Below are 72,089 nucleotides of genomic sequence, written 5' to 3' on the forward strand. Positions count from 1 at the left end.
TAAGAAAAGTGGCGACCAATGTTATTAAGGGTGGAGGAAGATTTAATCATAGTCATACCAAATGCAATCAATCAAGGACAAGAGAAGTTGTGAATTCTCGTGGAAGGGAAACAGGGTTATGTCACCCTGAGTAAATATACTAACTTTGTTGTTTTAAAAAAAAAAAACTCTTTCAAGTCCATTCTCATGAGCTTGCATCTAAACAAGAAGATGGAGTAAACCAGAAAAGAAAAGTTGGTAAAAAAGATATTTGTTAGTTTAACATATTTAATATTTTATTTTGATTGAATGCATTTATTTTATATTTATTCATCCATTTGTCAACTTTTTTATATTATTCATCAAAAATATTCAGGGGGAATCTTTAAAGATTCTCTGTTACCAAAAAGGAGAATAATTTGTTTCTCATACAAAAACCAGAGAGTTTTTGCTCTCTTGGGACAATTTTTTTTTGTCTTTGTTTTTCTAAGTATAGCTTTGAAGTTGATTTATTTATGAAGAGGGGGTTATATATATATATTTTAAAAATAAACCTAATAGGACTTATTACAAACTAAATATATCAAGAATTTGAATGATCCACTTGACAACCATGCAAGAATTGTTTGTTTTTCAATAATCACGAAACTGAACCTACGTTCATAGTCATAATTTTTATTTTCAACATATATAAAACTTGAATTTTACCTAGTAGAACATCATCATTTCATCTTATCTTTGATGTGCATCCATATAACCGAAAAATACCAAGAACACTCATGAGAAGCAATAATACTCAATCACTATTTTATTGGCAACCTAATTCAAAGGCTTAGCCGAAAAAGAGCCAGGAAGAAAACCCGGCATCGTTGCCATTACAAAAAAGTTATTAAATAAAATTTTCATAGGATTTCAATCCCACAATTTCAACAATCAAATAAATTTCTTTCATGTCCCTTATCAAGGGATCCATATCATTTTCTACAATACATTGCCAAGATCGTGGAGGGAACAAAATCTAACTAGGTGACAAACAAGCATAACAAGGAACCAAAATCAACATTCATATTCATACTAGGTTTTTACAACAGGATTCAACAATGAATCAAAACTAGGGAAAGGTGGATTTTTCCAACAGGAGATGTCAGAAACAACACCAAAATAGGTGCCCAATCAGGGCTATAATCCAAGAACTTTTGTTCTTCCATTCTTACATGCCAAAAACTCATACGTGGTTTGTGCTAATAGGTAGGGGCCCATAACACCCTACCCTCTCTCCCTCTTCTCATCCTAAGAAGAGACTCTACACTGTTGGAGTCCAACTAAAAAGACCTTTCTCGAAATTGGCCACTTCTACCCTATCCAAGGGTGAGTAATGCCAAAACACCCACACAAGGAAACTTCAAAAACAAACAAAAATATGAAAGAAAAGCATTCAAGAAAGATAGTTTCAAATCCTTCCAAAGCATACCCAACATACATGCAAGCATACCAAAAGAACAATGTAATACCATAAGCATGAACCAAGCATAAAACATCATGAGCAACATGAACAACAAGAACTAGGAGATGAAGAACTCCTACCTTCACACAGAGGTTATGGTAAAATGATCAAATTGAGAAGAGCTTTTCCTTCCTTGCCTTCAATCTTCCAAGACTCCTCTCTAAAAGTAGAGATTGGGTAACAACCAAAACTACTCCAAAAAGGGCCTCTAAATAAGATCCAAACTCAACCACCAAAAAGGGCAATCACTTCCCCCACTCACCTAAAAATTTAGAAGTTTCTAACTCAACCAAACCTAAGGTTAATCACTAAGTGGAGTTGAGGTTATTCAACTCATGGTAACAACTTTCAATTTTCGCACAAAGGAAAAAATAGACCTTTTGAGTGACCTCAAAAGTCAACAAAAGGGGCTTAGGGGGTGGAAAATGCCCCCAACCCATACCCATACCACTTGGGTATAAATATTTCATGTTTTAAGGCCTTAGGAAAAGATTTGGGATCAAACAAAAGCTAGGAATATATAGGACTAACTAACAACTCCAAAATGTAGATTAAACACTAATCCAAATTAGGGGTAACTAAACTCGGTTAAGAAACAAATTAGTGAAAAGCTCACAAACTTAGTCCGACTTAGGTCCAAAGGTTACAAAGTTAACCCTAACTAGCACGCTGGAATGCATAAGCAATTCACGAGTGTCAAGTGACACTATCAAAACATAGTTACGAACATTAACATTTACTAATCACGAAAAGATACATTCATACATCTCACAAAATAATTAAGTTACGAACAACAAAGTTTCCATAAATAGCACATAGGGATTAGTTCCATTTCTCTGTTGGGTTTCTTGGCTAAAATATCCTGCACACTCATTGTACACATCAATTGTCCCATAAAATCACATGCACATATGTATATACATATCAAGGAATCACATAAATTAAAACATATATCTATAAATCAATTGAGGTTTCTCTCATCCTACTCATATTCTTAATCATTAAAATCTCTTAATCAAAGTGTTAATCCTACATTTACTTATTTCATCAACATACATGTTCATACAGCATTAGATGATAAACTCAAATATCTGAAAGTGACATCACACAACATGAAATAATATAATATGTTCACGTATCAGATAATGTCTTGACTCAAGTTGTGAGTATCAAAATAATAATGAATCAACTATGGCTATGAAGGGTCAGGGCGAGGCCTCATAGGTTTGCCTATTTTCATGTCAAGTGCTCAATAAACTAATTCTACACACAAAATGTATGTTGAATCCATGACTTCTTGCATGGAGAAATAATCCTGACATTAGTCTTCTTATCTATAGTAATTTGAAAAAGAAATGGAAATGCAACACTATATGTGAAATGCTTGAGCATAAGCAATATCAATCAGACAACATAGAAGAATGTCAAACACAATCTCTATGAGAGGGGCCAAAGAGGAAATTGCATGACCTACACTAGACAATGTATACGTGTGATAAACATATTAAAATGTGTTTCTAACAAAGAAGAAAGAGTTTATTTTTTCATCATTGTCTTTATAAACATGAGGTGTAGATATGAACAACATACTAAAATGAATAGGAAAGTTAGTAGTTCTTTTTCATAATTCTCTTTATAAAAGATATGTTTTAATTGGTTGCTTAGCCATGGGTGTATCCTCAAGAGTTGAGTGGAATATTTGTAGTGTGACATGTTCTTCAGATGTTTTCCTTGTGGTATCATTTGATGTTTGTTATATCTTATGCCTTGACACATGATTAGATGTTGTGTTGTATTTACTTATCTACACATCTCCCAAGGGATTTACCATACTTTTTTATTTCTTAATATTGCTTTTATAAGGTCCTTTCAATGTGGTGCAACTTCATTGATGTAGCACAAATCTCCTCCTTCTAAAGCACACTCGATTTCCTCTCCTCCAAGTCTACCTAATATTGCAAATGTCCTCAATTATAGAATGTCTTTTATTATCTAGCTCACTAATAGGTATTTTCTTCCTAGCACCAAAATTCATCATTTCATTACATTTTGTTTTGACAACTAAATTTGTAACATCAATAATTATTTTTCATAAATGAGATTTATATAAATAAATTTTTAAATTACTAAGAAACTTTTTTATGACACACTAAAATATGATCTTACACAAAAACTTTAAAATAGATGTTGAAATCCTTCCATGTCTATATAACTCCAATGTGTTATGAAGCAACTCTAGTCTATGAACATGACACACACAATTTTTCCATATAAGATTAAATATATCCAGGGCACTGAAAAATCAATATACTAAGAATCTAATTCAATTGCATTAATAGAAATCCCTAAAATAATGTTAAAAAAAATATTTTTCTATCATTATTCATCATACATGTTCCAATTGAGAAGAGACTGAATCCAATTTTAAGTCATGATTTTTTCTAAAACTCTTTTTATAATAGTTTATTTCAATAGAAAATATTTAATACATATCATTATATAAGTATCCCCTAAAATCAATGAAAAATGAATGTGATTTTGTGGAGTGTTTTCCAATAATCGCTTGCCTCTAAATAATGTATACTAAAATAATTTCATTCCATATTTTTGAAGAAATTATCTTTATGTTTAAAGGCCTTGCTATGAAGGGGAGGAGGTAGCAGAAGGTGACTAGGGTTGTTGATGAGGCAAGCCTAAATCATTTTTTTGTGGAAGGCAAAGAACCCATTCATCATAGGGGAGGGTTTATGAGGGAAAATCTCACAAAGCCTTGGAACAAAGTCTACTTGGTGCTAACGAAGTATTTAACACTTGAAGCAAGGTATGGTGTCTTCTATTATTATTATTTTCCTCTTTTGAACTATTTTCATGACAATAATCACATTTCTATTCCATTTTTTCTATTACATGATTTGATTGATATAGTTGCCAATGTTAAGGAGAAAATGAGGAAGCGGGTTAACTATACCATTCTCCATCAAGGTCTGATGTTTTTCCTTTATCAATTTCACCTTGCACTGATACCCCCTAGAATTGTCAAGGTGGATATCTGGGCTGCTCTCCCTAACCCCTATCCCCACCAAATCTCGCTCACAATTACTGGACCCAAAGCCCCCACCCCCTAGCCTTCCCATAGTGGGTCGCCTATGAAGAGAAAGAAGAAATGTAAGGATAAAGAGTTGGAGGAATCTGAGGATGAGGGGAGAAGTGGTGGGAGGAGGTCTAGGAGAATCGCTAAGTCTAATGCAAAAAGAAAGTTGAGGTCTAGGGCCTAGTAGGAGGAGGATTTTGATTCGAAGGAGATGACCCACCCTAAGCAAAGAGTTGAACAAAAGACATCAAACTTTGGTGGGGGAATATGGAGGGGGAGGAGATGGAGGTCTCAGAATCCTCAATGTCTGGTTGGGGAGGTATGACTAGAGGTGGGAAAGAGATGACTCATGTGTCAGATTCCATTGTAATGGGGTGCATGGACCTCGTACGGGACAAGTTCCCTAACATGGTGGAAAGAGAGCCCTCCCCCATAATGATGTCCTCACTGGTTAAGGTTACAACCAAAGACAATGCTTTCCCTAACCCATCAATTTTGGAGGAAATTGCTAAGGATTAGGTGGATGGTAACCAACATAATATGCAGGAGACCCCTGCAGAGGCCCATAAATTGTTTGATAAAGATCTGAGGGAGAGAGTCTATGCCCTAGAGGAAAGAGTTAGACTTTTGGCCAAGTTTACTATCAAGGTCACTCATGCTGTGGCTACCACCTTGCACCTGCTAAAGGACAACTAGGAAGGTGATCTTGTAAGGAAACTCAGGTGCAGAAACAACTTCCTGCACTAATCCCTTAAGGAAGGTATTGTGAAAATTCTATTTAAATCCTTACAATTTCAGCTTTGATATTATATAAACAATAATATTGCAATCAACCATGAATACAGAAAATAGATAGAGAAAGAAACCAAAAACATAAAGATATGCCAATGGGGAAAATCTTTTCAGTAAAACAACCCTACCCCTCCAAAACTTACACAATGTATTATCTTCAACACAAATGTTACAACACACTTGCTATGCAAGTTCTTTTAGGACACAAAAGATAAATCTAGTTGCAATAAAACACTACCAACAATACACTTTCACTCTCTCCTATCTGTAACCCTAAAGTCGCTTATATCATGCACTTTCCATTTTAGGGCAACTTTCAAAAAAGAACCGTATTAGGGTTTTACCATTCTCCAAAAAATTAGGAACCCAAAAAATAATTTGAAACCCCACATACTAGATGGAGACTCAAGTGTACAATATTTAATGATCAATTGCCACATGTCTTCAAGTCTTCACCCATCATCGTATCTTCCAAAGATAGCTCTTACACATCATAGGAATTCATCATAATTGTTTTAGTCATGATCTCCTTACACACAATTCAAGATGTTGACACATGCAAGTGGAATGACACATCAACATGCCAACTAGACATGTACACTCACACATTATTTGCAAAAAGTACATTTTAAAAACAAATAATAAGAATAGGAATTATTCACAATTGAGACACCTTATTCCTAATAGATCTGAAGAACAAGGATTCTAGAATGTTATTCAACTTCTTGAATGAGGATTGGGCTAACATCCTCCTCAAGGGGAAGGATGATAAGAAGCCCAATTAGGGTCATTTCCTCTTTTTTCCTTATGTTTATCATCTATTGGTTCATGAACTTTGATAATTTCAAGGAGGCTATACTTTTGTTTTAAAAAAATTATAGTTTATGTTATTGTGGTACATGCAATAGTAGTTTAATGCCTACTAAAACTCTTATTTTCATCTATCTAGTTAATTTTTTTGTGATTGTAAGCATTAGGGGGTAATTTTGTCTAGTGGTTATCAGCTAGGTGTTGTCTAGTTTGACTATTGTAAGGGTCAGCCCCCTTGTTTGGCTACCTTATAATTCAAATGCATATAGTGAGTATGATCTTAAAATCATGCTTAATAACTCACAACATTATGTAGAAGATCACATGATTCAAGAACCCGTTATGATGGTTCCAGTTGCTTCTATTATTGTTCGAGTTCCTCTTTTTGTTGTTGATCCTTGATCCTTGTGATGTTGTGTCCACTCTACCTATTGGTGTTTCAATGGGGGATGTGTGCCTTCCTTGTTCATCTCTTTCTCAGAAGTTCCTCTTTCTCATATGGTTTTGGTCGCAACTATTGGAATTGACAAGTAGGAAGATTTACTTTTGAGAGGGGGGACGAATCAGAAGTAACTAACTTTAACCTTTTCAAATCCTTTTAACTAAAACCATTCACATACATCTAATTTATCTAATAAACATGAAAGTAAAGATATGCATGAAAATAGAAAACACACAAATTTGGTAACCTAGAAACCCTCCAAAATGAGAAGGTAAAACTAGGGTGGGGACTGTAGCAATGTGTAACTATTCAAGGTTACAATGTTTGACCACTTTCAATAGTCTGCCCTATGAAAGGCATGTCCTATTAAATACTTTACACTTGTAAAAGGTAACTTGATTAAAGGATTTTACTACCTTGCTAAAAGTAGGCTGGGTTAAAGGACTTTTGTACATTCACTTGGAATGTCACCCTATTAAAGGATTTACAAATGGTTACTAGGCCAACCTAAGTCCATAGGATTTCCATATCTAATACAATTGCTAGAAGGTATTAGAAAGCCTTGACCTAATTACTTGCAATCCTCAATTACTAATTATAAATCCCTGTTCTACTCTGACTGATCTGATCCTTGCTTGATTTGATATGTCACTCTGCGAGGTTCTGATACTCTATTCTTAATCAACTAGATTCTACAATGTTGCTTTGTTCTTCACTAAGTCTTTTCCCTTCTGAGTTTTTCTATAGTTCACTCATACACTTCTCTCATCTACACATACAATGGGGTTTCATCCTCCTTTTAAAGATTTTGAAGACTTAGGGTTAGGTATGAATCTATGATCCATATTCATTCTTCATTTCCTACTCATTTCTTGCACTTTTCCTATCGGTTGCATGCCTTCTCCATTTTTCTTATTGGTTACATGTTGATTACATAGGTAATGCAAAAGATTCAATCTTACCTTCAAGATCCTTCAAGATTGATCTCATGTCGGCTCGAAAAAATGGTTTACATCTAAGTTTGTGAAGGCACAAACTCATATGTTGATTCTATGTTACTCGACACATATTGGTTGCTGATGCTTGACACATATAGAAAAATAAGCTCACTTGGCTCCTATAGCAATATTGTTTAACTTGGCATCTAAAGTGACTTAACTATGTGTCTCAACCTTGGATAATTCCTATTCTTTTTTTTTTTTCTAATATGTATTTCTTGCAAATAATGTTGATGTGTTGGCATCTTGAATTGTGTATAAGGAGATCATTGCTAAAATAGTTATGACAGATTCCTATGACACATAAGAGCTATGTTACGAAGATTCAATGATAGGTGAAGACATGTGGCAACTGATAAATTCGAGTACTGTACACTCTACCCCAATAGTGGGGTTCGAGGCATCGCCGCAAAAATTTTTTAGGGTTCCTATTTTCTCGAAGAATGGTAAAACCCTAATACAGTTACCTTTGGGAGTAACCCTAAAGTGAAGTGCATGTTATAAGCATTTTTAGGGTTGTGAAGAGGAGGTATGCGAAAAAGTGTATTGTTGGTATTGTGAGTTGCTACTGGAGTCTTCTGTTGTCGCTATTGAACTTGCATTGCAAGTTTATTATAACCTTGTGTTGAAGATAATACATTATGCAGGTTTTGGAGGGGTGGGGTTCTTTTACCAAAAGTTTTTTCCCCACCGGAAAATCGGTGTTATGTGTTTCTTTCTCTATCTATTTTCTTTATGCTTGATTTGCTGAAATATTGTTGTTTACATGATATTGAATCTTTAAGTGTTAAAGATTTTAATAGGATTTGCACCATACTTCTCTTAAGAGATTAGTGTAGGAAGCTATTTCCACACCTAAGTTTCCTTACATCAGCACCTATACTTTGCTCAGCACTTGAACTTTTCTCGACACCTGAAGTTCACTCAGCACCTATTAAATTTTTTGGCCTGGCATACACTATAGCTTGGCTTCTATATTATACTCAGCATTGACTTGAGAATTGGTTAAGTATGCTGACACTCAATTGTCAAAACCAATCTGAGACTAACAATCTCCCCCTTTGACATGAGTGGAAAAAACACTTAACTGAACTTTATGAATCTGATCTCTATGAGTATACTTCATATTCTATTCGCTATATGTACAAGACTTCATAAACTTATTCAAAAGTTTTGTATACCTCAAAATCTTGTAACTCCCCCTAAGCTGATGTGTCATTTCCATTCTTGTAACCAAAATTCCTCTGCTAAATATGTCTCATGCTAATATCTTTGATACTCTTTGCCTTATCTTCCTTTACTATATTTGTTACCCTATTTCTACTTTTTGTACTCTGTACCTATTCACTTTTTACATCTACTTGTGATTTTGCATCCTTTAGGTTTTGTTACTTCCTCAAAATGTGAATGTGAATATCTCCCCCTTTGGATATTCTTTATTGCTTCCATCAAAGAATTTATTATGCATCCATTCTTATTCACATTTGTCCCAAAACATTATATCTCCCCATTCAATAAATAATGAATTATACTCCCTCATAAGTACATTCTCCCCTTTTTTGACACTTATTTCAAAGGGTCCTAAGGATAAATAGAATATTTTGCCAAAAATGTTTTATTTACCTCCATAATCATCTTGAGAGAAGCATCCCAATTGTCTAAACCTATCTCCAGTGACTTGTGGTAGATGGTTGTCTCTACTGCAAGATGAGCAAGGCCTTCTAAAGTAGAAATATTAGGATCTTTCTTTAGAACATTTTCTACATAGGCCTATTCCTTATGGAGTACTTCTAGATTTGGGGTTATGGAGGATTGAATTTGCATCAATTTGGCCTTAATATTGGCCTCTTCAGCTATCAACACAGCTAACTCTTTTTATGTGTGAAGCGTAGCTGCAAAATCCTTATCACTCTGAGCTAAATCTTTTTGTAGTTGAGTGCTAGAAATATTTATATTTTTCTCCAAGCTTAGTATCCTTTGGCTTCTTTCCTATGTGAAATATGAGGGATCACACAACTTGGTGTACAATGAGAATACATTCTCAAGTACTTTCTTCCCTTTCTCAATCTTCTTTGCCAATTCAACATGTGAGAGTGTTATTTCACTTAATATTTTCTCATTTACTTTCATCTAAAATTTATTTTATGACCATTCTAATAATTTGATATTAGTTTCTAGGTCCTCATTCTGTACTTAGTCCATAATGTTGGACAATTGCTACATAATGGGTTGGGTTTCATCAGGTACTTGCAAGCTGAATGCATCAAGGAATATTTCTTTGATTTCCACTAGTTCTTACTTTTTCCTATACTCATTTTTGAGTATCCCTAGCCTCTTCCTCCTCTCTAGTTCCTCTTACACTTCATTGATTTGTGCTAAATTTATAGTCCTAGAGTCATAGCTTGCTATGATTATTTCTTCATCAAGTGCAGGATCTCCATAATGAATTACCCTTGCAACTTTGGTAGTGCTCAAGCCTAGTGTTGATATCTACAATGGTACTACATCAGTGCTCAACTTCTTATTAGGAGTCCTCAAGGTAGGCAAGTTTACTAATGTTTGTATTGCCTCCTACTTCTTAGGGGTTTTCTCCTCTTCTCTACTACCTTGATCAATGATGATAATTTGTGGAGGTGCACCTTGGATTTGTGCTATAGGAACATTTTGTACTATTTCTTCCTTTGTTTTCTCTTTGATAGTTGTTGTCACTTTTATTGTAGAATCAACCTTTGCAATTTTTTCTTGTTCTTCTTGCCCTTTAATTTAATCTACTATAGTTGTGGGAGGATGTGTATTTTGTTCTTGTATGCTTTCCTTCTCCCTTGTTATTTTTGCTACAACTTTCTATAGCTCATCAACACTCACCAAAATTGGTTTTGTGCAAAGTTGTGCTTGCAATGTAGATTGGTGAAGGATAATTTTTGAGATCCTCTACAATGAAAGGATTGATGTTTTGACCTAAGGTGTCAGGAACATCCGTTACAATTACTATTTCTACAGATGTTGTGTGTGGAGGACTTGGTGGGGGTAGTTGTGTGTCTTGGACATTATGTTCAGTCTACTACTCTTCAACTATTGTCTCTTCATCATGTGTCTTCTCCATTATCTCTGTCTCTTTCTCTCCTTCATCTTTTTCTTTATGTCTTTCCTCCTCTTCATTCTCTTCTTCTTCTTCATCATTTCTACCCTCAAATGCATCCTCCTACCCTTCTTTCATAGTTGTCAAACCATATATCAATTTCCACATTTGTGTGAAGTTTTGGACAACATCTTCTATTTTCTTCTACAAAATTTTGAAGGCTCTATATTTGGGTGCAAATTTTCTCCCATGCTTCTTACTAGCCTTTGCTATTTGACCTCTGGTAAGGTCTGGCATTACATGAGCCAATGTAGACTCTCTTATTTCCTTCTCTATTTTGAGACAATAATATCATTTATTCTCAACTAATAAGCTTATCTCCTTGGACATTTAATTGTCTAGTTGAAGTGGAGTAGTCTTGAACTTAGCCATCATAGTGTAGATGGACTCTTCCACTATGTTTTGTTATTCTTTTGACAACTTATTGAAATCTATGATCTTTAGACTAGAAAAATCTGCATTATCTCTAATATTATTGCAATTTTTTTTTGATTTAGATGTGGTAGAATGACTTACCAATCTAAATTGATCTTCATCAGACTCTATTCTTTCCTTGTCTAATTTTGGAGGTGCAACATACTTTCTTCTCTTTTTTAACTCTGCAAGTCCTCCTTGTTCTATTGCCTTTTTTTTTCTTCTCCTTTTCCCCTTGTGTTGTAGCCCTAGTGTTAGCTCTTGTAGTTGGATTGGATGGGCTTGGCTTTGCAGGTTTCTTCTTCTTTCCCTTGGGCTATGTAGTAGGCTTTTTTTGAGCATTTCTCTTCTTTGGCTCAGCCATTGGTGCTTCCTACTCAACACCTTCCTCTTCATCTACATCCTCCCCCATACCTTGGGTTAGGGCAAGTGGCCCTTGATCTTTTTCTTCTTCATCACCCTCAGTATCTTCACCTTCTTCCTCTACTTATTCAATAGTTCCTTCCTCAAATTTGGCTTTTAGCTTCTTAACAAGCATCTCTTTCTTCTTCAAAGTGGAGGCAATCTTCATCTTCATATCCACTTTTGATCTCACCACATCATAAGTTCCAAAATGTGGTGCATCCTTGTCAATTTCTTTTGCTAATAAAGTAGTTATCACAACTGATGCTTCATCTATGTTTATTTCATTCCCAAGAGGTCTCAACCATCTCACTCTTGGTATGGCTGCTTGTATGTATGTATAGTTTGTATCTACAAGGAAACATACATCATTTACATGTTTTTCTAGTAAAGAAACTAGAATTCTAAGCATTTGCTTCATTGTTTTCTTAAAATCCTCAAAATAACTGGTCATCAAGGTCTCAAAACTAGCTCCCATCTACTCTATGTATTCATCAACTTGATCTATGATTAACCTATCATTTTTTCATGCCACTTTACCAAAAGAAGGACATTCATTCTGAACATAAAAGAAAATACATCTCAAAATGGCACCAAATTTGCATTAGGCTCCCTTTGTTCTTCTGATTGCTAGTAGATTTTCATTGATCTATTGCACTTGTAGCTCTTCAAGATCATATGTGTGATCCTTCACCAGTTTGTATCCTACATCTACTACAATACAAGGCACACTGTTGAGTCTACTCGATTGGTAGAATTTGTGTGCAATGACCCTTATTGCAAAGTCAAATAGAGGGTCTTGGATAGTGTCAATTGTCATCCCTCTTTTATTCCACTTTGCACCTATGTTTTTCTTAATTGCCTCCTTGGCATCACTCCTAAGAGTCTTCAACTGATCTAAGGTTGGGTATCTTGTTACTCTATGTACAATTCTCTTTGTGATTTTTATAGGGCCATCATCTAACCATAACCTACCATCATGCATTTGGCTCAACACTAGTCTAATCCATTCTATCTTGAACATGGTAGGGAATTCTAGGGCATGCGTTAAACCCTTCCTCTCAACAATTTTGTATTCTTCCTTTAACACTCCATTATAACACAATTTTTCATATGCCTCCCTCATCTCCATGTCACCTATAGCTCCAATTTTGTAGTTATAACATTTCCTTATATCTTGAACCATTACTACCTTTGGGGGTATGATGGATAGGGCTCCAGCTAGGTCATTCTTGTATGAAACCTCTAGGATTGGAAAAAAATTAGGTTTTCTAACCTCTTTGGACACTAATTGAACTTCAAATGATTCCTTATCCTAAGTTTTTCCAGAGCTAGAGGCCATTTTTCACAATCTAGGGTTTTAACATGAAGAAAACATGAAACTGTGTAGCTTGACATAGTCATAAATATCTTAAAATTGATGGAATCATGCTTGGAATGCTATTGAAATCTTCTAGTACACTAGATTCTCTATTTGGGATTCACTCAGTGCTCTTTCTCATCTTTTCTCTTCATTCACAATGAAGAAAAATGATTGAAAATATGATATTATACCCTATTCTCATTGCATTTAATGCTTGATACTATTAAAACTGTCTGCTTGGCTGCTGAAGGATTCTTCATTACTCGACTTCCATTATCTTTGCACCACTCAGCTTCCATAGGAATATTACTTACTCAGCTTTAACTGAAATTTCTTCTTCACTCGACATCCTTAATCATCCTAGCTTGTATAGTCTTGACAATCAACTCGGTATGTATTGGATTTTTACACAGCATCTGAGGACAACTTGGCAACACTTATGTAATCTTGAACTTTTGACTTTGCATCTTTGTTCATGCTAATATATTCTTTTTTAGTACTTTCTTTTTTAGCAATTGATGTATGATAAAGCTTTGTAAATAAGTTCCTTCTGCCTTTTCTTACTTAGTTTGATGAAATGCGACCACTTGACCTATTAGGTGAAGTGATCCCTTCATTTGATGTGCTACACTCATCTTTCTTCTTCCATGTCTTGTTCATTTCTCCTTTGATGTATTCAACATTTACCTTCTCTTTACCTTTGTCATTCTTTGAGTTGGGTTCCTTTAACTTGGTTGGGAAATTCCTTCTGATATGACCAATCCTCAAGCAACTGAAAGATGTGGTTTGGCTCAACCATTTGTTGTAGTTCTCTCTAAAATGTGTCCTTATGCAATTTTCAAGAATGTGTCCATATTCCTAATAGTAATGACAACAATACCTAGTGTTGTAGTCCTAATTGTAGTGATGACCATGGATACCTTCCCTTGTTGCCTAATTTGATGTTCACATAGGTTTTGATCTGCACTCAAAAGCCCTATGTCCATACTTCTAGCAATTGTAGTAGTGACCTTCAAATCTTGGTGTTTTCATAGTCCTAGTCTTGTAGTCATGTGCTTGATATCCTTGCTTTTTCACTTATGACAATAACTTGCCTTCTTAGACTTGACATGCTGATGGGCATTCTTGATCCTACATACATTAGAAGTATGTCCCTTCTTACCACAGAAATGACAAGTAGGTTTAGTGTTCTTACCTTTGTTACTCCTATCTTATGTAGTCTTGGAAGACTTTGCTTGTTCAATGTTGATGTAACCTAGTCCTAAAGTATCATTACTGGCCCTTGGTGATTTTAGTAACTGCTCAAAGTACTTGATGGCCTCATTGGGTTTGTTGAAGCTTTCTGCAATCTCCTTTTCTCTTTTCAGATCATTTTGCAATTGTTCATTCTACATCTTCAGTGTAGATATCTCAATATCCTTGACATTCAATTCATGATGTGCATTTATCATTTGACTTAGGTGTCTAGTTGCATATTTGAAATTCTTGCTAGCTCAATTGACTTTTCTTCCAGTCTATTGGTGAGGTTTCTCTTATCTTCTTCTAGCATAGCCTTGTCTTCAATGGCACTTTTCTTCTATTGAGTTACCTCACAAAGCATCATGGCTTGTGATTCTTGTTCAAGCTTGAGTATTCTGATTTCTTCTACTTCTGCTCTATTCTTCTCCATTAGGTTTGCTATTGCTGCATCAAATTCTTTGGAATCTCCATTTGAAAATATATTTGAGGTGTCAATCTCCTTGTACTATGTGTCAGTCTCAGCTATGACAATCTCTTTTCTTCTTTGTAAGGATTTCTTCAATTCTCCTCTAGCTTCTTCCAAAGCATGTAAAGCAAGTTGTATGTCAAATTCTTGATTCTCTATGATCTTCCCAAGTTTGTAGACTTCCATTTCTAGATCTTTTCTCCAAGCTATAAGGCTTCTCCTTGTGAGGAGTTGGCTTTGATACCAATTGTTGGAACTAACAAGTAGGAAGATTTACTTCTAAGGCGGTGGGGGGGTGTGAATTAGAAGTAACTAACTTTAACCTTTTCAAATCCTATTAACTAAAACCATTCACATACATCTAATTTATCTAATAAACATGAAAGTAAAGACATGCATGAAAATAGACAACACACAGATTTGGTAACTCAAAAACCCTCCAAAATGAGAAGGTAAAACTGGGGTGGGGATGACATCCACAAAATATCACTACAACAATGTGTAATCGGTCAAGGTTACAATGTTTGACCACTTCCAATGGTCTACCCTTTGAAAGACCTATCTTGTTAAAGACTTTACACTCTATAAAAAGTGACCTGATCAAAGGATTTCTCTACCCTACTAAAAGTAGGCCTAATTAAAGGATTTTGTACATTCACTTGCAATGCCACCCTGTTAAAGGATTTACAAATGGCTACTAGGCCAACCTAAGTCCATAGGATTTATATCTAATACAATTGCTAGAAGGTATTAGAAAGCCTTCACTTGATTACTTGCAATCCTCAATTGTTGATTACAGATCCCTATTCTGCTTTGACTGATCTAATCCTTGCTTGATCTGATATGTCATTCTGTAAGGTTCTAATCCTTTATTCTTAATCAACTAGATTTTGTAATGCTACTCTGTTCTTCACTAAGTCTTTTCCCTTCTGAGTTTTGCTATAGTTCCACCATACACTTCTCTCATCTGCACATACAATGCGGTTTCATCCTCCTTTTAAATATTTCAAAGACTTAGGGTTAGGTATGCATCTATGATCCATATTCATTCTTCATTTCCTACCTATTTCTTTCACTTTTCCTATTGGTTGCATGCTGATTGCATAGGTAATGTGAAAGATTTGATCTTATCTTCAAGATCCTTTGAGATTAATCTCATGTCGGCTCCAAAAATTGGTTTGCATCTGAGTTTGTGAAGGCACAAAATCATATGTTGATTCTATGTTACTCAGCACATACTTGTTTCTGATGCTCGGCACATATAAAAAAATTGGCTCACTCAATTCCTATAGCAATTTTGCTTCACTCGACATCTATAGTGACTCAACACCTATACTTTGCTCGGAACCTAAAGACTTTGCTCAGCACCTAAAGTTCACTCAACACCTATTGAATTTTCTAGCTCGACATACATTGTAGCTCAGCTTCTATATTATACTCAGTATTGACTTGAGAATTGGTTAAGTGTGCTGACACTCAATTGTCAAAACCAATCTGAGACTAGCAACAACTTCTGTTGGTGTGGTTGTCCTTGTGGTTGCTAAGATTTGAACTCTACAAGTATATATATTTCATCTCTAAATTAGTATGTTGTGACAAGGCTCATTGAACAAAACATGGATCAAACTAATATTCAACAGAGGTTAATTGAAATCAAATCACAAAAATTAATCAAAACGTAGTACTCTTATTCATGTACTTAACCAATGGAGAAAGTGGTATCCCAAGGACTGAAAATGTCTAAATTATCAAAGGGCACAAGTACAATGTGGTGCATCTCTTCTTCAATCTTGTACATATATATTGTACAGAAAAGAAAAAGGCAAAGCACCACTCTTTGTTTATTCTTCTCCAATATGTGCCTAGAAAATTATTTTGGCTGGGCATCGAATAAAATAGATTCTTTTGTATTGTAATAGAGATCTATTGTGTGATATAATTATTTGTGTATTTTGTGTTTAAGACTCTTTTATGTTTTTGATTAAGAAAATAGGTTTTATAGGGATCCTAAAACCCAAAGTTTTACAGCAAAAAACAACTTAAAGCAGAAAAGACAGAAAAAAAGCTGTCTCAAAAGGCCAGAAACAAAAAGGCCTGAAGCCTGAGAAACAAAGGCTAGGGACAGAGCCTGGCGGGTAGACTAGTGTCCCTTCTTTTCCATTGCCTACATGGTTTCTGCAGCGTCACTTTCCTTCTGGTTGGCCTCTTCCTCCTGGATTGTGGGGAGGAAATGCATCTGGTCCCCCTGACTTTCCTAGATTTTAGTCTCTTTCTGAGGATCTTCCCAGCTAGTTCCGTGCTCTGTACTCTGCTCCACGTTCCCCATAAGATTGGCATTGGTCAGATAGTCCCCCAGATTAACAATGTTTTCATTCAAGGTATGGAGGGTATCCACAATCTGTTTAATCACAACCTAGTGGACGGAATCTAGCCTTTGGACCTTATGCTCGAGCCAGGTGATTCTATCCTCCTGATTGTCTCTAGGGTCCTGGCTGCTGTCTTTTTCCTAGCTGCCCACCTGGTCTTTACTACCTCTGGCCTCATGATCCTTGACATCCCCCCTGTTGTTGGTCTGGTTGGACCTATCCTTCAGAGTCTCAATTTCCTAAAAAAGCCACTTAATGGAGCGGAAATTGTCAATCAAGCTATTCTTTTCATTGTTGAGAAAGTTGAAACCCGTTTCACGAACATTGTCAGAGAGAACCAGAAGAGTCAGGTCAAGGACCTCGTCATAGTGGGTGCTACTGTCGAGATTTCCCAACACTTGGATTTTAGCAGGTTCTCTAACAATGCCCATACTGACACTATCCATATTGAAATTGCTCCAGGCTCTTCTCTTATTTTTCTTGATGGCCTCCCTCCCCTTTTTCACCAATCACAAGCTATTATATTTTTTCTAAATGACATATTTCAATAGTTTTCACATTTATTTGTCCTATTTCTACGTTATAAAAAATATTTATAGAAACATGATTGGTTGAATTTGTTTAGTCTTATAGGACCCCTTTTTGTGGAATCTATTTCCATATTACATTTTTTTAGCCAAGATTTCTGGAATTACAAAACAAATATTAATTTTTATGTTGTAATAAAGCTTCAACCACATTTATTTTTCAGATAAGTCCCATAAATGCAACTTGGGAGAGGATCAAAATATTACTGATTGCTATCCTTTATTTGTAATAGATCAACTAATGATCTAATATTCATGCATAGAACTAGTCGAGAAAGGATCACATACAATAATGTTGATACATGAATTGGATTGAGTATATTATCCATTGTTCTTCTATGCATATCAATGACTTGAGCTTATAATAATATTGGTTAAAGTTAACTAATCTAATCTAGGCCATTGTTATGATTTGATTAATTAATAGTGAAGCCATGCCATAAATGGACATGGCTCCACATCATGGAGACATGTCCTTTCATGACATGTCTCCTTCATAACATACTTATACCAATTTCTCAAAGCTAAGAGAGATATCAAAATCTATTAATATTCTCTCATTTTGGTGTTTGGTGATTTCAGATTTGATGAATAATCAAAACTCTTATCTTAAATGGGATCTTTAACATGGTATCAGAGCCTAGTCAAGAGAAAGATCAGATTTATTCAGAGAGATACCTCTTTTATGATGACACATTCTATGGAGTTTGAAATAATGTCTATTGATGTTTGTTGAGACAAGCTTGGCTATCTCAAGATTTTTCTACTCTTTCTTGAGACAATGACTATACTCCAAAATAAGATAATAGTAGGCAAGAGGATGGATAACCATAAGGCTGGAAAATATACAAATAGACCATCCTATGAAGCATGTGTGATTTAATTAATATAAGGAGCATTAAAAATTTTAGCTCTTGCTTGAAAAAGAAGCTAATCAATGAGTCTATTCTACGATGAAGGAAGAATAAAGATCAAGCTAATTCGCAAAGTCAGAGTCACACCATTGAGTAAGCATCACCAGAGAAGATGTTATTCTTGTAACAGAAGCATGTCAGTTGTTGAGTTTCAAAGAAATATGACAATGTTTGTCTTCCAATGCACTAAATAATAACAAGTCACTAATGTTAACACCAGTAGCACATGTGTATCGTGTTTGGAAAAGAAACGCTTGGTATTTCTCTCAATCAAGAATATTTATGATATTCTATGAAGCATGATAGTCTTGTAGCATTTTAATATTATTCTTGGCTAAGCACCAATTCAATGAGGACTTCACCACAATCCCTACAAATATCTAAGAATTAAAAGTTTCAACATTGACCAAAGTTTCTAGAAACATTCATTAGTGTTAGAAGTCACCGAAGAAGAACATCATTTCATAATCCTAGTGAAAGGGGAATTTGGTTGATATCAAAGAAGAATTTTTGAATAAAGAACGATATTGATCCTAAGATATATTCTCAATTGGGTATGGTTGCAGGATAATATTTATTTTAACATTAGCCTACCAAGATTCACTTCATTCCTCCATCGTAGGAAAGGAGTTTAGAGATATCATTCACTTGGAAATTGTTGTAAAGACTCAAGACAACACATTAGACATATTGTGCTACATTAAGCTTATGTTGGGATTTTTAAAACTAAGAAATCTAGTGTAAGAGTGGATGGGAATTTGAGTATGTTGTTCAATATTGACAACAACCATTTAGAAATGTCTAGCTTGTTTGAAAAATCTAATGGTTTGGGTTGTGAACATTTAAGGACTGAATGTGGACTTACCTAAGCAGAATTTGGGATGTCTTCCTATGGAAAGAGGAACCAGCTAGTGGATCTGATTCAATTGATCTTTGAGGATAGATGGATAATTAAATGCTTATAATTAGGGGACTAAGTTGATGACTGAAACATTTTTTGAAGAGGAAAATAAAATTTATAGGGAATCTAACATTACATTAGAAGAAACCTTGGATGATGAGATCAGGAGATTGAAACTACTTTACTATCTAACATCTATGTTTTTCTAGGAAAAACTTCACTTTCCTTGTCTATATGCATTTCATATTATCTTAGACAATTTCTTGGCACCTCTTTAAGATTGTATCCAAACAAGTTCAACTTTGCATTATATTGACCAACTCTACATATTAGTGGATATTTAATACTAATTTCATATCTGTCATCTAACAACATGTGCATCCAAGAAAAGAAAAGGATTATTAAATTTTTCACCTTTTTTACAAATTGCACTAGACACTTCAATCACAACCTAAGAAGACTTGTTCTAGTTGTTTATATCATCATTGAGATTGGGAGCCAAATCAGACATGACACCAAACGTTGCTATAGATGCTTGTAATTTTGACTATTGTGAAAATTTCTATGATATTAATCTACATTTGAGGTTATTGCACCATATTTTTGTGATTAAGATGTTTAATGTGAATGGACAATAGAAAATGACTAAAATGGCCTACAAATTGACCAGCAGAAAGGCATGAAATATCACAAAATATTAAAATGAAAAGGTGAACTTGGCATTTAGAAATACTAACTAAAAATATACATGTATAAATTATAATTTAACCAAAGTATTTTGAAATTAAAATTCAAAATTCAAGTCACTAGATATCATATAGAAACCTAGCTAGAGATGCAGTCAATGAAGTTTGACTTTTGCATATTGTAATTTGCAACAAGGATTATAAATTGTGAAATTATAAATGTTACATGCTTTCTCCATTAAGTGTTGCATGTCATATAAAACACATAGTGCAAGTCCATTTTGAAGGGACTAGTGTTTCTCACTATAAAAAAAAAACATAGGTTCAGTACACGACGTATTGTGGTGACCTCCTTTGCTAATTTGTCCATGTGTTGAAAAATCTTTGATCAGACTTTAGGATCCTCTACTTCCTCCCTGTAATATTATTCAACATATCAACACACTGAAGAGAAATAATGAGAATAGTTCATGAATCAATGTATAGTTTAGAATCATCTAATATCATTTGTTTCCACTATTCAAATTCTTCTTCATGTCTCCCAATTTACAAGAAAAGTTATCAAATTCAATTAAGGGTATGTGTAGGATCATGGTGTGCCAAAAAGTGGCAATGTGAAAAAAATAGAGTTTGAAAATGTCTACAAGTATTTCAAAATCTACTCTGACTTTTTTCCACCCATCCTAATACCAATGCTAAAAAAGTAGGCCCCAAACTTTATTGGGCATCTGATTGGATATCGAATACCTTATATTATCAAATATCCTATATAAAATTGGATATCTAATAATATTAGGTATCCGATATCAAATTGGATACTCGATAACTATGTTGTTATTTAGAAAAGCAAAACCTGAGGGTTGCTATTTTGACAATGTGTTCATGTTTTTAGCTCGGATATTCGATTGTAAAATGGATACGTGATATGGTAAGTTAATTTAGCTTTTTTTAATGTTTTCAATCAATTTTATTATAAATTTATTAAATTCAATTATAAATTTGTTAGTTTTAATTGAAATTGTTAAAATTTAGGTTTTTTAATATGAATTATGCTTTATGAATTAATAGGTATGGCTGACCAAAATGATGATACTGAGGCAAGGAATAATGTTCCTCATAACCCCACACCAAATGATCTAGTGCCCCCTAAAAATTGTCCACCAAATGATCCTTTACACCCTCAAAACCCTCCTCAAATAAAGGATTTGATATTTGAAAATCTCACCAAATTGAGGGCTTTGCTAACAACATATAATAATATACCTACATTAGCTCCTATGTTATCCACGTCAAACACCATAGTGGATAACATTGAAACACTTACCAAGGAACAAAATGCCACTCTTCATTGGTGTGACAAAATACATGAGTTGTTTGATGATGGGTTGGACTATGATGAGGTTGTGGCCCTCAATATAAGTAAAGATGATTTGGTTGACCTCTTTGCAAACCCAAAAATTGATTTACCAATCAACTGCAAAAGGCCCAAACTATCAATTAAATGGTGCACAAATGACACCATACGTTCGAACTTTTGGGATCATTGGTGGATGGTTTTTTACATCCCTCCACATAGCAATTCAAAGGTGTAATTTTATTTTTTTAGAAAATTGTATGTAGAATTTGTGTTGGGCCTCAAGGTGAACTATTGGAGCATGAAGCCTAACATGGGTGTAGGATTAGGAGCTCCTTAGGATAGACCCTCTTCCTAGCAGAAGAAAGCTGGCACTTTTGCCCCCTGTACTGATGTCAACCCTCCTCCTCAAGTGCAACATCCTAATATCATTGTAGAGGCTAGTTCTCAGACTATTAGAGCCATCCATAGATTGAGTAGCCTATTGATATCCTAGGCTAGGTCAGTGTTGCCTCCCTGTGTTGATGATACTGGCATAAATTCATCATTGGTGAGCTCATCATATGTTTGTGTGCCCCATACTTGCCTAACATACAAGAATATTTGTTTGGGTCCCATAGGTGATCATTTTGAGTATTATTTTGTATTTGATGAGGATGTACTAGATGCACATGCAAAGGCTACAGACCCTAATGCAAGAGAGGAGGGGCATGCAGAGGCATGGACTCCTTTTATGTCAGTACATGTATACATTTTTTTGTTATGAAATATGTGATTTAAAGTTAATTTTTATAATAGAGTAATTTTAGCTTTAAAACCATACTGACTTATACATATATGTGATCTTCATTCATGTTTAGTTGATGACTAAGGAGGAGCTAATAAAACTTGATGATGTCACACTCTCGGTTATTTCATTTGGCCATGGGACATCTAAGGTAGATTATATTGTGTTCTCATTATTTTTTATATTGGATATTGTAGCATATATGGTTTATAATATTTCTTTTGTCTTGTAGGTACTACCTATCCCTAAGGGACAAAGTGCAGGGGATGAGCCAGGACCCATTGACAAAGGAAATGTAATTAGGTGCTTTCTATTTTATTAAATATCGATGAATTCTTGTAAAATGTTTGTGCTAATAAAATTTAATTACATTCTTTATTGTATAGGGCATGTCTACTAGTGATGAGTCCATGCAGATTTTGCGTTGTAGATGCTTAGGCATTTCCATTCACACTAAGTGCTCCATTGTATGTAGAAGTATCATTTATTTTTTATTTTTCTTATTTTCATAAATAAATTCAAAATTGATTTTTGTGATTGTTACTTAATTTTAACACATGTTAAAATTCAATTTTGAAAAAAATTCAAATTTTTATTTGCTGAAAGCACTTTTCATTTGATATTTACAAAAGAATTGAAATGTTGGAAGGAAAAGATCTCACACAAGCTATGAGTATAGCTTATAAAATTTCATATGCATAAAGGAATACATAAACAAATAAAATATGTTTTAAATAAATAAATGAGGTTAGAGATAACTAGTCATTGCCTTATTTGCTTTGATTGGTTATTGATCCAATGGTGTTGTTCTTCATCCAGCTCCAAGCCACTAACTTCTTTAGCAACTACAAAATTGAAAGAAAGGTGATATTAGATCTAGAAGGATCTAAGCAATGACTCATTATCGTAACTAAGCTACCAGTACACATATGCTATCTATTGATGCATTTTGTTATAAAAGAAAGTAAGCTACACTCAATATCAAGCTTAAAGATATTTTGTAGTAAACCTTTCAAAGAGAATAGAGGTTTGTTTATAGGTGTCATGAGCCTGTGCTCAAACCTTGTAAACAAATTTTTATTGATAGGCAAAAAGAAACTGAGAAAGAAGTAATAGTGCAATTGCTAGTGTATGAATACAAATGACAACAATACAAATCCAAAAAGTATTTCATGAAATTGTAGTCATAGAAGAGAAATCTATCTAAAAGAAGATAAACTCCAAAGTTATGAAACCACATAAGTAAAAATATTTGAAGAAGTTCTTGAGACAAATTCAAGTTATAGAAGGCACCAGTTTTCATCAAAATACATGGCTTCAACATTTAAAACATACCCAAAAATAACAATAGATAGCCCAAGTATGTAAGGGAGGAAAGGGAAAAGTTTAACATGGTGGCAAAGTGACAGTGAAGAAGCAGAATAAAAGACAACTAAAGATTCTTGCAAATTAAAAAGTCTTGTCATCTTTTAAATAGCCATATGATTTTTTTTTTTAAAGATCCAGCTGCGTATTAGTGAAAGAATCCGCAAATTTCATTGAAAGCAGTGATCTCTTTTCAAACAACTAGAAGACACTTCAAAAACTGTGAGTCTATAAGGCCAAATAGCAACACCAAGTATTATAATTGGAATGCATAGGAAATGCTTGCATATGAAGGTGTAATAGCAGTGAACAGGAAAATATGTGTAACAGCAACAATAGTCCAAGACCACAGTGGATATTAGAGATTCTTCATGGAAAGCAAAGGATTTGGAAAGAAAACCCAGCCAACATATTACTTTTTCCAAATCTCAGCAACGTCTTGTAGATAAACTAGATGATGAAACGATTCAAAATAATCCAATTTCCATTGTGATAGAAAACTAAGCATGCCCATAATTGGAAAATAAATGCATAAATATAAAAATTGAATGAGGAAAAGATGGCCCTTGTACGTAAATTTTCAAAGATGCTAAACATTTTGCAACTAATGTGAATCTTCAAAAGTCCAAAGAGTTTCTTGACGTGGTAGAAATCTTACAAACAAACAATGAAAAATCATACTTCTAGCTTTAATGTTAACAATGGTAGCCCAAACAGCAGAGGAAACAAAAATAATGCCCAAAAAATTGTATTGCTTCTATAACAACACTGGTGTGCATTTTCAAAAAACCCCAACTTGCATAAAGAAATATAATGAAGGCTCAAATATCATCTACAACTACAAATGAGAGAAACAAGTAATGAGTAGCTATAGGAAAGAGTACAAGAGAAACGTAGAACAACAAACACCGAATTTCCTCCATGGACTGACAGCATAAACACAAAAATGTCCCTAGAAAATCGTAACCAACAAAATAAAAAACATAATGGTAGTTCGAAACGAATTGATGGCATTAAAATAACAATAATACCTTTTAGATATGGTTGCCAAATGCCTTGATAATCATGGAATTTTCTTGAGACATGTCTAGAAACTCTCCAAAGTTTTCAGAGATTCAACGACAACCAAGAAATTAGACATCAAAACCTTCAACTGAGGTGGCTTCCAGTAGTATAGAATCAAATGCAAATGAAATATTGCAACTTGAAACTTGACCAGAAAATCATAGAGAAAGGGCTCCATAAAGGCACAAGAATAACTTTAAATAACTAGTAATGATAGCCAAAGAAATAGGCTTTCTCATTATTTTTTGGCATTTCCTTAAGGTTTTAACTTCTTAGCTGCCATGTATTCTCTTTGAAGATTTAAATACAAATGAGAGAAATATCTTGCCTTTTTTATTTTAGGTTAAGACTTTCACATTTAACCATTTTATATTTCCTTTGAGATCCGATAGTAGATATGAATTTGTTTCATGACTTACATGAAATTTCTTTTTAAAATTAGCTTATTCATTTCTATTTTCGTTGAAGAGTATAGTGATATATTACTTTAGCTAAGTAATAAATTATTATATTATTTAATTTTATAAATGAGTGTAATTTTAATTAATTTTTTGCAAATATTGTAATTAATAGCAATTAATTGATATCATTATAAATCAATTAATGGTTATTAAATTGTGTAAATTTAGTTCAAATATATAAATTCATTTTTGGATTTGAGAGGAAAGGGGATTGAAAAATCAAAATATGGTTAGGTGGATGAGATAAAGTTGGCATTCTGAGTTGATGTTCGTGTTTGTTAAAAAATTGGACTCTTTTATGAGCCATTTGGAGTCTTTTTAGGGGTTGTTATAGCTAGACTGAAGTAGTAATTATTAGTCCTTGGACAGATAGATCTTTTTTACTATCTGGGCTTCTTAGATAGAAGTTTGAGACATTTCAAGACTGTGGGTCAAATTTTGACCTGGTCTCAATAGTTTGAGGCCATTTATTAACATTTTCAATCTTTTGAGGGCAGTTAAGAGTGAGTCATACATTCTATTTTGACTTAGTAGGGTTATGAGATAGTGAGTCATCTTTTTATAAGATTTGGCTCCTTTTTTGTAGCCTTATTTCCTGAATTTGACCCTAAGGGGTTTATATTTAGTATTCTAAGCTTTGATTTGCATGGATTTTGATATGCAATTATGGAAAGGAGAGAAGACTATTGTAACATTCCATTGTCCTTTATATGCTCATTTTCTGAATTGTATCTTGGAACTTGATATTCTTTGGCCTTTGAAGGCATAATACAGTTAGCTTGATCTAATTTGTGAGTCATTTTCTATGTGCAAAGTTGGTGATTGACATTGATTTTTTGTGCTTTCTCAAGAACCTTTAAATTTATGTCTCATTTATGCACCTATATGTGTTAGTAAAATTGTTATGCATAGGTCATAAGTTGTGCAGTTTAATGGAATAATATTAATCATTTGATATTATTTATTAATGCCTTCTTCTAAAACACTTTATATGTAGAGATTTTCATCAAAGTTTTATCGCATAGTTGATTGTATTTCTCTGATTATGTTATTAAAATATCAAAGCCTTCATCTTGTTTTGGTGCATCACCTTTTAGGTTTAAATAATCCTCTTTTTCTACTTCCTAACTCTTTTCCTCATAAGTTCATAGTATAGGTGGAGCATCACATAGCATCAAACAGGTCCTAGCCTAGAATCAGAAGGTTGAGTCACCTGCATAGTTTACCCACAAACTTGTGATTGTTCCCATGTTCTCCAAAATTTATGTATTTAGGTGCTTAGTTTTAGGGTGCAAATTCTAGTGATTAACATTTTTGGCATGCCTAGTGGGACCCAAAGTCATATATTTCAGGAGAATCTTAATGTATGATATGCTACAATGAGTTTACAACTTTGAAGAAGCTTAATTTCATCATATCTAGTGACTTCATTAGTGAAGGAAGGTAGCCAATGCATAAGTTTTCATGAAAAAGACTAGAAGTTCAAATTTTTTTTGAATATTTGGAGTTGTAATCACCCAAAAGAAAAGGAAGAATTTTGGATAGAACTCCTCGTGCGAAAAGAGTTCAAACCACTCCTCCAAGAGTGTATGATAGAAGAGGATGATCATTGCAAAGTGAACATCCTGTAATATGTTCAACATCACCAATTGTTAGAGAATAATTACCAGCTGATATTTCAATCGATTCCAACTCTATTCTAGCAAGCACAAGTTCTATTTCAACAAGTACAAGTTCTGTACCAACAAGTATATCAACACAAATTTCCACAATGGCTACACTGGTCAAGAGCTTTTGCCTTTGTACCTTTCAATCAGGGAGGCCCCTTGAATTTTGTGCAACATCATGACATACCTTTGGCTGCTTTGAAGAGTTTACTAGATTTCACTAGAGAAACTCAAACTATAGCATTTGAGCATATTAGAGATGTTGCAACATTTTGCAACGTACATCATATCATGGAGGAGGATGTTTCTATCAAGTTACTCACATCTTTATTTAAAGGAAAGGCACTTGAATGATTTAGAAGCTTGGCTATTGGCTCCATTGGTTCATGGGTTGTTTTAGGAGATGCATTGACAAGGCATTTTGAAGACAAGTCAAATCACTTGTCTGTTGTTGAATAGCAGACAATAATAAAGTGTGCTCCCTAAGAGAAAATGATGGACTTCAACAATAGATTTTAGAGGACTTGGACCAAAATACCTATCTCGGTAAGACCTTCAGCAGACCATGCGTTTCTATATTTTTTGAGGAGTTTAAATAGTGATATTTCTGTGATGATTCAATGAATGGGAGGTGTTTCACTATCTCAAGAATATGATATTGCTATTAGATCTGAAAATAACCTTATCCTAAGTAGGGAAAATAGCCCCAAGACCTCCAATGCCTATTTTTCTAGATATTTAGCCAAATATGCCATTAGCAATTCTACCTTTTATTGTCTTACCTATTGTTCTGAGTCAAGAAATTGCTGTAGCAGGCTCTTCACAAGACCTGCAAGAGATTAAAAATAGTCAACTCAAGATTGAGAACCTAATGCAAACCTTTAGCAATGAGCTGGTAAATCTTTTTAAAAAAATATTTCAAAGTAGATAACCTTACCAACAGCAAAATCAAGCTATAAATCAACCTTACTAGCAACAAAACCAAGGCCAAATGCAAGCAACTAGAAAACCATATCAGGCTAATATAGATGGTTATAGGCCAAATATTAATCAATGATAAGCCCTTGAATTTTTCTAATCTAGTGAAAGATATTGGACCTATGCAAAATAATCTAGTTGTAGATTTAGAGTGGTGTTACCCCTACAATGAAGAACACAATCAGTCTAGTTATACAAATGGAATGTTAAATCAAGCGTTAATGCTGCAAAATATAGTCATGGATCAATAGAATGCCACTGTTGATGTACCCAAACAAAAACATAATATACATACTCCTAAGATTGCATTCCTCAATTGGCATAGAGAGGAATTTTGTACAGTAAATACTAATTCACCAATATTAGCCAACACAAAAGCAAAGAAAAGAGCTCTAGAAATGGAGCAAATGGCAAATAAAGGTAAAGGACCTACTACTAATGAATCAATACCTACTACCAAAGCTACAACCAGTACTCCCATCCCTGTAGTCAAAGATAGCAACCTAAAACAAGTAGACCATGCTATTGTTTGTTCACATCAAAGGCCACATTATGTTGTTCCATTCACTATAGTTGACAATATGATGAGAATGAATGTGACTATGTCAATGTGGGACATGTTGACTATTATAGGGTAGATTGATATGCTAAGGCAAGCTCTATCTGATGAGACGACTCCTAAGGAAGCTATAAATGAACCAAGAAAGGCCATATTGACAAATGTTGATCATAATGATGGAAAACAAGATGACGGTGCAAAAATTAGCAGTGAATCAACTAAGAGTATTAAGCTTCCACCTTTTTATCTTTCATTAATTATTGGTGATAAATTAGTTCATAACTATATGGTTGATAGTGGAGCTACAAGCTCTATTATGCCTAAAAAAATAGCAGATAATTTAGGATAGAAATACTAGCCAGTTGAAAAGGGAGTTGTCTAGCTTGATGGAACATCTATTAGTACTATAGGCCTTATCAAAGATGCTAGCCTTACCCTCCATGCATGTCCTAATTTTTCTATTTAGCAAGATGTCTATGTGAAAGTTGGTAAAGTCTATTCAACAAGAGAAAAGTCTAAATTTGTTGAGTTATACAATGAGTCTCCTAACATATTTTCTTGGGACTATTCAAATCTTAAAGATTTTGATCCAGATATAGCTCAACATACTATTGAGTTATTTCCAAATGCTAAACCTATAAAGCAAAAACAAAGACCTATTAACTCCAAGTTAGAGCCTTTGATATTTAAGGAATTGACCAAGTTAATTGAAGAAGGTATTATTTATGAGATTAAACACACTACCTAGGTTTCTAATTTGGTCCTAGTAAGAAAGAAAAATGGTGAAATCAAACTTTTGTGTCAATTTTTGGGATTTAAATAGAGCATCACTAAAAGATCATTACCCGCTGCCCTCAATGGAGCAAATACTCCTAGTAGTTGTTGGTTTAGCAAGGTTCTCTCAACTTGATGGTTTTTCAAGGTATAATCAAGTATGAGTCAAAAAGGAAGACCAATATAAAACAATGTTTACCACAAAATTGGGTATAATGGCTTATCAAAGAATGTCTTTTGGCTTATCAAACACTGGTGCCACATTCCAGAGAGCAATGGACATGACCTTCAAAGGATTGTTGTATAAAATGGTTTTAGTATATCTGGATGACATAACTATTTTTTCAAAAATTGTTAATGATCATTTTGCTCATTTAAGGTTGGTTTTTAAAAGGTGTAGACAACTTGGAATTTCATTAAATCCTAAGAAATGTATATTTGTTCTTCATGAGGGCAAACTATTGGGTCACATCATATCAAAGGAAAGCATAATAGTTGATCCTGAAAGAGGTGGAGCAATTCTTGCACTTCCCTTACCTAGCCATAAAAAGGGGCTTCAAAACTTCATTGGATGAATTAATTTCATGCGAAGATTCATGCTAGATATTGCTTCTTTACTTAAGCCTCTCATAGAAATGCTTAAAAAGAATGCAGTTTTCTCTTGGACTAAAGAAGGTAAACAAAGTTTTCAGTTATTAAAAGAAGCCCTATCATTAGCTCCAACTTTTTTTTATCCTATTTTTTTTAAGGACTTCATATTATATGCATATGGATCTATTAATGCTATTTCAGTTGTTTTAGTTCAGAAAAATGATGAAGGATACGAGCAACCTATTGCTTTTTACAACAAAGAGCTTGAAACTTATGAATAGAATTATAGTTTTGTTGAGAAACATGCATTTGCAGTCATTAAAAATCTCAAGAAGTTTAGACATTTATTGTCAAACAACAAGGTACACCTTATAGTCTCTCATCCTAGTGTAAAGGAATTCTTTCTTAGTAAAGATGTTAATGAAAAATGTGCTAGGTGGATAACTAAAGTGATGCAATATGATGTTGACATCAAAATTACTAAGCTGGTGAGAGGTAAAGGGCTGTGTGAGCATATGACTGATTACTCATCTGAAATTTTAGCTAAAAAGGAGAAAATTTAGATTGTTCAAATGATGCTTTAACTATTTTTTATGAACATTTATTACTTAATGGTGATGAAAATATTGCAAAAGTACAACCAACTAGCTGGTTGCAAGAAATGGTCCATTTTCTACAAACTAGAGAGTGTTGTCAGCTGCTTGATGGAGCTAAATGAAGATGTTTCAGGTTATAATCAATACACTATGTCTTAATTAATGATGCTTTGTTTCAAAAGGATATGAATGGTGTTTTGCTTAGGTGTATTGATAATAATCATACCAACAAGTTTTTAGAGTAGTTTCATGAACTAGGGGGCCACTTTTCACCTAAGACAATAGCTTACAAGATCATGAGGGTTGGGTATTTTTGGCCTAATTTTTTCAAGGATGCCCATGCTTGGGCAAGAAAATGCAAGCAATGTGCACTATTTGCAGGAAAAGAAAGGTTGGTTGTTATGCCTTTGTAGCCCATTTTGGTTGAACAACCATTCATGAGATGGGGAATTTATTTTGTCAGACTTGTAAATCCTCATTCCAGTGCTAGTCATAAACAGATCCTAACTACTACGGATTACTCACCTACTGGATAGAGGCTATTGCATTGAAGGAAGCAAATGAAGATTTTGTTCTTAGTTTCTATGATGAATTAGTCATATGGTTTGGGGTTCCTAAATTGATTATCACTGATAATGCCTTAGCATTTGTGGGGCCTAGAATAGCTAAATGGGCTTTGAGAAATGGCATGTACTTGAACACTTCATCAAATTATTACCCTCGAGGTAATGGTTTAGCTAAAAGTACTAATAAGAATCTATTGCAAATTATCAAAAGAACATTGGAGGAGAATAAGTAGGATTGACATGAAAAGTTGCAATCAGCCTTATGGCTGGATAGAAGTACCCCCACGTAGATTCTTGGTAATTCTCCCTATGTTCTAGTCTATGGAAAACAAGCAAGGTTACCTATTTCCATTGAGTTTCCTTCACTTGAGTTGGCTGATCAATTACTATTGTTTGAAAAAGATGATCCTCTAAGCCTAAGATATGCTAAATTGACTAAATTGGAGGAAGAAAGAAGGAGAGCATTGCAAACAATGGAGTACTAGCAGCTGCAAGCTAAGCATACTTTTGACAAAAAGGCAATAGCAAGATCATTTAAGGAGGGTAATCTAGTTTTGAAGTGGGACATTTTGAAAAGTAGGCCAGGGCATCATAGCAAGTTTGATCATATGTGGGCTTGTCCATTTCTGATTCCTGAATGTAAGGAGCATAATATATTTCAGTTGGCTACAATGGAAGGAGATGTTTTACCAATTTTAGTGAATCAGATTCATCTCAAACAATGTTTCAAGGTATGAACTATCAGTTCTATCTTGTATATATTAGGTTAGTTGTCCTATTTTCAATAAGTGCATCTACAATTTAGTTGAGTTTTCCTAAGCGCATGTCAATTTTTGTTTTCTTTCCTAGGTTAGTTTATGGTTTTCCTTAGGTTTTACGTTGGTCAAGTTGTTGGTTTGTGTTGTAAAGCTTCATAATTCACCCATCCCATTCATGCTTGCATCAATACATGTGTTTAAATGTCTACATATACTTAGTATACACATGCATATGCATATACATAATGTTGCAGCTAATCAAGTCCTACTATCAACCATACATACATGCATATTCACATATCCACTATTCGCATGCATGCATTCAAATACATGCATTCATCCACACATAACTGAGATGATCAAATAATGAAGGTTTTGGCTTCTAAAGCTACTACTTGAGTTTGATCATGCATACCCATCAACCCAATAAGAGTCTTAAGTCTTATTAAGCTCACATGCATGCATTCAAAACTCAACCAACAACTTTAGAAGTCACGTCATGTTAGGTCTAGGTGATAGGATGCATAAATTCATACTCAATGCTCAATGGACAAGGCAACTATTTTTACAATGTCTAGTAGGTAGACAATCAACAAAGAGATCACCAAAAATGTTACTTAATTTTAACACATGTTAAAATTTAGTTCTAAAAAAATTTCAAATTTTTATTTGTTGAAAGCACTTTTCATTTGATATTTGCAAAAGAAATAGAAATGTCCTTGTATTATTCATTTTTGAATATACAACTAATATTTACAAAAGAGTGAAAAGAATTGAAATGTTGGAAGGAAAATATCTCACACAAGCCTTGAGTATAGCTTACAAACTTTCATATGCATAAAGGAATACATAAACAAATAAAATATGTTTTAAAGAAATAAGTGAGGTTAGAGATAACCGGTCATTGCCTTATCTAGTTATGGATCCCATGGTGTTGTTCTTCATCCAGCTCCAAGCCCCTAACTTCTTTAGCAACTATAAAATTGAAAGAAAGGTGATATTAGATCTAAAAGGATGTAAGCAATGACTGAATATCCTAACTAAGCTACCACTACACATATGATATATGCTGATGCATTCTATTATAAAAGAAAGTAAGCTACACTCAATATCAAGCTTAAAGATATTTTGCAGTATACCATTCAAAGAGAATAGAGGTTTGTTTATAGGTGTCACAAGCCTATGCTCAAACCTTATAAACTTTTTTTTATTGATAGGCAAAAGGCAACTAAGAAAGAAACAACAGTGCAATTGCTAGTGTGTAAATACAAATGACAACAATCCAAATTCAGAAAATATTTCATGAAAATATAGTCATAGAAGAGAAATCTGTCTAAAAGAAGATAAACTCCAAAGTTATGAAGCCACAGAAGTAAAATATTTAAAGGAGTTCAAAACCAATTCAAGCCATAGAAGGCACAAGTTTTCATCAAAATACATGGCTTCAACATTTAAAAAATACCCAAAAATAACAACAAACAACCCAGGTACGTAAGGGAGAAAAGGGAAAAGTTCGACATGGTGGAAAAGTGACAGTGAAGAAGAAGAATAAAAGGCAATTGTAGATTTTTGCAAATTAGAAACTCTTGTCATCTTTTAAATAGCTATACAATTTTTATGTTTTTAAATCTAGTTGCATATTTGTGAAAGAATCCACAAATTTCACTAAAAGCAGTGATCTGTTTTCAAACAACTAGAAGATACTTCAAAATCTATGAGTCTATAAGGACAAATAGAAATAGCAAGTTTTCTAACTGGAATGCATAGGAAATGCTTGCATATGAAGATATAATAGCAGTGAATAGAAAAATATGTGTGTAATAGCAAAAATAGTCCAAGACCACAGTGGATGTTAGAGATTCTTCATGGAAAGAAAAGGATTCAGAAAGAAAACCCATCTGGCATATTACTTTGCCAAATCTTAGCAATGTGCTATAGATAAACCAGATGATGAAACAATCCAAGGTAATCTAGTTTCCATTGTGATAGAAAACTAAGCATGTTGACAGTTGGTAAAGAAATGCATAAATATAAAAATTGAATGAGGGAAAGATGGCCCTTGTATGTAAAAGTTCATAGATGCTAAACATTTTGCAACTGATGTGAATCTTTAGAAGTCCAAAGAGTTTCTTGATGCAGTAGAAATCTTACAAACAAATAATGAAAAATCATACTTCTAGCTTTAATGTTAAGAATGGCAGCCCAAATAGCAGAGCAAACAAAAATAACACCCAAAAAATTGTATTGCTTCTATAACAGCACTGGTATGCATATTCAGAAAACCCCAACTTGCATAAAGAAATATAATGACAGCTCAAATATCATCTACAACTACAAATGAGAGAAACAAGTAATGAGCAGCTACAGGAAAGAGTACAAGAGAAACCCAGAACAACAAACACTAAATTTTCTTCATGGATAGGTGGCATAAACACAAAAAGGTGCCTAGAAAATCGTAACCAGCAAAATAAAAAAACATAATGGCAACTCAAAATGAATTGAAGGCATTATAATAACAGTAATATCTTTTAGATATGGATGCCAAATGCTTTGATAGTCATGGTGTTTCCTTGAGACGTGTCTAGAAACTCTCCAAAGTTTTCAGAGATTCAGCAACAACCAAGAAATTAAACATCAAAGCCTTCAGCTGAGGCAACTTCCAGCAGTACAAAATCAAATACAAATGAAATATTGCAACTTGAAATGTGACCAACAAATCATAGAGAAAGGACTCCATAAAGGCACGAGAATAGCTTGGAATAACCAGTAATGGTGGCCAAAGAAATAGGCTTTCTCATTTTTTTCTAACATTTCCTTAGGGTTTTAGAAACCCCTTTTCAACTACCATGTATTCTCTCTGAAGATTCAAATGCAAATGAGAGAAATATCTTGCCTTTTTTTATTTTAGGTTAAGACTTTCACATTGAACCATTTTATATTTCCTTTGAGATCCAATAGTAGATATGAATCGGTTTCATGTCTTACATGAAATTTGTTTTTAAAATTAGCTCATTCATTTCTATTTTCATTGAATAGTATAGTGATATATTACTTTAGCTAAGTGATAAATTATTATATTATTTAATTTTTATAAATGAGTGTAATTTTAATTAATTTTTTGCAAATATTGTAATTAATAGCAATTAATTGAAATAATTATAAATCAATTAATGGTTATTAAATTGTGCAAATTTAGTTCAAAGATATAAATCCATTTTTAGATTTGAGAGGAAAGGGGCTTGAAAATTCAAAATATGATTAGGTGGATGAGATAAAGCTAGCATTCTGAGTTCGTGTTTGTGTTTATTAGAAAAATGGACTCTTTTATGAGCCATTCAGAGTCTTTTTGGGGGTTGTTATGGTAGACTGAAGTAGTAATTATTATTCCTTGCATAGATTGATCTTTTTGACTTTTTGGGCTTCTTAGATAGAAGTTTTGAGACATTTTAGGACTGTGGGTCAAATTTTGACCTTGTCTTGACAATTTGAGGCCATTTATTGACATTTTGAGTCTTTTGAGGGCAGTTAACAGTGAGTCATAGGTTCTATTTTGATTTAGTAAGGTTATGAGATAGTGAATCATTTTTTTGATAAGATTTGACTCCTTTTTTGTAGCTATATTTCCTAAATTTGACCCTGAGGGGTTTGTATTTAGTATTCTGAGCTCTTATTTGCATGGATTCTAATATGCAGTTTTTGAAAGGAGAGAAGACTATTGTGACATTCCATTGTCCTTTGTATGCTCATTTTCTGAATTGTATCTTGGAAGCTGATATTCTTTGGCCTTTGAAGGCATAATACAATTAGCTTGATCTACTTTGTGACTCATTTTCTATGTGCAAAGCTAGTGATTGATTTTGATTTTTTGTGTTTTCTCAAGAACCTTTAAATTTATGTCTCATTTTTTCACCTATTTGTGTTGGTAAAATTGTTATGCATAGGTTAAGTTGTGCAATTTAATTGAATAATATTGATCATTTGATATTATTCATTAAAGCCTTCTTCTAAAACACTTTATATGCAGAAATTTTCATCAAAGTTGTATTGCATAGTTGATTGTATTTCCCTCATTATGTTATTAAAATATAAAATCCCTCATCTTCTTTTGGTGCATCACCTTTTAGGTTTAAATAATCCTCTTTTTGTACTTGCTAACCCTTTTCATCATAAGGTCATAGTATATGTGGAGCATCACATAGCATTAAACAAGAACCAACCTAGAATCTAAAGGTTCAGTCACCTACATAGTTTTCCCACAAACTTGTGATTGTTCCCATGTTCTGTAGAATTTCTATGTATTTAGGTGCCTAGTTTTAGGGTGCAAATTCTAGTGTTTAACAATGATATTAACAACTAGTATTTTGTATCTCATAGGAAACTCCTAGTGCACATGAGGTTGGATGAGAGAGTTTTGCATCTTTGATGATACAACCACTATATCCTGAGGAGGAGGCTACACTAGTAAGTTGTAGTTTGAATTATTGATTATATGTTATAAATTTAGCATGCTATGAATTATAATGCTATAGTTTAAGTTGTAGATTCATCTGACAAACATATTTGAACATACATAGGCCACAATCAATGAGGTACAAGCATTGCCGAGGGCATATGAGAGGACTCCTGATTGGCACAAGAGGTCGATGAAAGAGGTATTTATGATGAAATTTTAATAGTATAAATCTTCATTAAAAGAAGATCATTATGCATTTGAGTAATTCAATGTTAGATGCAAAGAATCATATGAATTTAGTAGTCTAACTTTGAGTTTTTCTTTTTTGTTTATGTAGAAGGCATCCGATCCACCTACTCCAGTGAAGAGGTAGCATTTTGATCATCCACCAGTAGCCTAGGATAGTATATTTGTCATAGGATGTGTCATGAGATATTTTGAGATGGCATATGCCACATTGTTTATAGAAACATTGATATTATACACATTTCATTGGCATGATCATCCACATTTTGTATATGGATTTATGTATTTTGATATATATTTGTGTAATTTGTCTATGGATACATGAACTTTGATATATATTTGTGTAATTTTTCTATGGATACATGAACTTTGATATATATTTGTGTAATTTTTCTATGGGTACATGTATTTTGATATATATTTTTGTCATTTATGCACACAATGATATACATATTAATTTAATATCTAGTATTGTTCAATTTATCATAGATCATGTGTATTGTTCATGTTTATGGAATATCATTAATTTTGATCATGTTTTTTATATTCAATTCAAATGCAATAATTTGTGAATAACATTTTAACAACTTTTATTATCAAATTTGGATGCAATGTTTAAGTTGAAGTGCTATCATGACATAAACACACTTGTTAACCTTCTACACAAGGTTCACATAACTCCAAATCTGATTCTAAACTCCACCTTCAACCTTGAGACTAACTCTTGGCTTCAAATCTAATCTCAACACACTTAAGGACTCCACTTCTCAACCATGGATTCTATTCCAAACCACAAACTCATTCCTAGACTCATAATCTTTGATAACTAGCCCTTCACTTTATTACTATCCTCATACTACAACTTTTCAATTTCAACATAACCTCAAAATATCCCAACTTAAGACATTTGATTGGATCAAACCTTTTTAACTTGGTTCCCCAATACCATATCCATATGAATAACATCTATAACATTTTTTCAATTTTGTAACTTTTGCAATTTTGAGCAATTTTTGCTATAACTTTAAATTCCTAATTAGACAAGTTCACCAAACTTGGTAAGGGGTTATCAATAGCTTGTACAAGCTTCAAATTGTGACCCTCGAAAGATGGACCTCGATATGCACTTAGAGCACCTTGGAGACTCCTTGGTATGGGGTGGCCGCGGATGATGGATGGCCGAAACAAGGGTGTCACTAGGGTTCACTAGCCCATCCAGAGCTAGTGGAGTTGATGATTCAATGCCAAGATCAGTAGTTTTAGAGTTACATTGTGGTGCACCTATGAACTGAGGCACACTACGAGCTTTGGCATCAAGCGAGATTGCTATGCCAAATCCAAACAAAATGTGATCTCTTGAAAATGAGATAGGTTATTTTAGGCCTCAACATGACCATCCTATAGCATTTGATATTTTATCGATAGCCCTTAGGAACTCAAAGTTATGACCCTTGGAAGTTGGACCTCAATATGCACTTGGAGCACCTTGGAGACTCCTCAGTACAAGGTGGCCACAAATGATGGAGGCTATCTACAACTAGAAAAAGGGTGTCACTAGGGTTCACCCACCCATCTAGAGCTAATGGCACTAATGATTTGATGCCAAGATCAATGGTTCCAAAGTTACACTATGGTGCACCTATGAACTGAGGCACACTATGAGTTTTGGCATCGAGCGAGATTGATGTGCCAAATCCAAACAAAATGTGATCTCTCAAAAATGAGATACATTAATTTAAGCCTCAACATGACCATCATGTAGCATTCAATATTTCATCAATAGCCCTCATGAGCTCTAAGTTACAACCCTTAGAAGATCGACCTTGAAACACACTTAGAGCACCTTGGAGACTCCTTGGTATAGGGTTGCCGTAGACAATAGAGGTTCTTCGCATCTAGAACAAGGGTGTTAGAAAAGTTCACCCACACATCCAGAGCTAATGCACTAACTATTCAATGCCAAGATTAGCACTTTCAAAGTTACACTGTGGTGCACCTATGAACTCAGGTACACTACGAGTTTTGGCATCAAGTGAGATCATTGTGCTGAATCCAAACAGAATGTGATCCCTCAAAAATGAGATAGGTTATTTTAGGCCTTGGCATGAAAATCTTGTAGCATTTGATGTTTCATTAATAGCCCTCATGAGCTTTGAGTTAAAACCCTCGAAAGATCGACCTTGAAATGCACTTAGAGCACCTTGGAGACTCCTCAGTACGAGGTGGCCGTAGATGATGGAGGCCCTTCACAGCTAGAACAAGGGTGTCACTAGGGTTCACTTGACCATTTGGAGCTAATGGCATTGATGATTTGATGCCAAGAACAATGGTTTCAAAGTTATGTTGTGGTGAACCTATGAACTGAGGCACACTATGACTTTTGATATTGAGCAACATTGTTGTGCTAAATCCAAATGGAATGTGATGTCTCAAAAATGAGATAAGTTATTTTAGGCCTCAAGATGATCATCCTTTAGTATTCAAAATTTCATCAATAGCCCTCATGAGTTGCGAGTTATGACCCTCGAAAGATCAACCTCGATATGCACTTAGAGCACATTGGCAACTCCTTGATACAGGGTGGCCACAAACAATGGAGGCTCTCTGCAACTAGAACAAGGGTGTTACTAAGGTTCACCCACCCATCCAGAGCTAATGGTGCTGATGATTCGATGCCAAGATAACCAATTTCAAAGTTATGTTGTAGTGCACCTATGAATTGAGCTACACTACGAGTTTTGGCATCGAGCGAGATCGTTGTGCTGAATCAAAATGGGATGTGATCACTAAAAAATGAGATAGTTTATTTTAGGCCTTGACATGAACATCCTATAGAATTTAACATTTTATTAATAGGCCTTAGGAGCTCAGAGTTACGACCCTCAAAATATCAACCTCAAAATGCACTTAGAGCACCTTGGAGAGTCCTCGGTATGGGGTGGCCATAGACGATGAAGGCTCTTTGCAATTGGAACAAGGTTGTCACTAGGGTTCACCTAGCCATCCAAAGCTAATGGAAATGACAATTTGATGCCAAGATCAGTGGTTTCAAAGTTACATTTTGCTACACTTATGAACTGAGGGACACTACGAGTTTTGGCATCGAGTGAGATTGTTGTGTCGAATCCAAGCAGAAAGTGATCTCTCAAAAATGAGATAGGTTATTTTAAGCCTCAACATGGCCATCCTATAGCATTCAAAATTTCATTAATAGCTCTCACGATCTTGGAGTTATGACTCTCGAAAGGTTAACCTCAAAACACACTTAGAGCACCTTGGAGACTCCTTGGTATAGGGTGGACACAGATGATGGAGGCTTTCCATGACCAAAACAAGGGTGTCACTAAGGTTCACCCACCCATCTATAGCTAATGGTACTGACGATTCAATGCCAAGATCAATGGTTTCAAAGTTATGCTATGGTGTACCTATGAACTGAGGCACACTATGAGTTTTGGCATCGAGGGAGATCGTTGTGCTGAATCTAAATGGAATGTGATCTCTCAAAAATGAGATAGGTTGTTTTAGGCCTTGGCATGACCATCCTGTAGCATTTGACATTTCACTAATAGCCCTTATGAGCTCTAAGTTACAACCCTAAGAAGATTGATCTTGATACACACTTAGAGCACCTTACAGACTCCTCGGTATGGGTGGGCTGCAGACGATGGAGACTCTTTGTGGCCTGAAAAGGGTGTCACTAGGGTTAGTATTAAAAGAAAAACATTTTTTTTTAACCTCTTTCAAGTTTTTTGCATTTGGCACAATGCAAGTTTGGTGTTAGTAAGTATTAAAATCATCATTTTTTAGGTCCCACCATATAAATTGCATTAAGCAAAATCATCTTTGTTTCTTACATTAAATCAACAAGTTTATATTTACAATATATTGAGTTTTTCATCATTGTTACATCAATACACAACTACCAAAAATTGTAATGTCAAAAATTCTAGTGTCAATAAAAGTATTGTGAAAAATCATAGTGTCAAAAATAGAATAGATTTTTCTTCATTCTACTCCTTATTTAGCTTTTTATCTTCATTCATGGCTACTCTTCATGATGTACCTACATTCCAATATCATAAAAAATATTAGTAACTTATTGTATTAAAAAACATAATCATTGGTTCACTAAATCATTATGAAGAAAATAACATTAGAAGTAAATATACCTAATCGAGTGTTTCAGTAGGGTCCTCTCTCTATTTTAGGGTTTCCAACAAGACTTCATGATCAACATTAGTAATAGTAAAAAGTTCTTTTACTTTTGGTCTTCCTTGATGGTTCAAAAACTTTACATTTGTTGCTATAATAAGATGCGAATATATGAGAGTTATTTTGTGCTTCTAGTAGTCTTCGAATGCAAGAATTCCAATCCTTCTAAACATGTATGTCCACAATCATGTTCTAGCAACAACCACTAAACTAGTAGGATATGTGAATCTATCATCATCTATGATCGGTTGTGCAAGATTTTGTTTACCTCTTACAAAATTTGCTAACTAATAATCTAATTTCTCATCATTCCCTTGTGGTACAACCAATGCAAAGATATGTCCTAGCTGAAGAAGATCTGATAGATGGTTATGCTCAAGTGAACTTTCCATGTCATCATTTCTGATAGAGGGTATGATAGACATAGATAATGTAGAGCCTATGTGTCAACCTACTTACTCGACTCACAGTGATCCCTGTCACATTGAAAACAACTAGGACAAAAGAAAGCTAGCTATCATGTCCAAATGGTCCATGTACTAGAATTAGAGCTCCAGAATGAATGCATTTTTTATGAGTCTCTGACTGTAGCACAATTTGATCTATCACCTATGGACCCTTCCTCAACCAACCAAAAGAATCTACATACTACTAAATCAAGAGTGCCCCATATGATAATGCTAAACTACATCAATCAACAATGCTACAAGCATCAAGAAGCTCTACTCCTAAAATCATCAATTGCTCCTTGACTAGAGCTCTCTTCACACATGCCCCTGCTCTATCATGTTCCCCTTTCCCATGGCCAGACGAAAATAAACTCCAAATATGAGACTCCCCCCTCTCTACATGCATCCTAAATAACCAATAAAATATGTGAGCATTCTTGAATTGACCTATATAGTTATCTAACCAAATGATATGTCTATCCATAACAATTGCATGCTCCTATCAGAAATCATAATAATTGTCGAAACAATGTTGCACAAACTCATAAGAGAGATCTATCATCACTCATATACCAATCATACTCTTTAATAATATTCCTATTGTCTTCAACACTATCAGGGGCATGTCTATATGTTATGTGGATGAAAATAACAATTTGAATGGAGTTGTAATATTGTGATTGTGTCTCATTTTGAGGTTACAATGTGTAGTTCTCAGCAAAGTCAACAACTGATATAATAGTGCCAATGGGAAAAGTCTCCTTACACATTCTAAATTGTTGATCCAACCATTGAGACTTGTGACACTGTATGGCATACTTGTAAAAAATATTTGTCCTGAAATTTGGAATAAAACTAGCCGAACTTATTTCTTTCGCAACTAATTCACAGTTAGAGCCCTCACCCCCGCTCTTCAATGTGTATTTCACTGTTCATATACCTTTTTTTTACTATTGTCTTTCCAAGATCTTGTTGCACCCCTCATGGAAAAATGTGTCAAACTTGGATAAGCCACCAAATTTTGAGCACTTCTCATTTAAGCAAGCATTTCTATAAAAGAAACAACCATCAACTTTACAACACAAAAATTGATCTAGCAAGTCTCTTGATGATTTTGGAAGCCCTAGCACCAAAATTCTCCAACATTTCTTTACTATGCAAAACAAAATGGATGGAACATAATAGTTCATGGTGCACAAAAAACTCAATATGATATTTGCAACAATTTTTATTTCAAATTTTAAGTGGCACACAATATAATAACTTCAAAGATTCAAAAGCCCTTTGTGATATATGAAGACTTGGATGACTCTCTCTAAATTTTTTGAACAACATAGTTTGATTTACCTCCAAAAAATATTTAGGATGTGGTGTGTGGTCTCTAATGCCAATTCTCAACTTTAACATGTCTTTAGTATTGGGTGATACTCTTGAGCTAAAGTGCCAAAATTATGTAATTTCTTCCTTCACATCATCGGTTAGGTTCTTATCAAAGCGTGGAGGTCTCCCACCAAAAGTCCATGTCTCATTTTGTAGTTGATTGTCAATTCTCTCTCATCTACTAAATGCTCTTCTCAAAGTAGTATGATTTAGGTTCAAGTCAATACAAGTTTGTCTCATATATCCACCCTTTCTCAAATGATGACTTACCAAAGAGGTTGTATTAACCCTTTGAGTAGCTCTCTTATCCTTCTCGCTACTACTTTTTCAAATGCTATTGAGAGCACTGAAAATATTCTTCACAATAATGGCATTTCTTTCCAATTTTTTATTGACTAAATCTTCAATTTGTAAAGAATAGGTCTAATCTTTTACATCTTTAATAAGTGCATAAAAAGCTGACATTGCTCCACCACTGTCTTGTTGCCGAAAAAATTCTTATATAGTCTTGAAGCCTATAACTAAATGGTTCTTTCTAATTTTTTCCCTTCCAAATTGGTAATAATCATTTCATCAATTTCAATTATCCATTTTGGTGTTTTAGGACCTTCATGTCAATTATAATTAGGAGATATGTAAGGTTCTTGTGCATTGTCATGTTCAGCACGGTCAATCATGCAATTTACATTATGACCTGGTAGCATTTCATCTTCCAAATTTTCATTCTCTAAATTTTTAGTCCTAGCATTATCATTATCAATTGGTACATTTTCATTCCCTAGCTGCACATATTCATTATCTAACTCTATGATTTCACCTAACCGATACATCATCAACTCAACTCACATTAAACATACCTTATTTTTTCCTTCGGTGATTTACCTTGTCCCTTTCCCTATACATGGCAACATCTTTATTAGATAACTTCCTTTTGTATTTAGCCTTTCGATGACTACTGCTCCCCATTCAGATGAGAATATCAAACACCTAATGATATATTATCCAACCTTTTTCAATCATTTGGGCCCCAAAAAGTCAGTTTTCCCAAAACTTGTGAAAATGGGCCACAAAAAGTGATGTTGTCGAGTCTGCAGTGATAGAGAATACATTGAGAAAATCATGCTAGTTTAACTGGGTATCTGATCTAAGATTGGATATCCGATAATAAATCACATATCCAATTTCAGATTGGATATCCGATATTGATGCCCAAATTTTGGAGGGAATTATGGGCAATGTATGATGATTAATATATATATAGGATTACTATTATGTATGATTAATGCATATAGGACTATTATTATATATGATTATTCTATTATATTATTATTAAATATAATAATATATGTTATTATTATTATTATTATTATTATCTATAAATATTATATATATATATGATTATTATATTATTAGTTTTACTATTATTATTAAATATAATAATGTAATATATGTTGTTATTATTATTATGACCTATGATCCATTTAGTTGAACCGAATGCGTTGAGAGGGGTCATAGGTTAAACTATGACCCCTATCAATGCATTTCATGAAGATACATGTCCCTAAGGGTCCTACGGCCCCTAGGGATGCATTTGGTTGGTTCCAATGTGTTGAGAGGGGTCATAGGTTAACCTATGACACCTATCGACACATTTGGTTGGTTCAAATGTATTGAGAGGGGTCATTGGTTAACCTATGACTCCAATCAACACATTTTATGAAAATGTATGTCTGTAGGGGCCCTAGGGCTACTAGGGAGGCATTTGGTTGGTTTGAATTCGTCAAGAGGTGTCATTGGTTAACCTATGATCCCTATCGATGCATTTCATGACAACATATGTCCCTAGGGGTCCTAGGGCCCCTCTGAATGCATTTGGTTGGTTCTAATGTGTCGAGAGGGGTCATAGGTTAGCCTATGACCCCTACCAACACATTTCATGTTAATGTTGGTTGGTTCCAATGCATCAAGAGGGGTCATAGGTTAACCTATGACCACTATAGATGCAATTCATGACAACATATGTCCCTAGGAACACATTTTGTTTGATCCAATGTGTTGAATGCATTTCATGACAACATATGTCCCTAGGTGTCCTAGGTCCCCTAGGGATGCATTTGGTTAGTTCCAATGCATCAAGAGGGGTCATAGGTTAACTTATGAACCCTATTAAAGAATTTCATGACAAAATATGTCCATGCATTTGGTTGGTTCCAATGCATTGAGAGGGGTCATAGGTTAACCTATGACCCCTATCGATGCATTTCATGATAACATATGTCCCTAAGGGCCCTAAGGTCCATAGGGATGCATTTGGTTAGTTCCAGTGTGTCAAGAGGGGTCACTGGTTAACCTATGACCCCTCTCGACACATTTCAAGACAATATATGTCACTAGGGGCCCTAGGTACCCTAGGGAAGCATTTGGTTGGTTGCACTATGTCAAAAGCTGATGCATTTCATGTCAACATTTGGCCCTAAGGGTCCTATGGCACCTAGGGACACATTTGGTTGGTTCCAATGTGTCGAGAGGGATCATAAGTTAACTTATGACCCCTTTTGATGTATTTTATGACAATGTATGTCCCTAGGGGCCCTAGGACCCCTAGGGACACATTTGATTGGTTCTAATGTGTCGTGACCTATGACCCCTCTCGATGCATTTCATGAAAACATATGTCCCTAGGGGATACATTTGGTTTGTTTTAATGCGTTGAGAGGGGTCATAGGTTAACATATGACCCCTATCTACACATTTTATGACAACGTAGGTCCCTATGGGCCCTAGAGACACATTTGGTTGGTTTGAATGCATCAAGAGGGGTTGTATTTCATGACAATGTATGTCCCTAGGGGTCCTAGGACCCCTACGGACGCATTTGGTTGATTCTAATGCATCGAAAGGGGTCATAGGTTACTATGACCCCTCTTGATGCATTTCATGACAATGTATAACCTTAGGGGCCCTAGGACCCCTAGGGAGGCGTTTGGTTGGTTCCAAAGCATCGATATGGGTCATAGGTTATCCTATGACCCCTATCGATGCATTTCATGACAACATATGTCCTTAGGGGCCATAGGAGACCTAGGGATGCATTTGGTTGGTTTTAATGCATTTAACCTATGGCCCCTATTGATGCATTTCATGATAACTTATGTCCCTAGGGCCCCTAGGGATGCATTTGGTTGGTTCCAATGTGTCAAGAGGGGTCATAGGTTCAATGTATTTCATGACAATGTATGTCCTTAGGAGTTCTAAGACCCCTAAGGATGCATTTGGTTGGTTATAATGATTCATGAGGGGTCATAGGTTAACCTATGACCCCTCTCAATGCATTTCATGACAACATATGTCCCTAGGGGTCCTAGGGCCCCTAGGAATGCATTTGGTTGATTCCAATGCATTAAGAGGGGTCGTAGGTTAATCTATGACCCCTATCAACACATTTAATGACAAAATATGTCCTTAGGGGTCATAGGGCCCCTATGGATGCATTTGGTTGGTTCCAATGCCTCAACATGGGTCATTGGTTAATTTATGACCCGTATGGATGCATTTCATGACAACATATGTCCCTAGGGGCCTTGGGACACATTTGGTTGGTTTTAATGCATCGAGAGGTGTCATAGGTTAACCTATGACCCCTATTGATACATTTCATGACAACATATGTCCCTAATGGTCTTAGGGCACCTAGGGACACATTTGGTTGGTTTCAATGTGTCAATAGGGGTAATAGGTTAACCTATGACCCCTCTTGAAATTTTGTATGACAACATATGTCCCTAGGGGTGACGCATTTGGTTGGTTCCATGCATCAAGAGGGGTCATAAGTTAACCTATTATCCCTCTCAACATGTGTCATAACAACGTATGTCCCTAGAGGTCCTACACCCCCTAGGGATGCATTTGGTTGGTTCCAATGCATCGAGAGGGGTCATAGATTAACCTATGACCCCTATCAATGCATTTTATAACAACATATGTCCCTTGGGGCTATAGGACCCCCGGGGATTCATTTGATTGGTTCTAATATGTCAAATCAATGCATTTCATGACAACATATGTTCCTACGAATTCTAGGGTCTATAGGGACACATTTGGCTGGTTCCAATGCATTGAGATGGTTCAAAGGTTAACCTATGACCTCTATCTTGAAACATTTCATGACAATGTATGTCTGTAGGGGCCCTAGGGCCCCTAGGGATGCATTTGGTTGGTTGCAATTCGTCGAGAGGGGTCATAGATTAACCTATGACCCCTATCGATGCATTTCATGACAATGTATATCCTAGGGGCTCTAGTACCCCTAAGGATGCATTTGGTTGGTTTGAATGCATCAAGAGGGGTCATAGGTTAACATATGACCCCTCTCGACGCATTTCATGACAATGTATGTCCTTAGGGGCCCTAGGACCACTAGGGATGCATTTGGTTGGTTTGAATGTGTCGAGATGCCCCTCTCAACACATTTTATGACAACGTATGTCCCTAGGGGTCTCAGGACCCCTAGGGACACATTTGGTTGGTTCTAATACATCAAGAGTGGTCATAAGTTAACTTAGGACCCCTCTTGATGCATTTTATGACATCATGTTCCTAGGAGTCCTAGGACCCCTAGGGATGCATTTGGTTGGTTCTAATGCATTGAGAGGGGTCATAGATTAATCTATGACCACTCTCGATGCATTTCATGACAACATATGTCCCTAGGGACCCTAAGACCCCTGGGGATGCATTTGGTTAGTTCTAATGTGTCAAGAGGGGTCATAGGTTAACATATGAATGCTCTCATCCTAGGACCCCTAGCTATGCATTTTGTTAGTTCTAATACATTGAGAGTGGTCATAGGTTAACCTATGACCCTTATCGACACATTTCATGATAATGTATGTACCTAGGGAACCTAAGATCCCTAGGGACACATTTGGTTGGTTGAAATGCATCGAGAGGGGTCATAGGTTAACCTATGGTCCCCTCTCAACATATTTCATGACAACATATGTCTCTAGGGTCCCTAGGACCACTAGGGATGCATTTGGTTGTTTTTAATGCGTTTTGACATATTTTATGACAACATATGTCTCTAGGGGCCCTAAGACCCCTAGGGACGCATTTGGTTGGTTCTAATATGTCGAGAGGGGTCATAGGTTAACCTATGATCCCTCTCGACGCATTTCATGACAACGTATTTCCCTAGGGGTCTTAGGGCCCCTAGGGACACATTTGGTTAGTTTCAATGCATCGAGAGGGGTCATAGGTTAACCTATGACCCCTTTTGATGTATTTCATGACAATATTATATTTAATAATAATATAATATTGTATATTTTAATATAATAATAATATAATACTATATATATTAATATAATAATATATTATTATTATTAGATTATATAACAATAATAATAATATAAATTACTAGATTATATATTTAATAATAGTAAATAATAATAATCATAATCATATGTAATAATAATATTAATGCCCATGCCAATAGTGGCATGTTGTGATGGTTAAGTTGTTGAGTTGTTGAGTTGTTATCCTTACCATCAAGGTTCAAATCTAATGGGGATGAGGTCCCCCGTTTGTGGCCTCACTGGTTCATAGCTCTAGGTCAAAGCATTTACCCCTCTTTAAAAAATAATAATAATAATAAATAAAAATATTAATTCCCACACTTCCCAAAAATAAATTTCCCTCTAAAACTTTCCTCTCAAATTTCCCTCCAAAATTTCCAATGTGGGTGGTTCCCCTCCCAATTGGAAAATTCACAGTAATCAGATACTTGATTTTACTTCGAGTATCTGATTAGGCTTAGTATTTACCAAGCCTATTTTCTCAACCCAAAAAATGTGTTTGAGAAGGGTTTCACTAACACTCAAACTTTGGGTAGCCATTTGACAATGTTATTTTCATCGAAATTGAATGAAATGGGAAGGGTTTTTCTATAACACTCTCAAGATTCCATCAATATAATTGCTATCAAATTCTAAGTTTGATAAGTATTTATTAGTTAATTTTTCAATCAAGATGATTATAAAGTTTTGATTGACAAACTAATTGAAAAATAGCTATAACTTTCAAATGGTATAATATTTTTTAAATCCATAACTTGCATCACATTCTATGCTTTGCATAGTATAAGGTTAAAAAAAAAATATTGGTAAAGTTTTCAATTAGTTAAGGTGGTCAGACATGGGAGTTTTTTTTTTTTTTAAGTTTTAGAAGAAAATTCATATTTAATTATTTATTTTGAATAAAAATACCCAAAAATATGCATCACATCTGGGCATGAGTCTACTTTTATATCTATAGTTATATTAAAAAATATTATCTATTGATTTTGATTAAGGTGGTCAGACACACACCTTGCTTTTTATTTTTTCCCTGAAATTTTCATAGTACTGCATTAAAATCCAAACTTTTGACCAATCAAATATTTTTTTCTCCAAATAAGACCTAGTAATTTAGAAACTACATTCAATTTCCTATAGATTATTTTCTTACAACTTTTTAATATAAAGTCCAAAACCACTTTAAATTGTGTATCAAGTTGACATAGCCTTGATTTGTCGACTGTTCATTGCCACTTAAGGCTATAGTTTGGTTGACCATGATCCTGCACATACCCTTAAACATGATTGCAAATAAATAGAAACAATAGGATACCTTAGAGAGGAATAATTTAAGGCAATCCCATAGAAAGCCATTCTTTTGAAACTTCATACACTACAACTAAATACTATGGCATCTTTCTACATTGCTTGAAACCAAGAGATTCACACAGTTAGTTGTCATGCAATCATAGATTAATGTTGGGATTCACTTGGTTTTGAGAATAATTTAATATTCTCTACTAATTAGGGAAAATAGGTGGAAGCTCATTTGTCCCCCCCCCCCCCCAACATCTAAATTCCCCGTTAATATTTAAATTCATTCATTCATATAAAAAAATGTAGCATTTATGAATTATCACATGATAACATTCATTGACACATTAGTTTCATTAGAACATTCACATCAACATTGAAACACAAGGTTCATTAGAAAATTGACATGAACATTCATTAGAACATAAAAAAAAAATCTATACATAAACATGACTCATTATCAAATAAGTTACCTAAATCATTTCTTTCTTCTTTCTTTGCCCTTCCCTATATTGTTGCAGAGGCATATCCATGTTGTCATCAATATTTCTTCTCACCCATGAATGTGCACTCATTTTTCTTTGCACAGGAAAGTCCTCTACAATAACAAATAAAAGGGTTAAATTTTAAAAAAATTGTGACTTTAAATATTTTTATCACTCTTTACCCTGTCCAACAACATCATATTGCCCGCTAGCTTGGATCTTGACACACTCATCAAGAACAACCTTTGCATCCCCTACAATTGCAATACAAGATTTTTTCTTAATTCCAACACATATTATAGTTAAATATGTATTACTACACTAAATTCAATTTAAAATGTTTACTTGTATTAATAATTCAGAAATAAAAAATCAAATAGAAAATATATAGCTTGAGTACTAGGATCCACATTTGAATTATCACCTCCATGGTGCTTGGCTGGTGTATGAGGATTTATAGGCTACAATTCAATGTAAATAATTAGTGCATTTATCAGCAATATATATGTATCAATACAAAACGAATACCAAGAAATCTTAATCATTCATTATAATACATATAAATATATTCAGTTGAAAGTTTTAAACAATTATATAATCATTGTTTCCTTACCTTAAACAAATATAACAACTTCTATTTTTGGAACTTAATATCAAATACAATAATTACTAAAGTATGCAATTTGAAACAAAAATCAATTGACTTATTTACCTCATTGATAGATCTAACAGAAGAACCTTGCACACTCATTACTCAAAGTCATTCAACCATGATTGTATAGCCTTTTGTGTAGGCTAATTTCTTGTCCTCTTCAGATATATATTTTTTAACTCCATGGCCTACATTTTTGCTTGGTATCATGAATTTTATTCGTAACCAATTTCATCAAAAGACCAAATTGTTTACAATTTATAAATATTTGCATATAATTTTTCATCTACTTATACTTACAACTCATGCAAAAGTTTTAAATATCCACCCGAGCTAAGCTTATGCTACCCGTGCTTTTTTTTTCCTACTTTGATTGCCTTTGATGTGTCAGGCAACCTATGTGAAGTTTAAAATACGTTAGATCACATAATTATTAAGATTAATTATTATATAATTTAATTCTTAATATTATAATATACCTTCTTTCCTTGGATGGTACCATTTCTCCATCATCTAATGTTTTTTTCTCAATGGCATCCTTTATAAGATTCTCCCACTCAATAATGGGAATATAGGGGCCCGTCACTGATAACAAGGGTTTTTTCTTCATTTGGGTCATGTAGTTGAACCTAACATACTTCAAATCTTGGCCCACCTTCTCAAGAAGCCTAAGTCTTTGAAAGATGTTGTTCCAAAAAGTGTTGTCATGACATTAATGAGTTGGTCCTTTAACTCTTTCGCTTGCAATTCCACCTTTTAAGAAAAGAAAAAATTGTTAGATTCATAAATGAACTAAAGCTAGATGTTTTAATTTACTTGAAGAAATTGATCAAATTAAGGAAACATGATCTAGAAATGAAATCAAAATATGATACCCTATGCATATGGTCAGCCCAAATATATGAAAACATTCATCATTAAAACACTCATAAAATATATTATCCCCTGCAAAATAATAATGTGATTATTATTTATTACAAGGGATTGCATTGGAGGTTAATGCATTTGATTATGAGTATAAGATTGTATACTAAAAGAAATGATCAATCTTTAAAGTACCTAGAAGTTGGGGTACTTTCAACGGAAGACCATCTTTATTGGTAATGAGCAATTGATCATGATTCTTTATTGTTCTCATACATCTAACACATGAACACCTAGGAAGGTCCTCATCACCTCTTGCATCAAATGAATCCAATACTACAAAATGCCCCCTATGAAATAATAGTTCAAGTGAAATAAACACATAAAAAAGGAGAGAGAAAAAGAGGAATCTACTTACCAATAGGCAGTGCCACTACATCTATCTCGAGCTACATGTTGCCGAATTTGCAGTTGGTAGTGCCTCTCTTTTTTTGTTCCTTGTAGAAGGTGGTGTAGTGAACATAGGATCAATGGTAGGAGCTAAAAAATGAGATTGCTAGAGCACAATAAAACAAGATTGTTAGAGCTAACAAAAAAAGTATTATTCAAGCAAAACACAAGTGTAGGATACAGCATGCAATGTACTTGAACCACCTAAAGTATCATCCTTTGTGGGATCACCCCTTAATATCCTTAGCATCCTTTGAAAAAATAACACATGCAATAACACACATAACACTATTGGAAATCTGATTGAAAAGCTCATTGTTGTTGAAGATCAAAGAGGGAGATTGTTGTAAAAGAATGTCTTCAATCATTGTTTTACCATTGATGTCAAACCTAATATTTGTAGGAATGAAATTTTCTTATAAGATCCAAGTGCTATCACTTAGCTAATTGATGAAGAGGATTTGATCGACAAGATGTAACAAAAGCACCTAAGGAAAAAGGTTGAGTCATGATGTTGTAATGAAGTGCAAGGATCAGTTAAGACAATGGTTAAGAAATGTATTGATGACATACTCATAGAAACAGAGGTTGGTCACACTTAGAAACATTAGAGGAAGAAGTTGTAACAAGGCTGACTGCAAAGCTTAGACTAAAATCTTTAGTGGGTGTTGAGTAAGTTAGTTGAAGCTAAAAAAATTCTTAGTAGGAGCCGAGTGAAAAATACTTTAGTGTGTGCTAAGTAATCTTCAATTGTCAAGTAAAGATCAGGTGCCAAGCATAAAAAAAAATTTAGTAGGTGCCGAGTGATCTTCAAGTGCCAAGCATCAAGAAAAACATAGTTGATGCCGAGTAACACAATATGTGCTGAGCACTAGTATTTCAATCGTGTCAAGCTACTACGTTATTTCAAATGATGAAGATTCACCAAATCTAAGCTAACATAGTGTTTGCATTGAATTTTTTGAATGAGTTGGAGAATAAGGATTATGAGTTGTTGGCACAGAATCCTATGTAAATCATTTTTGGGTGAATTCTAAAGGATTATTCAAGAAGTTTCTAGAGAAAATAGAATATTTATGGGTTAGATACAATGAATCCTACCTAATCCATGTGAATTTAAATTGAAAAATGGAAGAATTGAGTGGGAAAAGGAACTCCAAGACTTCTATTTAAGGAGTCATATACCAAGAAGTAGAGATCTACTGATACTGTTGCTGCAGAAGTGCCAAATCTGTGAAGTGGTTGAAAGGGTGTCAAGAAGGAGACATCTAGGAGAAGGAAGAGCACTAAGGGTCTATTTCTACAAGTGGTCATGAAGAGATGATTGCATTGGTACATTGAGTATGGAAACTCAAGGAGACAAAGCTTGAAAGAAAAGGCAAGCTGTTAAGAGTTGTAAAGATTGAAGGCCAGGCAAAGGTATGAGTTGAGAAGTGATATGAGATCTGCAAGATAAGTTGTATGTTGTAGTTAGGTCAAAAATTTTCTAATACTCTCTAGCAATTGTATTAGATCTAAAAATCCTATTGACTTAAGTTGGCCTAACAACCATTTTTAAATCCTTTAACAGGGTGGCATTCCAAGTGAATGTTCTAAAGTCCTCTAACCAAGAGCACTTCTAATAGGATGGTTAAATCCTCTAACAAGGTCACATTTAATAGTGTTTTATAATCCTTTAACAAGGTAGGCCTTTCATAGGGCATCACTTCAAAAGGGTGAAAATTGAGTAGCATGTTACTGATGGTTTTTCCCAAATTGGGTTTCCATGTAAATCACTATGTCACGTGTTGATTTCTTGTGTGTTCTACTTGCATGTTGATTTACAGTAACTTGTTGATTAGATAAACAGAAGCATGGATGGATGAATGGTTAAATGATTTCACTATACTTAGCGAAAAGTTTGAATTAGAATTTGGACCTCGAATAACTGATTCACCCCCCCTCTCAATTATTCTAAAAGCAATTCTAACAATTGGTATAAGAACTATCTGCTGATTTATTTTCAAGGTACTAGAAGTAGGAAGATCAAGATGTCCAAGAGAGAAGTTCTCAAGCTTAACAAAGAAAACTTTGCTACATGGAAGAGTTTGATGAAATTGCACCTTCGATCAATAGGTGATTATGCACAAACCTCAATTGGAATAGAACATGTAACTCCAATAGGACCCCTCATTGTAGATGACTTCAACAAAAAGGACCATAACCAAGATATGTTGGAAATTGCATCTACACTTAGCTACGCTGAATATGATGATGTCAAAGACTATGATACTGTATTCAGAATGTGAAAAACCTTATCATACATGTATGGAGGTCATCAGAATGTCCAGAGAGCAAAGAGAGAAAGCCTAAGAGGGAATTTTGATGACATGAAGATAGACGAAGGTGAAAATGCTACTCAGTATGCTGCAAGAATAAAAGAAGTGGTGAGTACAATAAGAAGTTTAGGTGGACAATTGGAAGAAGAAACATCTATTAGCAAATACTTAAGAACTCTTCTTTCTATCTATGTTATAAGAGTTTCAGCCATCTAAGAGCTGAGGTGTGTGCAAGGGAACACACTAACCTTTGAAGGAATAGTTGGAAGACTGACTACATTTGAGCTATCCAATTTTGACAACTATAGACCTGAGAACCTTGAATCTACTTTCAAGGACAAGATAACAATAAAATATATTAAGGAGGACACATCAAGTAAGAGAAGAAGAAAAGAAAAATATGCATCAAGTGATCTAGTAGCACAAATGAGAAAGATGTGGAATAGTTAGAACCACTACTGGCCAGGAGATTCCATAGAGGTAAAGGCAAATTCAAAGGTAAGCTTCCTATCATATGTTTCAATTGCAAAGAAGTAGGTCATATAGCTGCAAGATGTCCATAGAAGAAAAACTATAAAGAAGGATATAATTTCAGGAACACAAGAGAAGATGACAGCAAAGATTACAAGGAGAAAGGCAAAAGATGCTACATTGTTAAAGAGGACTCTGATGAAAATGATGATGAAGTAGTTTATGTAGCCATGAAGGATGAATTAGACAAAGATGAAGATGATGTAATAGCATTTGTTACCTATGTGAACAAGAATGACAAGTGGATCATAAATAGTGGATGCTCAAATCACATGATAGGAGATAAAAGTAAGTGCATTACCTTTACTCAATATGATGGAAACAATGTTAGATTTGGTAATGATGCTCCATGTCAAATCAAAGGAAATGGCTATATTAAACTTACAAAGAAAATTACATGTGATAGTGCATACTATGTTGAAGGATTGAACTACAACATGTTGAGTGTATCTCAGTTAGGCAATGTAGGTTGCAAAGTGGAATTTGGAAACAAAACTACCAAGATCTATGATATTGATGGAAATATGATAGGGAAAAGTGAAAAAACTAGGAGTAATCAGTTTTATTTTGATATGGAAGATGCAACATGTCTTATTGTCAGACTTGATGATGTGTCATTATGGCATAAAAAGTTGTGTCATGTTAACTTTGATAATTTGATTAGTATCAGCAAGAAAAATAAAGTCAGAGGATTGCCCAAGTTGAAGAAACCTAAAAACACAATTTGTAAACAATGTCAACTAGGGAAAATGACTAAGTCTAGTTTCAAAAGCAAAACGTACGCTTCCAAAGAAGTACAAGAGTTAGTTCATGTAGACTTGTGTGGCCCAATAGAAGTACAAAGCTATCTAGGAGAAAGATACATAATGCTATTTGTAGATGATTATTCCAGGATGATGATAGCTATATTTTTAAAGAAAAAATCTTATGCATTCCAAATGTTCTAGTGGTATTTGGCTAGAGTTGAGAAGGAAATAAGAAAGAATATGAAATACCTAAGGTTAAACATTTCAAAGTATTTGGTTGTAAATGCTATATTCTGAAAGACACTAGAAATGGAAAGTTTGATGCAAAAAGTGATGAAGGAATATTTCTTGGATACTCCACTAGAAGTAAGGCATATACGTATTTGAATACTAATGCTAACAAAGTTGTGGAGAGTGCAAATGTAAATTTTGATGAGCATGCAAAAGTTCAAGTTGATGAGTCAAAGAAAAAAAAGGATTATAGATCCTTTGTATACTTCTACAAAGGAATGATAGTAGAAGACAATGTTGCAAATCAAGTTGGGAATTAGCAATAAACTTTAGTAATTGTCAAGTCTCAATCAATGAATGCCAAGTTACATTCATAAGCCGAGCTGTAGAATGTAGAAAATGCACATTCTTGTTTAGAAAATAGTATGCAAGAAAGAAATGATGAAATGCTAGATGAAGAAGAACAAAATGACTCTGAATCTAAAGGATCAAACATGGAAAGGAGGACTAAACCCATATTAGCCAAGTATGTAAGAAGACATCACCCTACAAATCAAATCATTGGTGAGAAGGATGCCAGACCCATGACAAGGAATAGGCTCATAAGTGAATCATGTCTACTAAGTAAGATTGAACCCAAAATAGTAAAAGATGCACTACAAGATGATGACTGGTATAAAGCCATGAAAGAAGAGATAGATCAAATTGAGAAGAACAAGACTTGGTCTCTAGTTCTTAGACTAGTTGATAAGAATGTGATTAGTACCAAGTGGGTGTTTAGAAACAAACTTAATGAGAATGGTCAAATAACAAGAAATAAAGCCATTTTAGTTTGCAAAGGCTATGCACAAGAAGGACTGGATTATGAAGAGACATTTGCCCCTATTGCAAGAATGGAAGGAGTAAGAACATTACTTGTATATGCTACATATAAAGGTTTCAAAGTCTACCAGATGGATGTGAAGTTAGCTTTTCTAAATCGTATACTGGAAGAGGAAGTCTACATAGAACAACTAGAGGGATTTGTTGATGAGAAGAACAAGGATATGGTTTGCAAGCTACACAAAGAATTTTATGGATTAAAGCAAGCACCTAAAGCATGGTATGAAAGGTTGCACAAATATCTTGTAAAGATAGGATTTGAAAGAACAGATGACAATAGCAATTTTTACATCAAAGCTGAGGAAGGTAAAGACATCTTAATATCAGAAATTATTGTTAATGACATAATATTTGGAGGAAAAGATGTTTTATGCAAAGATTTTTCTAATCAAATGAAGCATGAATTTGAGATGTCAATGTTTGGAGAAATCAAATTCTTTTTTGTATTACAAGTACACCAGTTGAAACATGGCATATTTGTGACCCAATCCAAATACATCAAGAAATACTCAAAACATTTGGGCTAGAAGACCCCAAGTTAGTAAGCACACCAATGGCAACAAGCCAAAAACTATCCAAGAATGATGAATCTACTGAAGTAAATTAGACATTGTATAGGTCAATGATTGGAAAGCTACAATACATTGTACATAGTATACTAGACATCACATTAGTTGTTGGAATAGTAGCAAGATTTTTTTCTAATCCAAGAGAAAACCACTTAATGGCAGTAAAGAAAATATTGAGATACATGAAAGGAACTGATGACTTTGGTTTATACTACAAGAGAAATGAGAAGTTTGAACTGAAAGCTTACACTGATGCAAATTAGGGAGGTAACATTGATGACAAAAAAAGCACTAGTGGAGGAGCACTTTTATTAGGAAAGAGGTTGATTAGCTGCACCTCATAGTCTACTACTGAAGCTGAATATGTGGCAGCTGCTATAAACTACACCAATATTGTATGGATCAAACATTTTCTACAAGGTATGAAGGAAGAAGTCATTAAGCCTGTGACACTTTATTGTGATAATACAAGTTCTATCAATATATCAAAGAACCCAATAATGCATGCTAAAACTAAGCATATTTCCATCAAATATCACTATGTAAGAGAGCTGGTAGAAGACAAACAAGTGAAGATGGAATATGTTAGCTCAAAGGAACAGATTGTTGATATCTTCACAAAAGCACTACCTAAAGATGATTTTGAGTATCTTATAAGCAAGTTAGGTGTGATACCCCTAGCTAAGGCTACTTGAACCAAAAAGTAAGAATGCCCTGCATCAAATAAGTTGAATGGTGAAAATTTTACACATTGATGCAGAAGATGTTTACTTTGGGACCCATGCCTAAAGTAGTAGAAGTGTTGAAACTTAAAATTAGTCACAAGCAAGGTGATAGAGGGAGACATTAACTGAACTTGTAAGAGATACATCTACACATTAAGATGCTAATATGTCTTTGGCATTGTTTTCAAAGAGGGAGAAGTGAACAACTGATCAACAATTGTTGAAGATAAAAGATTTAGACAAAGGGAGAAATAGACAAATGAACAAATAAAGATAGAGGGAGATTTCAAAGGTTGATCAGAATAGTAGAAGATGAACAATATAGAGGGAGAAAGAGAAAGAACAAGGATACAACAGCAAAGAGGGAGAAGAAAAATGAATCAATCAGAATAGTAGTAGGAGATGTGATGTCACAATTTACTTTTTAGCATTTGACTTACTATTCTAACTTAGTTGGTTTGTGGTTGAATAGTTTAGTCTGATGGTTGATCAGTTTGGTTTTCCATCAATGCCAAAGACGGGGATTGTTGGAAATCTGATTGAAAAGCTCATTTTTGTTGAAGATCAAAGAGGGAGATTGTTGTAAAATAATATTTTCAATAAATTTTTTTCCATTGATGTCAAACCTACTATCTATAGGAATGAAATTTTCTTATAAGATCCAAGTGCTATCACTTAGTTGATTGATGAAGAGGATTTGATCGACAAGATGTAACAAGAGCACCTAAGGAAAAAGGTTGATTCATGATGTTGTAATGAAGTGCAAGTATTATCCAAGACAATGGTTAAGTAATGTATTGATGTCATACTCATAGACACATAGTTTGGTCACACTTAGAAACATTGGAGGAAGAAGCTGTAACAAGGTTGATTGCAAAGCTTAGACTAAAACCTTTAGTGGGTGTCGAGCAAGTTAGTTGAAGCCAAGAAAATTCTCTATAGGAGCTAAGTAACAGATACTTTAGTGTGTGCTGAGTAATCTTCAAGTGTTGAGTAAAGTTTAGGTGGCGAGCATCAAAAAAATTTCAGTAGGTGCTGAGTGATCTTCAGGTGCCGAGCATCAAGAAAAATATACTTGATGCCGAGTAACATAGTATGTGTCAAGCACCATTATTTCAATAGTGCTGAACTATTGCATTATTTCAAATGATGAAGATTCGCCAAATCTAAGCTGACATAGTGGTTGCATTAAATTTTGTGAATGAGTTGGAGGATAAGGATGATGAGTTGTTGGCACAGAATCCTATGTAAATCACTTTTGGGAAAATTCTAAAGGATTATTCAAGAAGTTTCTAGAGAAAACAAAATATGGGTTAGATACAATGAATCCTACCTAATCTATGTGAATTGAAATTTAAAAATGGAAGAATCAAGTGGGAAAAGGAACTCCAAGAATTTTATTTAAGGAGTCATAGACCAAGAAGCAAAGAGTTGCTGATACTGTCATTGCAGATGTGCCAAATCTGTGAAGTGGTTGAAAGGGTGTCAAGAAGGAGACATCTAGGAGAAGGAAGAGCACTGAGGCTCTATTTCTATGAGTGGTCATGAAGAGATGATTGCACTAGTACATTGAGTATGGAAACTCAAGGAGACAAAGCTTGAAAGAAAAGGCAAGTTGTTAAGAGTTGCAGAGATTGAAGGTGAGGCAAGGGTATGAGCTAAGAAGTGATCTAAGATCTACAAGATAAGTTGCATGTTGTAGTCATGTCAATATGTTTTTCAATACTCTTTAGAAATTGTATTAGATCTAAAAATCCTATGGACGTAGGTTGGCCTAATAGCCATTTGTAAATCCTTTAATAGGGTGGCATTCCAAGTGAATGTTCTAAAGTCCTCTAACCAAGCCCACTTCTAACGAGGTGGTTAAATCCTCTAACAAGGTCACATTTAACAGTATGTTGTAAGCCTTTAACAGGGCAGGCCTTTCACATGGCATCACTTTAGAAGGGTAAAAATTGAGTAGCATGTTACTGGTGGTTTTTCCCAAATTGGTTTCCACTTAATTCACTATGTCATGTGTTGATTTCTTGTGTCTTTTACTTGCATGTTGATTTATAGTAACTTGTCGATTAGATAAATAGAAGCACGGATGGATGAATGATTAAATGATTTCACTATACTTAGTGAAAAGTTCAAATTGGACATTTGGACCTTGAATAACTAATTCACCCCTTGCCCCCCACTTAGTTATTCTAAAAGAAATTCTAACAAACACCAAATTTGGTAACCTAGAAAGCCTCTAGGAATAAGAAGGTAAAACATGGGTGGGGATGATACCCACAAATTATTGCAACAATAATTTTTTGACCACTTCTGATGGTTTGCCCTATGAAAGGCATGCCCTATTAAAGGCTTTACACTATGTCAATAGTGACTTGGTTAGAGGATTTACATGAAGTGTCACCCTGTTAAAAGATTTACAATAGGCTATTAAACCCACCTAATTCTATAGGATTTTTAATCACCTTCTCCAAAGGTTCTCCCACCTAGCTATTAAGCTAACCTATCAATGTAGGATTTCCAACATCTAATAAAATAGAAAGAAAGTATTAGAAAACTTTGACTTGATTGTTCACAATCTCGAATTGTTGATTTTAGACACTTAATCTACTCACTCTGATGTGATCCTTGCTTGATCTAATATCTGATTGTGTCACTTTCTTTGTTCTGATCAACTGGATATGTAACTACTACTCTGTTCATTTAAGTCTTTCTTTCTTCACTCTAAATTTCACTATAGTTTCCCCATACATTGTTCCATCCACACATATAATGGGGTTTTCGTCCTCCATTTAAATATTATGAAGACTTAGGGTTAGGTATGGATTTATGATCCATATTGAATCTTAAGTTCTCACTCATTCCTTGCATTTTTTTTATTGGTTGCATGCCTCTTCCATTTCTCTGATTGGTTGCATGATGATCACATAGGAAATGCAAAAGATCTGATCTTATCCTTATCTTCCTTCAAGATCCTTCTATGTTAGCTCTAAAAATGGCTTACATCTAATTTTGTGAGGGCACAAACTCATATGTTGATTATGTGTTACTCAACACATATTGGACTATTGGTGCTTAGCACATATACTCTCTTGGTTTGCTTGAAACCTATTACATTCTATCTTGCTCGGCACATGTATGACTCTAGCTCACTCGACATATGAAGCATCCTAGTTTGCTCGACATCAATTGTGACTTGACATCTATGTATCACTCAACACTCAATAATGCTCGGCACCTAAAGTCACTCAACACTTGTTGGAATTCTGATTTGGCACCAATTGTGGCTTAGCATACATAGTGTACTTGACTTCAATGTAGAAAGTAGTTAAGTGTGTTGACACTCAAATGTCAAAACAATTCTAAGGCCAACAATCTCCCCCTTTGACATGAGTGTCAAAAATACTTAACTATACATTACTAATTCAGCCTTATGAGTACCCTATCCAATCTATTCTGCATTTGTACAAAATTTCAAAAAAAATTCAAAATACCTTGTTACTTCCCCTGAGCTGATTGTGCCTTGACATTTTTGAAACCAAAATTTTGTGCTGATATTCTTTGTCTTTTGCCCTATTCCTATATTTTGTACCTTTTTTATCTAATCTATCAGAGCTATGGAATTCTTGCATTTTGTATCAGATCTTATATGGAATGGAGCTATCTTCCATATTATTTCCAAAAAATATTGTATCTCCCCCTTTTTGTCTTATTATTTATCTCCCCCTTTTGGCTATCTACCTTTTTATTCTCAAAATGAATGAAAGAATGTAATCAAAATTTATATCTCCCTTATATCATCTCCATTATATCTCCCCTAAAACATAAATCTCCCCCTTTTTGACACTAATGTCAAAAGTTTCTAAGGAGTAATACGATACTTAGCTAAAAAGTTACTATTTACCTCCATTATTGTTTTCAGAGCTGCATCCCAATTCTCCAAACCAATGTCAAGTGACTTGTGTTGAATAGTAGTCTTTGCAGCAAGATGTACAAGTCCATCCAATGTAGAAAGATTTGGATCTTTCTTTAAAATAGTTTTAGCATAAACTTGCTCCTTGTGGAGGACTTTAAAGTGTCAGGTGATAGAGGATTGAATTTGCATTAATTTAGCCTTTATATTGGCTTCCTCTACTATGAGTACAACTAACTCCCTTTGAGTGTGAAGTGATTGTGCAAAATGCTTCTCATTTTGAGTTAGATTTTTTGGCAGTTGCATGCTATAAATCTTCAAATTTCTTTCCAAGCTCAATATCCTTTGATTTTTTTCTTGTGTGAAGTTGGAAAAATCACAAAATTTCTTGTAGAATGAGAAAATATTCTCAAGTATAGGTTTGACCTTATCAATTTTCTTGGCCAACTCTACCTGTTCAAGTGTTATGCAAGTTGATATCTTCTCATTTACTTTCCCTTGAAATTTTCTCTCAGACCATGCCATAAGTTTAGCATTTGTATCCTAGTCTTCATTAGTCACCTGGTCAACTATGTCAAATAGTTGTTCTATTATGGGCTTTACTTCATCTGGTGACTACAAGGTAAATGCATCCATAAAGATGTCCTCAATGTCATTCAATGCTTGCTTGTGTTTATATTCTTTTCTGAGTATCTCGTACCTCTTACTTCTATCTAATGCATTTTGCATTTCTATGATCTAAGCCATGGTGATGGTCTTCGAATCATAGGAAGGTATTTTTATGTCTTCATCTAATTTAGGATCTCCATAGTGAAGTACCCTAGCTAATTTGGTTGAGCTTGAGCCTGGAGTTGAAATTTGTAATAGTATGACTTCAGTGCTCGGCTTTTGAAGGGTCTTAATGGGAGTTCCTATCTTTGGTAGTTCTACCAATGTTTGTATGGTGGCCTACTCCTTTTCCTTTCAGGTATCCTCCTTCTCATCAGGTTTTCTTTCCTCTGCACTTGGCTTTTGTAATGTATCTCCTATTGTTGCAAGTGGTGGAAGCATCAAAATTTTAGCACTAGTACCTTTATAGCTGAAAGGTGGTTCCTTTGGTTTCACTTTTTCTCTTTGTGGTTCTGCTACTACCTTATGTAATTCATCAACACTCACCACTACAAGGCTTGTGCATAACTATGCTTGTAAAGTGGATTGGTGAAGGATCTTGGACAGATCCTTTGCAGTTAGGGGATTGATGTTCTGAGCTAAATTGTTAGGAACATCCTTAATAATTATTGTATCTGTAGGTGTGATGGTTATATGAGGAGAGCTAGGAGGTGGCATTTGTGTGTCTTGTACACTCCGTTCCTCTTCTTATTTCTATCCAGCTATTGCCATATCTTCTTTTTGTGTTTCTTCCTCCTATTTCTTTTCTTTTTCCACCTCATCTTTCTTATCTTCCTCCTCTTTCTTCTTTTCTTAATCTGCTCTTGTTGTTGCTTCCTTCTCTTCCTAACCTTTCTTCTCTTATGTTCTCTTTTTCTCTATATTTCCCTTGACACTAGTTTCTGCCTTTTTTTTTTCCTCTTCTTTGTTATCAATTATCTTATAAATTATTTATCACAATTGTGTGGATTTATTCACTACATCCTCAATCTTGTTTTGAAGGATGTTGAAGGCTCTATACTTAGGTGCAAATTTGACACCATGTTTCTTACTAGCCTTTGTTATTTGTCCTTTTGTCATGCCAGGCTTTACTTGAGCTAGGGTAGTGTTGGGCATTCATTTTGCATGAGGTCAATAGTAGGAATCCATTGCGTAATTCCTCTCTTGAAAAGAAAATCTTTTTAAGGGTCCACTCCAAGGTTCAATATTTGTCTTACAATGTACCAAAATCTACTTAGTAGAAGATAAATGTGAGTGTTCACAAGGAGGGCTTTGCTAGTTCTAAAAACTCATTTATCTTGGAACTGAAGTAAAATCTATTTGCTATCTCAAAATATCACACCAAAAGAACAATATTTTTCTAATTTTCTATTTTTCTATTTTTCAATGCATGCAACTCTAACAATGCAGCTGCTATGAGTTCCTACTCTAACAAGGGGTTAGCAAAGAAAATAATGAAACTAAAAGCAAATAACATGAAATCAAATGACTTGAAATTGAAATTCCTAAATGGACATAAGCTACAGGACACAACATGCTATGAGTTAAACCTTTGAAGAAATCAGTAGGAAACCAATGAAAACAGGAGTAGCGCTTCCTAGAATCCACTGATGCAATCATTGGTGAGAATCTTTAATAAATCAAATGATGTTTCACTCTTTATCAGATCACAAGGCCACGAAAAGTGTGCTCATGCAAGACAAAAAGCTATGTAGACAAAATCGGGTGATCTCTTCTCAAGCTTGTTACGTCGACGAAATTCATATATCTGTAGCAAACACTAGAACTAAAAGATTGCACATCCAAAAACAATGCAATAAACCTTTGGATTAATCAAAATCTCATGAATAAAATCCACAAAACAATGACACATTCAGGCAAGAATAACTACACTCCGAATGCTAGCACCAAAAGCATAATTTTATTGCATAATAACAGTAGCCTTTCTTACATTTTACAATGGGGTATTTATAAGAAATCCTCTCCTCAATTTGTGTTGAGAGTGAGAGATATCTTGATGTAATAAAGTGCTTTTAAAATATTTAAACAAACTAAATATATACAAACTGAAAATCTAACTAGTGCTTAGAGGGACTCCATCCATATTTTATTCATTAATTGGATGCATGAGTCCTTTACATGTCAAAAATAGAGAAATCATGAGAGAGAAAGTAGGAGGAAGCAATCAGTCAAGGTGGAAGTGCATGGAGACACCAAAAATAGAAGTTGCCCCTTCACTAGACGTGTGTCGGGGTTAACTTGTCATCAGAATGCACTCCTGATGAATGGAAAGTGTTATTTTTGGAATTGGTAGTCAAATGTCGGTGCACCTTTGAATTGTGAAGCTATGGACCTGTGGACCTCGATTGGGTCAAAACCTCAAAATTTTACTAAGTGTCAAAACTGAAATTCTGGCATCTAGGTTTTGTTCATCTTTATCCTAAAGTTATGTTTGGATGTTTGCCCTTGAATTTCTCTATAATCTCAGTAATATTAGCAGCATCTAAAAGATCCAAAGCCTCATACTTGTCTTTGACCTTCTGTCTATAGTTGTCCACCTCAATTTGAGTCTCCAAAATCTCTGAATTTGGTGTCCAACTCTAATAGTGCTTCCTCTGTCCTAAAGGCTTGTCTAATGTCTTCATCACTGGCTACTTCCTCTAAAGTCTTTCTAAAATTTTCCACAACTGCCTCAACTGGCAACAACTTCTCTCATTCTTCATCTTCAAAAATGTCCAAGCATGCATCACTGTACAACTTTTTCTTCCAAAATTCACTCTTGGGCTTGGTCCTTAAGCCTATGTATCTCATCATGCAATGTTTCCATCACTTTATTTCCATTTGCAATCTTTTCTATCCAATCATCTATCATTTCTAACTCCTCTCTGGTATATACATCAATAAGAATGTGGTACTTTTTTCCCTTTTATGGCTTATAGAGTTTGTAAATCCTTGCTCCATGCTTGTACCTCATCCATGATATTAAAGTCTTGCCTCAAAATTACCATGATCTTATCAACATTCTCTTGTGTAGCATGCAATGACTTCAAACTTCCTATGATTATAGTGACACCCTTATCCTCAAGGCTATCCTACCAATCCTAACAAGCTCTCAAAAATGGACTGAGTCATACACCTTCCCCTTCTCTAAGAATGGTATTCAAAGTCTCCTTATGGTGTTTAGAATCAAGCAGACCAATAACTTTAGCTAGATATCCCTTTAAGATCTCAACTTTCTTTCAAAGTGTTTTGATTTCAATCTCATCCTATTCCATATGGCTGAGAACCTCCTTGACTCCCATAGTCATCATCTGTCAAGATGTAACCCGTGTAGGATTTCTTAACATAATATCTTTCACTTCATAGTCCTCAAGGCTAACAGCTTCTTCATCTGTGCCTTCCAGAGGGTGAGCCACTTGTGCAAATAAGTCTTGGTTCCATGTAGTAGTAATGAATGTAAATGGTGTTGCATCATGTAATGGAGACTTGGACTTGTTCAAAATCTCTGCAATGTCAGAAATGTCATCCTTTGAAGCATGAAATTGATGCTTGGCACTTCTTATTATTTCCTTTCGAAACCATCTTGGGATATGTCTTTCTATAACTTTGGCTCTAGATGATGAAGGGATGTGTTCAACTACCTCATTCCCTCTATTGCTCTTGCTTGGAGTCTCCTATTTTGAGGATTCTTCTTCTATAGTCTCAGTTTTTGTAGATCCTATAGTTTGATCCTCAACTTCCTGAGAAGGTTGTTGTATACATTCTACTATCTGTGGCTCTTTTGATTGCTCATCAATAACCCTTGGTTCTAGTTGTCCTTGTAATGACAATTCCTTTTGAACATGTTCTTTCAAACTTGGAGGTGGAGGTGTTATTGAAACCTTATCTACCATCATAACCTAAGGTGAAGATGGGGGAGTGAGATGAGGACCTTGTGTCTTGGGTGGCATCTGCATCCAATCTTGTTGTTGAAGTTCACCTGTAGGGGTATCTCTGATCTTATCTCCAACTAACTCTGTACCCACGGGCATAAAATCAAAACCTGGGATGGAGAGAACATCATCACCTAGCTCCCTTTGTTCATTCACCCATCATTGTACTTCATCTTTCAAAGAAGAGAGTTCTACCTTTTCAGCTTGGGTGAGTGGTGGGGCATTTGTGACACTCTTCCTTCTTTCCAATTTTGTGGCTTTGGCTAGCTGGGTTCTCCTTTTTAGAGGCACTTTCTTCTCCTCTTCATCCAACTTTGTTTCCCCCTCATCTGATTCTTTCTCAGGAATGGTTTCAGGAATAGATGGATTAGGCACTAATCTTTTACAAACTCTTTGCCTCTTGTTCATTCTAACCTTGATCCTCTTTTGTTTCTATGGAACCATAGGAGAAATGGGCTCTTCATGCACTAGATGAATGGATGTCCCTATAATTTCTCCCTCTTCTTGTTGACTTGAAAAAATAGGAGGCAATGGAAATTCAACATGGATATGAGAAGCTCCACCATCTTAGGGCTCTTGGGGATTGGATTCCTATTGTTGGGAAGGGGCCTGTTTTGTAACATGCTCTACCTAAAACCTCTGAGGAGAGGCTCTCTTCCTCTTTCCCTTCCTCTCTAGAGGGTGATAGTATCCCACCAGATGATCAAGCTGCTAGATTATTTCAGGCCTAATAGGAGACTAGATCACAAAGATAGGAATTGTGACATTCTTTCCCTTTCCCCTTTTTGAGCGAGCATGTGCATGGAAGATCACTATATCCGGAATTGGATCAAGTGGAAAGGGTTTCTTGATCCAACTCTTTGTCATTCTAATGACATGTCTCACTCAATGATTAATATCATCTCCTTCCTCTCTATCAACTTCTACATTTAGAATGGGCCTCTTTCCAACTTTATCTATATTGAATAGGGGATCCAGTAGCTCCTATGAGTCTTGTAGCCTTATCTCATCTGGGATGGTCAAGTGGAGAGCCTTCTCTAATAAATAAAAAGTCATTCTACAATAGTCTCTAATATGAACATCATAGTCATTTGTGGTATTCATCCAATGATCTTCAATGGTGTCCTCATGATAGAACTCATTTCCTGCCAGGTTTTCCACTTTACCAACATTGTCGAAGAATGGCTGGGGAGAGTTATATTCTTCAAGAGGATAATTCTCCCATTCCCACTTGAAAGTCAGGATATCCTGCTTTCTCTTTACCTGGTATGCTCCTATTAAAAAAGGTCAATCCCAACAAGGTCTCCATTGTCTTTTGATCCTCTCATAAGTTGATTCAATCTATAGGGATATTTCCATCAAGACCAACTTATCACTTGGGTACCTTGGGAGTTTCTTTAGATTGATGGATGCACCACCGACCTGAATGTATGTGAATGTTCAAAATTGGATGAAATATGCACTGAGAGCTATGATCTGCATCTTGGCTTCATTGAACAATCTCTTCCCATAATCCCCTTCAATGAATTGAATGATGGCAAAAATGAAGGCATTGTTCACAATTTTGTACTCCTTGCTTTGTAGTGAGAGCTTCTTCTTCACCAGCTAAGGATAAACTATATATGGCCATGCATTAGGGTTCTACATACTGCCCTTCTTGTACAACCTAGGATAGTTGGTTGCCCTTGCTGCAAGTAGATGCACCACATAAGAAGTCATATAGAACTTCTTCTTGTCCTTTACCATCTACAACTAGTCACACAAGTTCTCATTAAGTGTAGTGTCCCAATCTAGTGGCATCTTTGCATGTCTAATGGTCTTAATGAAGTTGACCATGAATGGAGTGAGATGACCAGATATAGGCAATCCCATAACTTTGCTGAGGAGAATGATTGAATATCCGATGTCATCCTTCATATATCCTCGAGTCATATCCACTTTGTTGATTTTCTTCCCCTGAGGTGGTTTCTCAATGAAGTATAAGGAATATATGATGTTGATGGCCTCCTAGTAATGATCTTTATGCCACCTCTCAGCTGCTTCATACAAAAGTTTGATGAACTGATTGACGCTGGGTAGATGAAAAACCCTCTCGGTATTATCAGGTCGTAGATCCAAGACTACTTCCCTAGTGACACTCTTTACCACCCTTTCATTAGGAACAAAATGCCAAGATAGGATCATAATCAATTCAGTTGACTGCATGGTCCCAAGATGTGTTGCTACATTTACTAATTTAGAATGGATTAGGGTGGACCTCAAGGATGACCTTTCAGTTGGATTGTTACAAACTCTCAAGAACTCCCCCAAGTCTGTCTATCTGAGGTCCATGTCTTTGATCTCAAAATACTCATTCTGTAACCATGATTTTGGGGTTACACCTTGGAACTTGTAAACAACTAGTTTTATTGCTGATCTGGATGTGGACGCCATCTGATTGTATTACCTGTGCATCACAGGAAAAAGAAAATAGGATTAATCATTGGATATCAAAAAAAGAAAAAATGTAAGAAAAAAAATGTCCCCCTTAGGGACTTATTTGTTTTATTTTATTTTATTTTATTATTTTTAAAAAAATATTTATTTTTTTGTTTTGGGATGCAACTTTTAAACAAATTCTTTCTTCTCCCGACTCTCGAATTGTGAGTCTAGGAGTAAAAAAGGTAGGGGATCCCCATTCCTGGTGAGGAATGGGGTGTGCATTTTGAATACCACAAAAGGTAGATTCTCTAATCTCCCTTTCCATTTTCAGACAATAATTCTATTTATTCTCAACTATCTCATATAGTCCCTTGGGCATGGTATTGTCAAGTTCTAAAGGTATGTTTTTGAATTTTTCCATCATGGCATATGAAGATTCCTCTACTTTGTTTTGTTCTTCTCTATTGAGCTTATTAAAATCAAGATTCTTTAAATCGTTTAAATCTACATTCTTAATTTTTTCACAAATTTTATCAATTGCAAACTTTGGAGGATGATTTACCACTCTAAATTGGTTGTGGTCCTCTGACTCTTTTCTCTCTTCATCATTTGTATTTAGTTGTACCACATACTTTCTTCTTTTCTTTGTCTCTTAAACAGGCTATTCATTCGCCTTCTTCTTCTCTTTTATTGCCTCTTTGGCCTTTTGTGTTGTTGCCCTTGTAGTAGCCCTTGTTGCTAGTGCTAGCTTGGCTTGTGCAGGCTTAGTGACCTTCTTAGGCTTGGGTTGAGTTGCAGGCTAAGTTTTTACCTTTCTTTTCTTTTTCTTAGCTTGAGTTGGTGCTTCCTCGGCTTCTTCTTCCTTGGCACCTTCCTCCTTGTCTTCTCCTAAGCCTTGTGTTAGCTCTATTGGGTCTTGCCCTTGTTCTTCTTCTTCTTCACTTTCTCCTTCTACTTCTTCTTCTTCTTCACCACCTACTTCTCCTTTAATGCTTGCTCCAAATTTATTCTTCATCTTCTTTACTATTTCATCTTTCTTCTTGATAATAGAAGCTATCTTCAAGTCTATCTCAACTTTTGATTTGACAACATCATATGTGCCGAAATAAGGAGTTGCCTTATCTATTTCTTCTACAAGCAATGTTATGATTGTTGTTAAGGCTTCATAAATATCAAACTCATATCCTAATGGCCTTAGCCATCTTATTCTTGGTATTGCTTCCTAGATGTAGGTGTTGTTAATGTCAACCAAAAAGCATATGTCATTGATGTATTTTTCAACTAAGGAAATTGGTATTCTAATCGTTTGCTTCATGGATTTCTTAAAATCCTCAAAATAGCTTGTCATTTGGGCCTCAAAATTGTCACCCATCTAATCAATGAACTCATTGATTTGTGTGATTACAATTTTATTTGGGTTCCAATTCACCTTTCCAATAGAAGGAAACTCTTCCATAACATAAAAATATATACACATAAGAACTGAACCAAATTTGTATTGATCTCCTTATTACTCCTAAGTTTTCATTTATTTGTTGCAACATAAGTTCAAATAGGTCATATGTGTAATCTTTCCTTACCACTTTATAGGCTACATCCACAACTATACATGGCACACTGTTCAATCTGCTGGATTGGTAGAATTTGTGGGATACTACTCTTATAGAAAAGTCTAGAAGAGGATCAGTAACAATATCAATAGTCATTCACCTCTTATTCCATTTGGCTCCAGTATTCCTTTCAATGATTTCTTTGGAATCACTGCTCAGGGTCTTAGCCTGATCTAGGGTTGGGAAATCTGTAACCCTATGTACTATCTCTTTTTGTAATCTTAATAGGTCTCGTCTCCAACCATAAACATCCATTGTGAATTATGTCGAGGACAATCTATATCCATTCTATTTTGAAACTAGTAGGGTAAACTAGGGCATTGGTCAAACCCTTTCTCTCAACAATCTAGAATTCATCCTTTATAATCTTGTTCTCACATAGTTTATCATAGGCTTGGAATATTTCTAGATCACCTACTACACCTATCTTGCAATTATAACATTTTCTCACATCTTACACCATGACAACTTTAGGTGGGATAATGGATAATGCCACAACTGGGTTATTTCTGTAGGTTGTTTGACCTTATTACTCACTAACTAAACCTCATGACCTTCCTTCCTTTGGGGTTTCTTGAACTAGAAGCCATTATACCAAACTAGGGTTTAAATCTATTAAAAAATTTAACTCTGTGTAACTTGGCACTTGATAAATACCTTAGATCATTGAAATGTATGTTGAATCATTGTTGAGATTGATGCAAATGGCTTCAAGGTTGTTGTATGATCACTCCTGCTCTTTTCTCATCTTTGCTCTACATTTAAATGGCGTGAAAATGATCAAAATTTGGCCTTATACCTGTCAAAACCTAGCATTAAATGCTTCATGCATATAGCTGTAAACTCGGCACTTGAAGGTTTCAACATGACTCAGCTCCTATTGTATTTCATTTACTCGACATCTGCTAGACTTCTACTTCACTCAGCCTCTATTGACATATCTCAACTTGGCATCAACCATCAACTCGCTCGCTATTAGAAACTCAGCATCCATTGGAGCTTTACTCAGCATTCAAGGGTAACTTGGCAACTTCTTCAAAATTTTAACTTGGCATCTCTTCTCATGCAAATTCCTGTTTGGTAGTACTTCTTTGTTCTTTGGGACTAATGTAAGATATAGCTTTGCATACCAATCCTATACACCTATTTATGCTTAGTTAGATGAGGTCTGACCACTTGACCTTTTGGGTGAAGTAATCTCTCCATTTGATGTGTTGCACTCATAATTCTTCTTCCAAGTCTTGTTCATTTGCCCTCTTATCTATTCAACATCAACCTTCTCTTTTCCTTTGTTGACTTTTGTCTTGGGTTCCTTTGACTTTGTTGGGCGATACCTACTAATATGCGCAGTCTTCGAGCAACTGAAACATGTAGTTTGACTTAACCATCTACCGTAATTCCCTATAAAATGTGTCCTTATGCAATTTTCAGGAATGTGTCCATACTCCTGACAATAGTGACAGCTATACTAGGTGTTGTAATCCTAGTTGTGGTGATGACCATGGTTGTTTCCTTTTGCAAGTTGATTAGGTGTCCACATAGGCTTTGATCTGCATTCAAATGCTCTATGTAGATATTTTTTGCACTTGTAGCATTGACCATCAAATCTTGGTGTCCTTATGGTCTTGGTTCTGCATTCATGTGCTTGATGTCCTTGTTGTATATGCTATATTAATATGTTAGAATCACTATATTAAGAAATCAAAAGCATTTACAAACTAAAATACCATAACATAAATGAGAGACTAAAGAGGAAACCCCAATTGGAAATATGAGCTAAATGAATGGACTCTCCAAATAGGATTTAGCTCTTTGCTTGGTAGATGAGTCTAAGGATTGGGATGTATGCTCAAGCTTCAAACTAGCTTCAATGGAGATTTTTTGGGATTTTTGGTGTGGATGTATGAGATTGGTATAAAACTTGGTCTTAAAATGGCATTATAACTTTAGCTCAAAAGTTGTGATGAAATGGCTTGGGTGGGGATTCAATTTATAGGCTAAGGGCTTGAGGGATGGAGGGTTAAGATGGAAGGAGAGATGAAAGCTTAAAGAGGGCTAGGATGCACTCAAAGGGGAGCACATGGATTGTGCTTGTTTAGCACCAA

This window comes from Cupressus sempervirens, chromosome 7 (assembly GCF_028749045.1).
Source record: "Cupressus sempervirens isolate cs-2001-9-10 chromosome 7, ASM2874904v1, whole genome shotgun sequence".
In the NCBI taxonomy this organism is placed as follows: Eukaryota; Viridiplantae; Streptophyta; class Pinopsida; order Cupressales; family Cupressaceae; genus Cupressus; species Cupressus sempervirens.